At 42.5% G+C, this 72,089-nt stretch overlaps 1 protein-coding gene across 3 annotated transcripts; it reads left to right on the top strand.

The window, feature by feature from the left end:
- Positions 1–30,820: 30,820 nt before the first annotated feature.
- Positions 30,821–68,505, top strand: LOC147434254 (protein FLX-like 1). 3 transcript variants are annotated; one of them, XM_086490814.1, is made up of 6 exons: positions 30,821–30,842; positions 30,949–31,022; positions 66,938–67,443; positions 67,538–67,677; positions 67,768–67,856; positions 67,965–68,505. In XM_086490814.1, the coding sequence occupies exons 1-6, from the start codon at positions 30,836–30,838 to the stop codon at positions 68,058–68,060; spliced, it is 912 nt and encodes a 303-aa protein (XP_086346940.1). In that variant the 5' UTR covers positions 30,821–30,835; the 3' UTR covers positions 68,061–68,505. The 3 variants fall into 3 exon arrangements, with proteins under 3 accessions (XP_086346940.1, XP_086346939.1, XP_086346941.1); XM_086490813.1 differs by lacking the exon at positions 30,821–30,842 and having other exon boundaries at positions 30,961–31,022; positions 66,920–67,443; XM_086490815.1 differs by lacking the exon at positions 30,821–30,842 and having other exon boundaries at positions 30,971–31,022; positions 66,910–67,443.
- The last annotated feature ends 3,584 nt before the right edge of the window (positions 68,506–72,089 follow it).

Raw genomic sequence — 72,089 nt, 5'->3', positions numbered from 1 at the left:
CAAGCTAGCCGGAGACACAGGGTACCAATATTCAAGATAAAAAGACTCTACTCCATAGAGATATCAGAGATTCGAGAGGGAGATTGAGACCGCACAGACCGGAGCTAATCCAGACATAGTTTTTTAAGGTCTTTTTTCTCCCCCACAACTTTTGTACACCCTCATATGTCCCCCTATTGACAGAGAATGGAACTAGTTGCATATCATACTTATATACCTCCAACATATAGATATCCAGTCCATTAGAAATAGACCTTCATCCTCCTTCCCTCACCAACACCCCACACCATGCTTATACTTCATCATACATCTAGTTCCTAGTCTAGCCATTGCTATTAGTCTAGGTATTTTTGTTTAGTTCAATTTTCTAGTACAATTTTCATTTTGGGATACTTGATGATACCACATCATTGTACATGGTTTTGTCTCATACGCCCATTTTGGCCTTTTGTAGATGTTAATATAATCTCTCTCTATCTCTCTCTCTCTTATATTTTATATATATATATATATATATATATATATATATATATATATATATATATATATATATATATATATATATATGCCTAATATGGGCTCATTCTCCCATGGGTTCTAAAGACTACATCTTTGTATCTACACTGTGAGCCATAGCTCACTTTAAATCGAAGCAAGGGAAGGGGTTATGTTTTATCACAACCTAGCTTCAACACGATTGCTTTGGGTCCAACCAGTAAAGGCTAAACTTCCTATGGTGGACTAGGTTCAATAGGAAAAAATTATTCACCCTCAACTAGCGCTCTTGGGCCATAAAGGGTTTGCAACCATGTCCTTGAGGTCTTCTCCAACCTTCTGAGAGGAGGTGGAGTTGAGACAGTAGGGAACCTCCACTACCTATATATATAGGTGAGTGCCTTCTTAAGCTACTCACTTGGTTTTGAATATATATTTGCATGGTTTCAAACAGCTAAAATCTGAGTGGTGTGAGACTAATATAATCTTAATATCGTAAATTAATAACAAAATTATAAGGGGGTTACAAAGTGTGCCTCATGATCTTCTAGTAGGTCGCATCTATTATCATTGCCGCTGATGTATGAAGATTTAGCCTCTCGAATGGAATTTTCCATACAATGAAGACTTCACATGGTTAGACCATATACATCTTACCCTCTTTCTAGTGGATTAGCTATCTGACTTTATCTCATCCTCCTTACCACTCCACTATCACTTTCTCATGCTCTAGCTTATCCAAACCTAGCTCCTTTGTAGACCTCTTACCCATGCTTTACGTGCATAGAAGGATGTAGAACTTTCAGAATTGAAAAAAAAAAGTCACAATGCAAAGAAATCATTTGATCGTTAGCTAGATACAAACATAGATAACAATAAATTGTATCCATGGTTTGGTCATGGACATTCTGCGTGTGTGTGTGGGTATGTAATGACATTCGTGAAGGAGTACGAGCAGAAGTGCGACGCGAGAGAGAGTGCGAGAAGAAGATCACGACGATATGGTGAACTCGCTCTGTTGTAATGTGTAGAGCATAGTGATTTCTTATTAAGTTTTTACAAAAGAATATGTGTACATACCTGGCGGCCCGCCCACTTACCTAGGCGACCACATTGGGCTTTATACCCCAACAACCTCCCACTTAAAGTCCAATGTGGTACTTTAAGTGTGAGAGAAGCTACTATACAAGCTAATATACAAGAGATGTAGAGAAGTGATGTACTACCCTACACCTAACTGCTTGCGAAAATGCGCAAAGCTCTCTGAGGGAAGTCCTTTTGTAAGTAGGTCAGCAGGATTTTCTGTGGTGTGAACTTTGACAAGCTGAATTTGCTTATCCTTGAGCATTTCCCTGATGAAATGATACTTCACATCCACATGTTTTGTCTTTGAGTGATAAACTGGATTGCGAGCCAATTGTATAGCACTCTAACTATCACAATATAACACAGGCATCTCTCCTTTGATTCCCAAATCTGTTACTAGTCGATTAAGCCAAATTGATTCTTTGCATGCCTCTGATGCTACAACATATTCAGCCTCAGTAGACTGAGTAACACAATCTTGTAATCTAGAACGCCATGATACTGCTCCACCAACCAATGTGAAGACATACCCTGACGTAGACCTTCGGTTGTCTAAGTCACCTGCATAATCTGAGTCTGTAAAACCCTTTACACTTAGCTCTTGACTCTCATAGCATATATGCATACTCTTTGTAGCTTTTAGGTATCTCAATATTCCTTTCACTGCCTCCCAATGTTTCTTGCCTGGGTTTGACATGTATCGACTTACTACTCCAACTGCAAATGCAATGTCTGGGAGAGTAGCAATCAATGCATACATCAAACTACCCACTGCAGATGCATATGGAATCTTATCCATTTCAGCCTGTTCTTCCTCAGACACAGGACAATCTTGTTTGCTAAGTTTCACATATGGTGGCAATGGAACACTCAATGCCTTTCCCTTCTCCATATTGAAACGTTGCAAAACCTTGTCAATATACTGTGTTTGAGATAACCAAATCAACTTCTTTGATCTGTCTCTCTCAATGCGCATACCAAGTATATGACTTGCCTCACCCATGTCTTTCATATCAAACAATTTTGCCATCTTTGACTTCAAAGCTGAAATTTCTTCCAAGTGCTTGCCAGCAATCAACATGTCATCCACATACAAAATAAGGATCAGCCAACTGCCATCCTTAGCCTTCTTTGTATATAGACAGTGATCGAACTCACTACGTTTGTAGCCTTGAGAAAGCATAAACTTGTGGAACTTATGGTACCATGCCCTCGGTGATTGTTCTAAGCCATAAAGATTCTTTAACAACTGGCATACCAAATCTTCCTTGCCTTTCTCAACAAACCCTTCTGGCTGCTGCATGTAAATTTCCACATCTAAATCACCATGCAAGAATGCTGTCTTGACATCCATTTGGTGCAACACCAAATCTAATATGGCAACCAATGCAAGAAAGCATCTCAATGTAGTCTTCTTGACCACCGGAGAGAAGACTTCATCAAAGTCAATGCCTCGTTCTTGCTTAAAGCCCTTGGCAACAAGCCTTGCTTTGTACTTTGGCTGACTATCATGAGCGGTGATTTTATACCTGTAAACCCATTTACAAGGTAGAGCCTTTTTGCCCTGTGGTAATTCAACTAGCTTCCATGTCTTGTTTTTATGCAGAGCTGTCATCTCTGACTGCATGGCCAATTGCCAATTCCCGAAGTCCTTCATTTGCACTGCTTCCTTGTAACATGAAGGCATATTGCAATCAGTCAACATGACATAGTTCATAGATGCAACAAACCTATCAGCAGATCGCGTGACACGTCCAGATCTACGCACAATAGGTGGCTTAGTCTCAGCCACAACCTGTGGTTCCACTCTATCCTGTCCTTGATCCTCTTGAGCCCTGACATTTTGTCTTGCACGTGCAGGCCCATCTTCTTGGAAGACAACTCTTCTAATCTCCTCAACCCTCTCTGGTTTAGAATGATATTTGGATTCATTAAAGTGAACATCATTGCTTCGGACAACCTTTCTGGATTCGGGATCCCAAAGTCTGTACCCCATCTCACCAGAATTACCATAGCCTAGAAAGATGCACTTTCTACTCTTTGGCTCAAGTTTGTTCCTAAATTCCTTTGGAACGTGAGTATATGCCGCACAGCCAAAGACTCTGAGATGCTTGTATGAGGGCACCTTGCCTGACCATACCATCTCTGCCACTGAATCCTTTTGCAAAACCTTGCTAGGAGATCTATTTATAAGATGAATAGCTGTTGATACAGCTTCAGCCCAAAACCCATTTGGCAGCTGTGCATTAGACAACATACTTCTGACCTTCTCTTGTATGGTCTTATTCATCCTCTCAGCAACACCATTTTGAGAAGGATTGTAAGGAGCAGTAAGTTCACGTTTTATACCTTTTGACTCACAAAAGTCCTGAAAGGCCTTTGAAACATACTCTCCACCATTGTCAGTGCGTAAGCATTTAAGCTTCTTGCCACTTTGATTCTCCACAAACGTTTTGAAAACACTAAACGCTTCATCCTTGTGCTTGAGAAAGTAAACCCATACTTTCCTCGAGTAATTATCTATAAATGTCATAAAGTAAAAAGCTCCCCCTACAGATAGGTTAGGCATAGGTCCACACAAATCACTATGAACAAGTGCCAACTGTGTATCTCTTCTACTGCTTCTATGCTTATGTGGCTGTTGTGTTTGCTTACCATACAGACAATGTTCACAGAATTCAAAATCATTAAATGAAAAGCCAAGCAAATAACCAGAACGAGACAAGATTTCCATTCCCTTCTTGGACATATGTCCTAACCGGCTATGCCACAAAGAAACGTTCGGCTGCTCGGTTACATTGATTACATTTTTAGAGACATTTGATACATAAATCATGTAAAGTCCTCCAGAGTTTACTCCATGTGCTAATGTCATAGAACCCTCAGATATCTTCCACATGTTCTGTCCAAAAGTGGTGACGTAGCCAGCATCATCAAGTAAACCTGTGCTGATCAAACTCTTTGTAATTGCGGGAACATGTCTCACATTCTTCAATGTGAAAGAAGAGCCATTCTGAAACTTCAATTGAACATCTCCAACACCTAAGATCTCACATGTCTGCCCATTGCCTAGCCGAACATGATCTTTAGTGGTCACATAAGAGGTAAACCACTCCTTGTTTGGAGACACATGAAGTGATGCCCCTGAGTCTATAATCCAGTCACTCAATGCATGTCCATCAGATGCTGTAAGAAGAGCCGAGTCCATTGTATTCTTCAAGAAGTAGATGTCTCCTCACACTAGACTGTCATCCTCTGCAACAACGTTTGTCACATTTATTTCTTGAATCTTCATTGAGGACTTGTTCTTCTCACCATGGTCTTCAGATTTCTCTTTGCCTTTTTCTGCTTTCCATTCTCTGCAGTCTCTTTTCATGTGACCCTTCTTGCCACAATGGTAGCATTCTATGTCACTTCTTGCCTTTAGCACTGCGGGACTTGCTACGAGACTGATTCCTCTTTCCACCTTTGTACTTTTCTTTGGTCCTTCCCCTGACAACTAAGGTTGTTCCTTTGCCTTTGTCCATTGTCTTTCTGTTGGTTTCTTCAGTAAGCAGACTGCCTTCTACACCTGCTATGGTCAAACCATCTGGAGGTGCAGAATTACTCAAAGTTATGCGAAAAGTGTCCCAGCTTTCCGGCAATGTGATCAACAGGAACATAGCTCTAATAGGTTCATCAAACTGGACACCTTGATCTGACAAGTGACTGTAGATGGTGTTGAATTCATTCAGATGATGGGACATAGGTGTCCCTTCTTTCATCTTCAAGTCAACAAGCTTCTTAAGCCAGTATACCTGTGAAGTTGCACTCTGCTTCTCATAAAAATCACTTAGCTTTGTCCATGCTTCATAAGCCGACATCTTGTCTGCTACATTGAAGTAAACGCTTTCTGCCAAAGTCAACATAATGGTAGAAAGTGCCGATTCATCCATTTCGCTCCATTCATCTTCGTCCATATCTTCTAGTTTTATCCCCTTGAGCTTTATAGGTTTTATCTGCTTCTGTTGTACCGACACGTGCCAAATCTGCTTCTTCCACAATGGGAAATTGGTTCCATCCAGCTTCTTGATATTGTAAAGAGCAGTGTCCTGTGATCCAACCATAGCTACGCTTCACAGTAGTTTACTTTCCTGGGAAAAATTCGGCAAAGTTTCCCCTGTAAACTGACCTCTGAACCCATATCAACCTGTCAAATGAACCAAGAAAGCTTCAGATTCTACAGAAATTTCGACAGAGTCTCCTTTGTCAAATGGCTATGGTGTACTAAAAAACAGACCAAAAAACAGCTCAAAAAACCACTGTCTCTCTAACACTGTAAGCTGTGGGTAAACCTGTACTGTCTCTCACTGTCCTGTCACTGTCCTGTAAGCATAGACTGCGACAATGTCTCAACGGCAGTAAAGCAAAGGTGCAATCCCAACTGTCTAACTCACAGTCAATACATCCTAGCTGCCTATCTAAGGGTGCTTGAGGGATCGCTCCAAGACCTGTATCACCGAAAGGATCTCAACATTAGAGAATCCCCCAGCTCAATAAAACCTCACTCGACCCTCCAAGGCTACAGTAAATCTGACAGTACATAGACTTCCCACAAAGTCATACATCCACAAATTTCCCACTGTATGCTGTAACCGCTGCGGCGGTTGTTTGCTGCGTGACTCACAGCCAGCAAACCCTCAACAGACATACATCATCTCTGACAATACATCCCATGTGGAAGTACCTTCAATGTCAGGATGAAATCTGGAATATCAAGCAGCAAACACAAGCTACCTGATGAACTAGTGGATGTCGCCTACAGTCTATGTGTAGATGCGCCCGTGTCGTATGTGACACGCCTCCAAGAACTGTGAGCCGTCCTTCGATGTGTAGACAGCCACAAATCAGCACTCTGGGAGTGTCGATATCCTCAGCACCTGCAGTCGTAGGCCGAAACCCCAAATTTGCAGAGTCGGATCCGCACCCGCCTAGACCACGTAGTCGAAAATGGCCTGCGCAGAACTTTGTCGAAGCCGAACGGTGGCCGAGATGACCTCAGAATGAAATTCTGAGAACACCAAGCCCTTCGGACTGTCCCACAGGATTTGGGGCCATGTCTTCACCTGTCGAATCTCACTCCAATCTGAGCAGGTGACTCTAGCTTCCTACAATGCTGCCCCGAGCCTCGATCTGAGCTCTGATACCAGTTGAAGGAGTACGAGCGGAAGTGCGACGCGAGAGAGAGTGCGAGAAGAAGAGCACGACGATATGGTGAACTCGCTCTGTTGTAATGTGTAGAGCATAGTGAGTTCTTATTAGGTTTTTACAAAAGAATATGTGTACATAGGCCCGCCCACTTACCTGGGCAACCACATTGGGCTTTATACCCCAACAATTTAGACTCCCGACGAGTAGTAGAGACAATAGCGAATACATGGCACATCGAGGATAGAGGCATCATTAGATCCCTATCTTAGTTCTACTGAAAGCGGCCATGTGTCCCTCTTACATGTACTGTATCCTCAACCCTGCCATAGCATTAGGATGCAAGTAACGTCTTTCATAGAGAGGAAATGTACACCTATAGCATTAGGATGAATTTTGGGAGCCCCTATACACAATTTCCTTGGCTAATATTAAATTTTAATTTTTGAATGTAAGACTTTAGTGATTGATCGTAGAAGTTAGTGGGCATTCATTAAAGAGATAAGCAATGGAAATCTCTTCTACAGAGCATCATTTTGGGGTCCCCTATCAACTACTCAGCACGATGATTTGTGGGTTAACAGCCCAACGCTGAGCACTCCATACGCCAAAGGATGATTCAACTAGCCAAAAGTGAGCTTGAATTTCTGCAACCTTGTCTCCCTCGCGCTCAACCTGCTAGAGCATTCTCTCGTCACCAAAAACTCATGCCCCCACGCAGCCTCTATGTACCTCCTCCTCTGTTGCACAAGCGGCATTTTGTATTTGGTAATGCTCTCAAAACCCTTTCAGGCTGCTGGACACTCCAACATTAGAGGATGACGGCCTCCTCTTTTGGCCCTTCCTCACCTCTCATGCCTTCAAGCACAACCCCATCTCCTTTGAGTCGTCGGGTTTCACCCTTGGCCTCTTTTCATGGGCAGCGTCCATGGCTAGGTCTTCTTGAGCTCTGAGCTGCAGTAACTATAGAGAGCATTCAAGATAAGGCTCATAGTTTGTGGAATGATGGGATCATATACGGGTGCTGATTTTTGTGTCATTTGTGGTGTTGAAGGTAAAGAACATAGAGGTAGTAGTATGGCCAGTGTTGTCAAAGCTCTATGCAGAGGATATTTACCCAGATCCATGGAGGGTGTTCTTGGATTGTTGTTTAAACCACTGCGTAGTGACGGCCAACCCACGTATCATGGTGGAATACTTCTGGGAGAATCATCTAGGAGCTAACAGTCAGGTGGTGGGAATCGAGGCTCAATTAGTAATCAAGGGTGGATGGACACCAAGTTGCTGCTTTCGCCGCAGTACGTGCTAGTGGTCGACTACTCCTTCCTCCATCTCTTCAAGGCATCAAATATGTTTCTTGGTTAATTTCTTGTACTTCATTGTTGTTCTGCCAATCATTGTGCCACATATCTAAAACAATGCATTATTCTAAACGTGCTTGTGCTTGGAGGAGGGCTACACGGTGACACCCAAGAGCAATGTGGAGGCATTGTTGTTCATTTACATGAACACACCCTCTTGCTAGTGACGACCATGTATAAGCCAATGGGCATAAAATTGATTGAGGGGAAACACGCTGACTGTGTCGGAGACTGATTGACTGCCAAGGGGTGATGTTCATTTGCTGGACATGCATGGACCCACCTTTAGTCATCGTGACAAGCATTTCATGCTCACTCAAGGTGATGGCTCCCTCAAGCAATGAATTATGAATGTCTTCCTCTCCCTCTATCTCTTCTCGTCTCGCCCACACCAACCCTAAGCCTCCTGTGTATTATAGTTTGATTGGGTTCCTAAGGGATGCCCCAACTTACCTATATGCACCCACTTGTGATTACTCTCCTTATGATACAGATACCTATACACTTTCAATTTTTCTTTCTCTTGCCCCTCTACTGATCTACCACAATGGTTCCAAATTTGAAGTCAAGTCTTATCTCTCCTACCTACCTTTTTTCCTGCCCTTCTCTAGTGCTTTTGTAATGAAAATCTTAAGATGTAATTTTGCAAAAATTGTATCTTATTGGTGATTACGTTGTTGTAGTCTTGAGAAGCTTTTCCTCCTAGCAAATCTCACGTAGTAGCTTGCAAGTTGGAACCCATGGCTAAGGTGCCACCTCATCAACCAATTGGTCTCAATGTGTGGGTCGGCTTTTAAAGTTTTTCTTTGTCAATTGTTTCCATTTGTGTTGTTTATACCAAGTGTCAGTGGCATGCTCTCTAAGTCCAAACATTATGCTCTCTCTCTCTCTCTCTCTCTCTCTCTCTCTCTCTCTCTCACACACACACACACACACACACACACACACACACAGTGCGCATTGATAGCTCTAGATCCTTCATTGTTGCAGTAGTGATATCTCACATGAGTATTGTGAGCCTAACATTTTGGTGCTTTTGGAGTTATTGCCACCAGCCTGCTCATGGATACATGTATAATAATAGCCACTGATTTTGAATTTCTCAAAGACATGTATGGAGATTGTGAATCTTTTTAAGCCAAGTAGGTAGTTATGTGAAAATGTTGACTATTTTATTAGGAGGAATGCCCATTAATGATTGAGAAAACTTTGGAGAGTTGTTTTAATAGGAACATTAATTGTACATTATAGGTTTTTTGAGATGATAATCCAAATACTATGTAGTAAGAGATTGTTTAATGCTTGAAGAGAGATGCATGCCACAGAGATTGTGTCAATAATAAAGGGAAAGCAAACACAAGAAGGGGCATAGGAAACTTTGGGTGAATTCATCTTTGTGTGTGTCATTCAAGAGAACCTAGGCACTCGAGCTTTTGTAAGAATCTATGCACTTGCTCCTACAAGTCAATTGTGTCATTCATTTCATCTCTACATTCATTTGTAAGGGCTTCAAAGAGTTATTCAAGCATACAATCTAATATGAAAGGCAATTCATATTAATCTGAATTGTGTCTTTAAGGTTCTATGTTGTTGTCTGCATCACAATGTGCATCTAATTCCAGTGACAAGGACATAACTATTTATTTGATGTGTGTGTGAGAGAGTGAGATAGAGAGAACAAGAGAATTTTAACGTCGTAGGAAACTATCCCGAGAGAGAGAGAGAGAGAGAGAGAGAGAGAGAGAGAGAGAGAGAGAGAGAGAGAGAGAGAGAGAGAGAGAGAGAGAGAGGCTTTTCAACATTAGGTCACACCCATGTTGTAGGATGTTAATTGCCATTAGAGATGAACATGTACTCTAAATAAGAAAATGTTGCCATCTTCATTCAGATTGATATTAGGGGGCATACACTTAAACTTTATGTTTTTTTTTGTATGTGTGCACATGTCTTGATAATCATGGGAAAGCTCTTTAACTTTGTGTTGTTCTTGTGGTTATGTGGGGTGTGTGCACATCATCATGCATGTGCACGTGCACACACAAAGGGAGGGAGGGACAGAGAGGTTGCTATGCACGTAGTGAACACTTCTCAAACAATTGTTGTAATCCATATCTAAGATGCCTTCTTGTAACATTAAGCTCTTCTTTCTTGGCATTCTCCGAGTCCCACCCTCATTTTTGCAATGGTAATGTGGTTCCAAGTATAGAACTGTGGTCATTTGATATTTTGTGAGCTTTATAGAATGTCTTGATCTTTGGCTAGTTATGTGAAATTTTGAGGCAATTTAGAAATGGTACGAGAAGAGAAAGAGAATCCCTTTTCTTCTAAAAATTTTGAAGGTTCCTTGAAACCACTACATGCCTTTAGAGACAAAGAATGCTAATTGGCCAAGCTGAGCACACCCTTGTTTGCTAGTATTGTATGGTGTGGGTTGGTTGGGGACCACATATAACTAACGACTATGATCCTTAATCTTGCATGCACTACATTATTGTAAAGCATTAATTTGGATCATTATTGCTAGGCAGGCCTCGTGATTTTATCAATTGTTGAATTTACTTCTAAATACTCAAGAGGAATACGATCTCAGAATACGTGCTATATTTTCCTATTGTGAAGGATTTTGAATTTTTAGCATCAAGGGTTTTGCTTTTCTCTAGACATTCAGTCAAGAGAAGACAAGGGAGAGACATATTGCACTAATTTTGTAGATGATTAGTGGTTCATATTTTGTTGTTGTGTTTTGCTGGCATCACCGTCAGCCTTGGTTAACCTCCATTAGTGACTATCCTCATGCTACCTTTGTACAGTTAAGACCAAAATTACAACAATGCTTGAAAAAAACGTAGGTTCACCACAATCCAACCTATAAAATTCTAAATTTATCTCTAAATTTGAAGCTAATAAAACCTACAAATTTTGGAAAAAATTAGTGTAAAGACCTTCAATCATAGAAAATTTACCTTTAACAATTTCCATATGTATGTTTTCCAATTTGTAAGGTCCCTCCCTAAACCCTAGATCCATTCAGAAAGGTTTCGGCCTAAAAAATAATTTAGAAAAAGTAAGATCGACAAAGAAGTTATACGGACAACGAGACTTTACTCCAGAATGAAAAGACAAGGATATTTCAGATAAGAAATTACGTAATCCCTATATTTCTCCTTTAAGATTAAGATTATTTTTATACTTCTTCATCAAAAGCTGCGTGGGAACTGATCTAGATCAAGAACTAGGAGAAAAAGGGACTAACTTAATTGAAAGATAAAGTTAAGGGATAAGACCTAAGAAGAAAATTGGGGTCCAATAGGAATTAAGAAGAGAATTGGGGTCCAATAGCATTTGAGAAGAGAATTTGGGGTCCGATAGGAATTGAGAAGAGAATTGGGGTCCAATAGGAACTGAGAAGAGAATTCCACCCACCATTTCCTATATAAGCACCCCCTCTCCTTTGTAATTTTAGACACACATATATTGCTAAGCTACTTGCATACTTGCCATGCTCAAGACTATGCTTAAGTAAATCAAGGTTTCCATTAAACCTTGCTCTTGCTCTCTCCCTCTCTTGAAGGCCAAACCCTCAACTCTCTCCCTCTCTTGAAGGCCAAACCCTTGAGGGTTTTGTAAAGAAACTCCTCTCTCCTTCCTCTTCATCCTAAATCCCTTTCCTTCCTTTTTGAGCCTCACATCTCTTCAAGAAGGACTTCAACCCCACTTTCCTCTTGCTTAGAGGAGGTAATCTCTATTTCTAGTAAGATTATTAATCCATGTGTTTTAATACTAGGAAGGCTTATCTGCATAATTTTAGGTTTAAGCTTTAATGGTAACCTTGGAATTAGGGTTAAGTACTAATAGTAGTTATGCATCACTAAATTGCGCTTCAAAGGTAGATTTGCACTTAGATGTAAGCTTTAGTGATTACCTTGCATTTTTAGGTTTTAAGCTTTAATGGAAACCTTGCAATTAGGGTTAAGTGATAAGAGTATCTACGCATCATAAAGTTAAGCTTCAAAGGTAGATTTGCACTCGTAAGCTAAGCTTTAATGGTAACTTTGCACTTAGATGTAAGCTTTAGTGATTACCTTGCATTTTTAGGTTTTAAGCTTTAATGGAAACCCTGCAATTAGGGTAAATGATAAGAGTATCTACGCATCATAAAGTTAAGCTTCAAAGGTAGATTTGCACTCGTAAGCTAAGCTTTAATGGTAACTTTGCACTTAGATGTAAGCTTTAGTGATTACCTTGCATTTTTAGGTTTTAAGCTTTAATGGAAACCTCGCAATTAGGGTCAAATGATAAGATCATTTATGCATCATACAGTTAAGCTTCAAAGGTAGATTTGCACGCTTAAGCTAAGCATTAATGGTAACTTTGCTTTTAGGTGTAAGCTTTAGTGACTACCTTGTATTTTAAGTTTAAGCTTTAATGGAAAGCTCGAAAAGTCATAAATTATAGGATGACCTTCTAGCTTCCTAAAATGGAAAGCTAGGTACCATAAGAAAAGAGTAGTTGTCTAAGCTCGATAGAAGTAGTTCAATTTTTGGTATTGAAGAGTATTTCTAAAGTTTTCAATTTCAAGTTTGTTTGCAAATACGGAATGGGGGAGATAGGGGATAACTTCGCGGAATTGATCTCCATGTTGTTTGAACCGAAAACTCTATAAGCTTCCATGGAGATACCCCATGGATGGCAAAGAATTGCAAAAACCTGGGAATCGACAAAACGGGTATTGAACTTAAAAAGTTGGCATTTTCGAAGAGACATTAACCATCAAATGTCTATGGCAAAAACTCGCTTGTATTTTCTAAATAAACTTGGCTGGTACATAATTAATGAAAGTAGGAATTAAAGTTGATAAATGAATGAACCTAGAAATTACCAACTAGGAGTTAAAAAGGGATCTAGAGAGGTGATAAGGATAGCCCATTGCAAAACATAGATTTAACTAGTAGTTTTGAAGATTGTCTGGAAATGACCGGGAACCAAGATGGATCTTCTTGGGGTCAACTTGATTGAAAGGCCGGTCCATTGAGAGGATTCCCTTGGGGAACTTGTCGGAGATTGGCCCTTTTCGACTAGGGCAGAATAACCGACAAGTTGTTATACCTAGGTCATTCATGCTCGAGGGATAAGGGATGAATGGGTTTGTTTTATTTTTGCCCGACCGGGTGAAGTACCTGTTACCATATACATGTGGTAGTGATGTGTGTGAACACACTAGGACCGTCGGGGCATTTTTTCCCTCTTTAGGAGGTTTTTTCCCCCGTGCATTGTATATACGCCCATCACTCTAGGGCTATCTATCTTTCCATTGCACACTAAGGAATACACTCTCTATTGTGTGCCTTGAGCTTCCTTCGTCTTCTCCAAGCTGTGTGTGTTTCTCTGCAACCCTAATTCCAACAATTGGTATCAGAGCAAGTCACGTCCTCCCGGGCTTAGTCGCCAGCTGCTCCAGCACACGCCTGCTCACTTTCTCCGATTTCAGTGAGCTTTGGCGAGCGTTCGCAGGTCGACAAATATTTTGGGTCTGCTCAGAATTTGATTTGGGCTCATTTCGGCCTCCGTTTCCACTACGAGCAGTACTGCACAGGCTATTTCGTCATTTTGTGCAGATTTTCTGTCAGTGCCGTTTTCTGCATAACAGGTGCCTTATAGTCTTCTACGGTTTGTGCTATATAGCACAAGTTGTTCCCGCTCCATTTCTCCTATTTTCGGGCAGTTTTCACATCAGGTGCAGCATTTACCATGGCTGACAACAACAACACAGATGTGTTCAAGATGTTTGCTGCTGAGGACAGGTTGGATGGGGACAACTACCCTATGTGGGCTTATATGATGCAAAATGTTCTTGTGTCAAAAGGTGTCTGGAACATTGTGCAGGGCATTGATGTACGTCCTGGTTCTGAAGATGTAGGCGATGTTGAGGATGTTGCAGGTCTTGCTGCAAGGATTGCAGCTGTTAGAGTTGTTTTGCCTACAGCAGAACAAGCTCGTTGGGATGTTAAGGATGCGCAGGCTCATGCATTGATTGCGTTGTCTGTGAAGCGCACCATTATTCCTCACATCCGTTCAGCAAAATCTGCAAAACAGGCTTGGGATATTCTAGCAAGTCTTTATGCAAGCCGCAATGAGGCTAAAATTGCTTTGCTGCGTAAAGAGCTAGAGTCGAAGATTATGCATGAGGAAGATGATATGGACACTTTCCTTGCTAGTGTCAAGGATATCAATGAGCAACTCATTTCTGCAGGTGAAGTCATTTCTGACAGTTCCCTTGTGCAGACTGTTCTTGATGCCTTACCAGATTCCTACCAGACTTTTGCTAGTACTTGGAGACTGATGACCCAAGGAAATCCTGAAGTTGTCAAGTTTGATGCATTATGCACATTGCTGTTGCAAGAGTCACTTTCTAGAAAAAACAGGACTAGGCAGCGTGCAGTTGAACAGGCTTTTATTGCTTCTCAAAGAAAGGGTGGTAACAGTAATGCAGCCACTTCTTATGGTTCTGCTGCGAGTGGCAAAAATTCTGTTCCTAATGCTTCTGCTGGCAGCACTTCGTCTGGCAATTCTGGTGATAAGGGCAAAAAGAAGATGCGTTGCCATTATTGTAAAGCCAATGATCACTTGATCAAGTCGTGTCCTAAGTTGAAGGCCAAAGAGGCTAAGAAGAAAGAAGGTGGTTCCACTGCAAATGCTGGTTCCACTACAAATGCAGCCATTGTTGAGTCTTCTGTGAAAGGAGATTGTGATGCTGATGTTGATGCAGAATGGGCTTTTAGCGCAGAGTGCACTTACAATCCTGCTGTCCATGATGCATGCTTGTCAGTTGCTGCAGATTCACATGTGTGGTATTTCGACAGTGGTGCTACAAAGCACATTACCTCACATCGTGAATTGTTTACCTCTCTCGAGTCTGTCCCTCATGGGAATTCAGTCACTTGTGCCAACAACGCCTCTTATCCAGTTCAGGGAGTTGGAAAGATTGTGCTCACTGCTGCTAATGGCAGTTCCTTCACACTTGTTGATGCACTTTATGTACCTGGGATCAAGAAGAATCTATTGTCTGTATCCGCACTTGCTAGACTTGGACTTGTAGTCAAATTTGTGGATGACAGATGTACAGTTCATGATCTCAGTTTTGGTGATGAAATTGTTGCATCTGGGCTTTTGTGCCGTGGGCTGTATAAGCTCACTTTGTATGACAAGTGTGGACAAAATTTTGCAAATGTTGTTGCAGATTCAAGGGCTATTTCAGATGCAAAACTTTGGCATGCACGTTTTGGTCATCTGAATTTTGCCAGTTTGCTGCGTTTGCAGAAATCTGATATGGTAGCTTCTTTGCCGCCTCTTGAAGCACCTATCAAACATGTTTGTGAAGGCTGTATTCTGGGTAAAATGCAGCGTTCTAAGTTTCCAAAGGATGGTTCAGTTAGGGCCACATGCAGGTTGCAGCTTGTGCATAGTGACGTTTGTGGGCCCATGCAAACTCTGTCCTTGGGCAATTACCTGTACTTCGTGACTTTCATTGATGATTACTCCAGGCATGCGTGGGTATTTCCGCTTAAAGCGAAGTCCGAAGTTTTTATGTGCTTCAAACAATTTTTGGCTATGGCTGAAAATGTCTCAAAATGTACTATGGGCACCCTCCGTTCCGATCGAGGGGGGGAGTATATGTCTCATGAATTTAATGCATTTCTGGCTAGTCGTGGGATAAAACACCAATGTACAGTGCCTTATACACCTCAGCAAAATGGTGTTGCTGAGAGGAAAAACAGGTCACTAACGGAAATGGCACGATGTATGGTCAAAAGTCAAGCTTTGCCGCATTCTTTTTGGCTTGAGGCCATCATGTGTGCCACTTATGTACTTAACAGGTGTCCTACGAAAGCTTTGCAGTCTATTACTCCATATGAAGCATGGCATGATAGAAAACCTTCTATTGAGCACATGCGTGTTTTTGGCTGTTTGGCATATGCTTTGGTGCCACAAGTGCAGCGCAGAAAATTGGATGATAAGGCTGTCAAATGTATTTTTGTTGGTTATAGTGCTGAAAGCAAAGGTTACAGGTTGTATCATCCGCAAACAAAACGTATTTTGGTTTCACGGGATGTAGTGTTTGTGGAAGATTCTGTTCAACCCTTGCTGTCATGTACTAGAGACAGTAATGTAAGCTCACAGGACATTTATGACACTTTGTTGCCTCTTTTCAGTGGTGGAAATACGAATGTAAGTTCCAATGAGGCAAATGTACAGCCTATGGGGGTTTCTGAAAATGTTTTAGAACAGCCTATTACTGATGCAGATGTACATGATGTACTTGATGAGGAAAGGGCTGAAAATGAGCAGGCTAGAGGTATGCCAAAATGGCTGGTGCACACTTTGCGTGACAGTAAATTGGATGCACCTTTATCTAGTCGTACTCGTTCAGGCTCTCGCCATGCATCTTATGCATCAGATTGTTATGCTTTGGCTGTGTCTAGTTTACATGATGTTGAGGAGCCTCTGTCTTTTGATGAAGCACAGAATTCAGAAAATTGGATTGCTGCCATGAAATCAGAATATGATGCACTTATAGAGAATGACACATGGACTTTATGTGATTTGCCTCCTGGCAAAAAGGCCATTGGTACGAAGTGGGTTTACAAGTTGAAACGCAAGCCGGATGGTGAGATCGATCGCCATAAGGCTCGACTTGTTGCAAAGGGTTATGCACAACAAAAAGGCATAGATTATGAAGAGACTTTTGCTCCCACTTGTCGTATGACTACTGTGCGTTTTCTATGTGCATTGGCAGCTCATTTTGGTTGGGATGTACATCAATCAGACATTGTTACTGCTTTCTTGAATGGTGACATATTTGAGGAAGTTTATGTAACGCAGCCTCGCGGTTTTGTCATAAAAGGACAAGAGGACAAAGTGTGCAAATGTAAGAAGGCTTTGTATGGGTTGAAGCAATCTCCTCGTGCTTGGTATGAGAAAGCTGACACTCATTTGGTTAAACGAGGCTTTCGTAACAGTCCAACAGAAAGCACATTGTATGTAAAGCGTGAGGATGATGTATTTCTCATTGTGGTTCTTTATGTTGATGATTTGCTGATCACTGGACCAAATGAGAGACATATTGCTGAATTTAAGGCTGATTTGAATGCTACTTTCAAGATGAAAGATTTGGGGCTGTTGCATCATTACTTGGGTATACAGTTTAAGCAGTGTGATGGTGGTATTGCCTTGTGTCAGAAAAGTTACATAGAGACATTGCTATGTAAGTTTGGACTTGAGGATTGCAAACCTATTGCCACTCCCATGGAAACAGGTTTGAAGTTGAGTCTACATGATGCTGGCGATCCTGCTGATGTCACTCTTTACCAAACTGCTGTTGGCTGCCTCATTTATGTATGCAACACGAGGCCAGATATTCAGTTTGCTGTCTCGCAGGTCAGCAGATTTATGCATAGCCCAGGGTCTAAGCATTGGCAGGCTGTCAAGAGGATTTTCCGCTACCTTAGTGGCACTTTACATCTTGGCTTGTTTTATCCCAAGGGGGGATCATTGCCGCCAGACTTACATGCTTTTTCGGACTCAGATTGGGCTGGTTGTTTTGACACGCGAGTGTCCACAAGTGGTTTTTGTTTCATGCTTGGCAGTTCATGTATATCATGGTTGAGCAAGAAGCAACCTACTGTGGCCACTTCGAGTTGTGAGGCTGAGTACAGGGCAGTCTTCACAGCTACGGTTGAGTGTGTATGGCTCAGACGCCTTATGGCTGACTTGGGTGTTGGACAGGACACTGCCAACACTATCTACACTGACAGTCAGAGCGCATTGGCAGTTGCGAGGAACCCAGTTTTTCATGCTCGCACAAAGCACATTGAGGTGCATTACCACTATGTCAGGGAGAGGCTCTCAGCAGGAGAGATCAGCTTGGCTTATGTGCCAACACAGGACAACCTTGCAGATCTTTTCACAAAGGCATTGTCTCGTGAGAAGCTTGAAGCTTTCCGCAAAGCTTTGGGCTTACTCCCCTTTGTGGACTGATCCTGTCCTCAGGGCATGGCACTTCCCTTTACTCATGTGCCAGCTCTCGTTCACCGCATCACTCCAGGGGGGATTTGTTACCATATACATGTGGTAGTGATGTGTGTGAACACACTAGGACCGCCGGGGCATTTTTTCCCTCTTTAGGAGGTTTTTTCCCCCGTGCATTGTATATACGCCCATCACTCTAGGGCTATCTATCTTTCCATTGCACACTAAGGAATACACTCTCTATTGTGTGCCTTGAGCTTCCTTCGTCTTCTCCAAGCTGTGTGTGTTTCTCTGCAACCCTAATTCCAACAGTACCTACGGTATCTTATTGGAAATCGGCCATAATCCGGGTATGTCATGATGCCAATAGTTGGATGAGAAGGTTATACTCAAGGAGGATGATGTGAATTTAATTAAGGAAATTTGTTCGACTTGGTTGCTTAAAAGGAAATTGGAAAGGCTAGGAATATAGGGGCTATCCTGTGCATCTGTCACCAGATGGTGCTATATTTCTCGAAATAAAATGCTTAGGAAGGAATGATTAAATTACTTGATGAGCCTTTCCCAAACACTGAATTCTAAGAAATATTGTGAAGGTACTGCCATTTTGATGGCTTGTAATCGATTATCTTGGCCTGAATGGGGAGGTAGGATGAATTGGTTGAAACTAAATGTGTTGCATGATTAGTTAGGAAACTAGTTACAAGCTAATTATAGCAGATAAAGGAAAGGAAATGAATTTAAAAGTTTCTAAATAAAGATATGGTGGGAACAACCAAATGAATTTCCCTGAACAAGGGTATGCAACAGTTTGCATGCTGCTTGTTGTCTGACAATGTTTGAAAGACGTCTTCCCTGATTTTGGAGTAGTTAAGTACTACCTCGGGAAGGGAATTTCATGAAATGGTTCGGTGGGTGGACGGATCTGGAGGGTCAGATGGCCGGATTTTGATTTAAAATTTTTATGTTAAACGCTAGGACTACGTGGGATAAAAATGGGTAATCGGGGATGAGCGAGACTAGGTAGGATTGCAAGATCCCTCTTCTTAGGGGAAAGTGATAATTGTCATGCCTGCTTGTCAGAAAAAAGGAGTTATCGCCATGAACCAAGGGAGAACAAGAAAGCAACATAAGATCCTCAAGTTAAAGATCAAGAGAATCAAGACTAAGGACCACGATTTTGGGTGCGGAAGGCTGTCACAGATAGATTGATTATGAGAAGCGGATAGAATCATTGAATGAAGAGATGTACCCCCTTGGGTTGGCATTCGAGATAGCTTGAAGTCTTGTTTGAGTGTCGGTCCCAAGTGGGAGGGATACTTGTAGATAGATCTACGTCATTCCCTGGAACGGTCTGGAGGACTGAGGGAGGTGAGTAGGGTCGAGTCTGGGTATAGCCCTCACAAGTGGTATCAGAGCCTAATTTTGAATCTTTGACCTTGGAATTTAGAATTTTGGATTTAAGATTAATGCATGAGAGGAAAACAACTCAGTCTAGCACCCAAATTTCAATTATATTACCAAATAAAGTCTTGATGTCCCAATAAATTATTCAAAAATTTTCAAGATGGCTTGGGATCTGTCAGAACAGATTCAACGGATTATCTATGAGAGGATGTAAATTGTGATGCTAGAGCGAAGGCTCGCTATGCTGGAACATTTTAGGAAGCTCATAAAGGAGAGATTTATTAAGGTTGGAATTTATCAAGATTGGAAGATTACATGGAATGGCAAGGATGGCATTTTTGTTTACATCAATACAATGAAAAATTGAGTACTTATCCACTGAATTGAAGAAGTCTTGTTGAGCGTAAGAGATGTAGATTTTCCAAGTTTTCTATTGTTAGGACTTCATGAGAATTCAAGATTACTGTAAATCGTACTAAGATAATCTTGAGACAGAAGGATTTTTTTTTAATCAAGTGAAGAATTGGATTGCCAAAATTGCAAGTCCTAAGAAAGAATCTTAAGAGTGCAAGTGATGACCAAGTGTTTTTTTTTTAAGTCCGACCAAAAGAAATCCCTTAAAGATGGGAAAGTGCAAGAGATAAGCTCACAAATTCTGCGGATCATTCAAAGACTTGAGAAGAATAAGAAAGCAAATTTATGAGTTAGCCAAGAACTTTAAAGTGGGAATCTTTACTCAAGACTATTGTAGACGAAAGACCATTTGCAGAAATTAAAAGTACACAATAAAGAGAAGTCATTAAAAACTCATTGACAATTGAAGAAGAGAGACTGACATTTGAAGAAAAGGAAATACTGACAATACTCATTTTTTCCAAAAGGGTTATTTCTTCAATTAAAGCCAAAAATAATTACAAGGGAGGCATGAAGTAATTACGCAGAGGCAAGAAAGTTTACAACTCATGAAGATCCTCTAATATATTGTCACAGAACCAAGTATCGCAAGCGCCGCACATGTTAGGACGCTCACCCTTTGGAATGCTTCTACGAAAAATAGCTTGAGCAATTTCTCGGGTATGAACTGAGAAAAGAAAGGGACCTCTAAGAGGAAGACTCCAGATGGTATCAAGACAAATTTTAGAATGGGGGATAAATTGCACAAGCAAGAACAACCTTGCGGAGAACCCAGGATCTCGTGTCCTTTTGACGCAGTAGTATCGAGGGCCAAGTCCCAGAGGCGCTGTAACCATAACAAGTCTGGTATTGTTGCGAAAATGGTCTCTACCCCAGAGAGTCACTCTTGTGAGATGTCGCCATGTCTTCCATATCGTTTGGCCAACACAAGAATTTGACTGAGGAAAGAAGAGATCTTTGTATCGCTCTAAGAACTGTCTTTTAAGTGCCTCATCTGCACTCTGCAAGTGAGAGATGCATACAGGAAGAACCAAGTCTTCTTGCCAAGACGCCATCAGATAAGAAAATGACTAAGTTACAAGAGAGTGAAGTCGGAAAAATAAGAGGATAACAAGTGCTAATAAAGAAGGGATTACCAGTAGCTTATAAAGAGGAAATAGCGTATGGAAGAATCCACAAACGTAATGATTTATTCAAGAAGATAGCTTATTAAGAAAGATTTCCCATGACTCCAATATTATATTAGCAGATTTTTGGGATGAAGAAGTGTAAGAGAGAATTCAAGTGGAAAGCGTTAACAAGAAGTTAAGTCGCAAAACGTATCCAAGAAACTTCATCAATTATGTATTTTATTCGAATTGAGGAAATCTCTTTCTTTTTTTGTTGGGAGAAATGCTGCCTTCAATAGACTCAAGACCCCTTGACTAGCAATCGTGTCCTCATCAACCCTGACTAATTCAATCCTTAGCTCTTCTTACCCGAGAAAGTTCAACAAGAAATTAAGGTAGACCCCTATTTTAGACCTCTTCTTCAAGAGATTCAAGCTCAAAACCCGAGGGAACACACTATACCTTAACAGATGGTCTTCTTTACTATCTGGAAAGCAGCAGCCCCTAGATATTCCTCAAATGAAGTGGGAATGTCTGAGTATGGACTTTGTCATGGTCTTCCAAAGACAACTGGAAATTATGATTCTATTTTTGTTGTAGTAGATAAGCTCACTAAGGTGGCTCATCTAATTCCAGTCAAGCAGACAGCCACTGCTATCGACAGAGCTCAAGTCTTTGTCAAAGAGGTAGTAAGATTACATGGAATCCCTGCAAGAATCATCAGTGATCGGGATCCCAAATTTACTTCTAAAGTTTTGGCAAGCCATGTTTCGATCTCTGGGTACCCAAGTGAACCTCAGCTCAGTATATCATATGGAGACTGATGGTCAAACTGAGCGAGTGAATCAAGTCATTGAAGATATGCTTTGAGCATACTGCAACCAACAGCCCCAACAATGGATCAAGTTTCTTTCCCTATTTGAGTTTGCTTATAACTTTTCTCACCATCGTAGCCTCGGAATGTCACCCTTTAAAGCCCTGTATGGTCAGGAATGTTTAGTCCCTCTTCGATTAGCCGACCCAGCTCTTCATGATCCTGCTACTAAGTCTACCCTAGAAGAGATAGATCATCAACTTCTAGTCATTAGAGACAACCTGAAGAGAGCTAGTGATAGGCAGAAGAGCTACGCTGATCTTCACCGCATCCGCTAGAAGCTTTAGCGAAGGCAAACAAGTTCTCCTCAGAGTCAAACCCAAACGCAGCTCCTTAAAGCTAGGGAAATTCTGTAATCTTGCATTCAGATATTGTAGACCTTTTGGAATCAAATCAATATCTCCCTTTTGTCCAAACCCTTGATTATATTTTTGGTTGGTTCTTCGGAACAACTTATAATTATTCTTCAAGATATCGATGGCACTTTTGATGAAATTTTTATGCGGATGTAATCAATCATCATACTTATGGAGTTCAAGCATCTCTAGTCAGACAATTCTTTTGAGATTCAAATCGTCTATGGTGTTTTACAAGTCTAGTTGTTATGATACGTGAAATATCTGATTACCAAGTGAAAGATGAGACAGTAAGCTATAGACATAAGAGAAATAAGGATGGAGAAAATAAATTGGGTACACAAAGAGAGGAGATATTGCAAGATTAATTACAAGATCAGTATGAAATCCTTTAACTGTCAAGAACATGGTAGTAGTTGGATGATATCAATAGAGAAATGAGTCAACACTCAAAACGAAAAAAGGTTAAAGTCTAGGTAAGAATGGTAAGATTTTTACAAAGCGTATTGAGGCTAGATAGAGAGCGAAGTGAAGGAATGATCTTCAGACCTCACAAGACAAACACAATCCGGTTACATCAAAGGAAAATACCTAGTTGAGTAAGATCACACTCAGTAATTAAAGTAACCCCGAGTCATGAAGACTTCTTTATGATTAAGACTTTTTGATTTAACGCTATATATATATATATATATATATATGGAAGAGAAGTGTATTATTCAAGGTCCATACCAGCTTCACTATCCTTTAATCCAAATACCCTAAAGTTACTAACCATGTTCAATCATAAGTAGACCAAAGATGGAGTCTGTCTACTCTCCAAAGCATGTCTCGAGACGAGGACAACCCTTTCTTTTTGTTGGGGAGTTTGTAAGGTCCCTCCCTAAACCCTAGAGCCATTCAGAAATTTTTCGGCCTAGAAAATAATTTAGAAAAAGTAAGACCAACAAAGAAGTTATACGGACAACGAGACTTTACTCCAGAATGAAAAGACAAGGATATTTCAAATAAGAAATTACGTCATCCGTATATTTTTCCTTTAAGATTAAGATTATTTTTATACTTCTTCATCAAAAGCTGCGTGGGAACTAATCTTGATCGAGAACTAGGAGAAAAAAGGGACTAACTAAATTGAAAGATAAAGTTAAAGGATAAGACCTAAGAAGAAAAATTGGGGTCCAATAGGAATTAAGAAGAGAATTGGGGTCCAATAGCATTTGAGAAGAGAATTTGGGGTCCAATAGCATTTAAGAAGAGAATTTGGGGTCCAATAGGAATTGAGAAGAGAATTGGGTCCCAATAGGAATTGAGAAGAGAAATTGGGATCCAATAGGAATTGAGAAGAGAATTCCACCCACCATTTCCTATATAAGCACCCTCTCTCCTTTGTAATTTTAGACACACATATATTGCTAAGCTACTTGTATACTTGCCATGCTCAAGACTATGCTTAAGTAAATCAAGGTTTCCATTAAACCTTGCTCTAACTCTCTTCCTCTCTTGAAGACCAAACCCTCAACTCTCTCCCTCTCTCGAAGGCCAAACCCTTGAGGGTTTTGTGAAGAAGCTCCTCTCTACTTCCTCTTCATCCTAAATCCCTTTCCTTCCTTTTTGAGCATCACATCTCTTCAAGAAGGACTTCAACCCCACTTCCCACTTGCTTAGAGAAGGTAATCTTCATTTCTAGTAAGATTATTAATCCATGCGTTTTAATACTAGGAATGTTTATGTGCATCATTTTAAGTTTAAGCTTTAATGGTAACCTTGCAATTAGGGTTAAGTATTAATAGTAGTTATGCATCACTAAATTACGCTTCAAAGGTAGATTTTCACTCATAAGCTAAGCTTTAATGGTAACTTTGCACTTAGATGTAAGCTTTAGTGATTACCTTGCATTTTTAGGTTTTAAGCTTTAATGGAAACCTTGCAATTAGGGTTAAGTGATAAGAGTATCTACGCATCATAAAGTTAAGCTTCAAAAGTAGATTTTCACTCGTAAGCTAGGCTTTAATGGAAACCTTGCAATTAGGGTTAAGTGATAAGAGTATCTATGCATCATAAAGTTAAGCTTCAAAGGTAGATTTGCACTCGTAAGCTAAGCTTTAATGGTAACTTTGCACTTAGATGTAAGCTTTAGTGATTACCTTGCATTTTTAGGTTTTAAGCTTTAATGGAAACCTCGCAATTAGGGTCAAGTGATAAGAGCATCTATGCATCATACAGTTAAGCTTCAAAGGTAGATTTGCACTCTTAAGCTAAGCATTAATGGTAACTTTGCTTTTAGGTGTAAGCTTTAGTGACTACCTTGTATTTTAAGTTTAAGCTTTAATGGAAAGCTCGAAAAGTCATAAATTATAGGATGACCTTCTAGCTTCCTAAAATGGAAAGCTAGGTACCATAAGAAAAGAGTAGTTATCTAAGCTCGATAGAAGTAGTTCAATTTTTGGTATTGAAGAGTATTTCTAAAGTTTTCAATTTCAAGTTTGTTTGCAAATACGGAATGGAGGAGATAGGGGATAACTTTGCGGAATTGATCTCCGTGTTGTTTGAACCGAAAACTCTATAAGCTTCCATGGAGATGCCCCATGGATGGCAAAGGATTGCAAAAACCTGGGAATCAACAAAACGGGTATTGAACTTAAAAAGTTGGCATTTTCGAAGAGACATTAACCATCAAATGTCTATGGCAAAAACTCGCTTGTATTTTCTAAATAAACTTGGCTGGTAGATAATTAATGAAAGTAGGAATTAAAGTTGATAAATGAATGAACATAGAAATTACCAACTAGGAGTTGAAAAGGAATCTCGAGAGGTGATAAGGATAGCCCATTGCAAAACATAGATTTAACTAGTAGTTTTGAAGATTGTCTGGAAATGACCGGGAACCAAGATGGATCTTCTTGGGGTCAATTTGATTGAAAAGCCGGCCCATTGAGAGGATTCTCTTGGGGAACTTGTCGAAGATTGGCCCTTTTCGGCTAGGGCAGAATAACCGACAAGTTGTTATACCTAGGTCATTCATGTACGAGGGATAAGGGATAAATGGGTTTGTTTTATTTTTACCCGGCCAGGTGAAGTACCCGCGGTATCTTATTGGAAATCGGCCATAATCCGGGTATGTCCTGATGCCAATAGTTGGATGAGAAGGTTATACTCAAGGAGGATGATGTGAATTTAAGTAAGGAAATTTGTTCGACTTGGTTGCTTAAAGAGAAATTGGAAAGGCTAGGAATATAGGGGCTATCCTGTGCATCTGTCACCAGATGGTGCTATATTTCTCGAAATAAAATGCTTATGAAGGAATGATTAAATTACTTGATTGGCCTTTCCCAAACACTGAATTATAAGAAATATTGTGAAGGTGCTGCCATTTTGATGGCTTGTAATCGATTATCTTGGCCTGAATGGGGAGGTAGGATGAATTGGTTGAAACTAAATGTGTTGCATGATTAGTTAGGAAACTAGTTACAAGCTAATTATAGCAGATAAAGGAAAGGAAATGAATTTAAAAGTTTCTAAATAAAGATCTGGTAGGAACAACCAGATGAATTTCCCTGAACAAGGGTATGGAACAGTTTGCATGCTGCTTATTGTCTGACAATGTTTGAAAGACGTCTTTCCTGATTTTGGACTAGTTAAGTACTACCTCGGGAAGGGAATTTCATGAAATGGTTCGGTGGGTGGGTGGATCTGGAGGGTCAGATGGCCGGATTTTGATTTAAAATTTTTATGTTAAACGCTAGGACTACGTAGGATAAAAATGGGTAATCGGGGACGAGCGAGACCAGGTAGGATTACAAGATCCCTCTTCCTAGGAGAAAGTGATAACTGCCATGCTTACTTATCAGGAAAAAGGGGTTATCGCCATGATCCAAGGGAGAACAGGAAAGCAAGAGAAGATCCTCAAGTTAAAGATCAAGAGAATCAAGACTAAGGACCACGATTTTGGGTGCGGAAGGCTGTCACAGAAAGATTGATTATGAGAAGCGGATAGAATCATTGAATGAAGGGATGTAGCCCCTTGGGTTAGCATTCGAGATAGGTTGGAGTCCTGTCTAAGTGTCGGTCCCAAGTGGGAGGGATACCTGCACAACAGATAGATCTACGTCATTCCCTGGAACGGTCTGGAGGACTAAGGGAGGTGAGTAGGGTCGAGTCTGGGTATAGCCCTCACACAATTTTTAGAAAAACATTTATCCCGAGCATTGTTGCTCTATCCTTGGCGTTGTGCAGTGAGTATGTGCGAATGTTTCTTAAAAAAGAAAGTAAGAGGAGAATCAATGTCGATTCGGTGTTGTCAATGAAAGAAAACGAAAATAAAACGAAGGGGAGGGGGGGGGGGGGGAGGCGTGGTGGAGGGAGAGAGGCATTGTTTGGGAAAAATGTGTCCCGGCTTAATATCGTGTCGTTTTCAATATAAAAAATGTCATTTGAAAGCAATGAGAAAAGGAGAAATTATGCTCCAAAATAGAGAAAAATCCTGAAAAAATAACCTAATTTTCTAAAAGTTCCTATTGGCAAATTCCAGGAAAAATGTTTTTTCTCGAATATTGGAGAGAGGGGAGGTAGCGCAAGCAAGAGGCGAAGGAGGGTGTGCAAGGATGAGGTGGAGGAGGGACAAAGGCACACGTGACATGCACGACTAAAAGAGCCGAAAGTGTTTTGGCCTGCCCAAAGGGTTAAAGGCCATAGTGATGTGTTCCCTTTTTGTTAGTGAAAAAGGGAGATTTTTTTTTTTAAATACGTAATTTTTTTAATTGGTAAATAACTTAGTGGGCACTCATTGTGGCATACACTCACTTAAAATGTTTGGAAAAATGTTTTTTCTCGAATATTGGAGAGAGGGGAGGTAGCGCAAGCAAGAGGCGAAGGAGGGTGTGCAAGGATGAGGCGGAGGAGGGACAAAGGCACACGTGACATGCACGACTAAAAGAGCCGAAAGTGTTTTGGCCTGCCCAAAGGGTTAAAGGCCATAGTGATGTGTTCCCTTTTTGTTAGTGAAAAAGGGAGATTTTTTTTTTTAAATACGTAATTTTTTTAATTGGTAAATAACTTAGTGGGCACTCATTGTGGCATACACTCACTTAAAAGAATGATGATATTCTAGGCGCGCTAGAGTCGAGAGCCATGTAGTGACTTTTGAGAGAGAGAAGAGAGAGAGGGGGTCGGCGAGGGCGAAAGGTGCTGCTTATAGAGAGGGAGAGAGGAGACACTATATAGACACACACACACACAGAGGGGGCGATGGGCAACTGCCAGGGTGCAAAGATGGTACACGTAGTGGTGGAAGTGCTAAGGGGCCACATGGAGAGGGTGGTCACGACGGACCTGTAGGGTTCCTTCTCTGCTCAAAATCTCATGTCAGCCTACCCTGGCTACTTCGTGGCCCTCGTATCCTCCTGCATCATCCACCCCCCAGCATTGCCTTCGAATACCCCCTCCATACGTATAACCTGTAACCCTGCTCCTCTGCATTCCTTCAAGCTGCTTACTTTCGATGCACCCCTTCGCAATGGCCACCGCTATCGCCCTATCATAATCAGCTTCCAAGAAGTGCGTACTTGTTTGTCCTAGCAAGGACCTCGGCAAGGACTGGACGCCTATGCTAAGGGATTTGTGACGGCCATGAATGCACACAAGCTACTTAGGGATCCACTCTTGAACAATCATGTTGTAAAGATAGCATGCGAGTCAAATAGCTTCACGTTAAAAATGTTGAAAATTGGTGAAGCAGCTGCGGCTATTGCAACCTTTTCATGTCCACCTACTCTTCCCTGCTGTAAGAGGACCATTAGAGAGAGAGAGAGAGAGAGAGAGAGAGAGAGAGAGTTGCGTATTAGTCTAATAGACGTTCTTGTAGACCTGTACATCTAGTTTTGCCTCGTAGTCTCTGAGAACGGTTTCCCTCGTGCATTGTGATTAGTGTGATATGCTGTTTGGGAATGCGCCTTTTGGCCTCGTTTTTTTGCGAGGATTGCTGCTTGCATTGCACCCCTAAAAGCTGCAATTTGCATAGCAGCTGGTATAGAGGGAGGGAGAGAAGCGTGGAGCCTGAAAGGTGGCCCTGCAAAGTGCCCTCTTGCAACTTACGACGGCAGTTCATTTGATAAATCGGCAACCTTAAATTAACACAAGATGATTTAGAAATTTTATCATGTAGGAAAACAGAGTGCTTTTGAGTGTTTTTCATACAATGCATAACATCATGAGCTTCTGCTCGAGAGGCATCGCATACCTAGCTAGGTATGTGGTGCCTCCCTCACAGAAGTTCATGATGTTGAGGTAAGTCAAATGTGAGAATTATTGTGAGAATTTGTCCAAAACTTATTGTGCTTGTTGTGTGGGGCAAAATTAGGGTGCACAAGCGCATACTGAGAAGCACCACCTCGAAGGTCCCATCGATGCGAATTTGTAGTCTCTCTCCCCTCTGTTGAAGCGGCTATGGTTACCGTCCTTGCATTTGCTACCTCTACCTACACTCTCTTCATTACTCAATGCTGGCATGCTCTTCGATAACATGCACAACAACAGCGGCTTGTGAAGCCATCTGAGAGATAAGCTTTCATCTACAAGTAATGCAAGGGAGGGACCGTCGGAGGGTGATCAGAGGCCAAAAAAACTGGAGAGCAGTCTCTATTTTGAGAAAGAAATGAATAGGTTACACTATAATTGATATACAAGTGAGACATATCTATAAAGTACCATTCCCATTGCAAGCAAGTATCAAAGTGCTAGCTTTGTCGATGCAGATGTTGCAGCATTTACAAGTACAACAACATAATTTGAGTGCAATGATCAATTCTCAACAGTTCAGCTACTCTGGTGCAATCGACGGACATTTGATTGATGTGGAGGTTGTTGATATGGTACAAAGTCCACCATAAATGAAGCCCCTAAGAGTGGAGTCACATCTCAAGGCTCAATTCCATTCGTGATTCTGCGCTTCCCTTCAACAGCTCACCATCAACCAACTCTAACTACAGAGCTTTTGCAGATCGAGATCTGCACACTTTCTGATTCCACTAATTCCCTTGGCCCCCTCTCACTCTCTCGCGTTTGCTCTTCACTACATCACCTTATATATATTGAACAAATCTACAAAAACCTTTTCGTATCTGTTACAACAATGCATGCTCTACCTACCAAACTTTTGGTTCTCTTGCTTGGGGTCTAATTATGCATGTACGTAAGGCAAGAACACCTCAAGGATGTTGGTGGAGTTGTGGATCAATATAAGTGATGTAATAGTTGAAGGCTATCCCTAAAATGCAGTATGCTCACATCTAGCTAAACAAATAAAATTTGCTATGCACTCTCATCAAGGCATCGAGCAAAGTGGTGCGCCAACTTTGATAAAGAAGTGTTTTTGTGGTGCTCAATAATTAGGGAGTTTCCATGGCACATGTGGACTCGTGGGGAGATGGATGGTGTGGTTTGATGCAAGTGCCATAAGTACATGCAATCCAATGGTGGTGGTGACCTACAAATATGTAGGCAACGATGCCATGTCACAACAGGTATGAGACGAGGAGATGATGGCGCACAAGGTAACCTGCATAGCAGATAGTAAATGTAGATCGTTCAAAGGTTATGGATCGTGGTCTTCAAGGCAAGCATGCTAGCCCAATCCGTTGGTCATAGGGCCGATGCTTCAATCTCGAGCTGCTAGCTAGATGGCAAGGTCAGAAGAAGGAAACCAAAGTTGGACATCAGCTGCCTTGCATAGTCGAAATGCGCCAGATAAGGGGCTTAATGATGGTCCGCATGGCGATATAGGTGAGACCACAAAGTATAGTGGCAATTCTGCAAGCATGATGATCAGAAGCTGCCGTCCAAGACATACTGCTACAAGCTTAGAAGACATATACATGGTGAGGCCATAGATTTGAAGCTGCTATTATCGTATGCTGCAAAAGGGGGATGATGCTTGGTGGATCTCTCTCTCTCTCTCTCTCTCTCTCTCTCTCTCTCTCTCTCTTTCACAAACAAACACATACACACACACACACACACACACTCACTCACTCACTCATTGACACAGGTTGAATTGCAAGAGGCTTGTACATGGAACACACCCAAGCAAAGCTCTATGAGTCGATATTGTCTCCATACCGGAGGTGGTAACGGTAAATCTTGAGTCAAAATGGGTTGATGACGTCAATTGTAAGCATTTCAGATGTAGCTTAGCTATCGTAGGAAGGTGCAAGGAGAGGAGAAAGCATTTGAAGCTTTTTGGATATTATTCTTATGAGTGTCTAGGGATTGAAATCGTTTAATTGTCAGAGGGAGTATAGATTTAATGATGATACCCTAGGCGACTTCTCCCTACCCATTTTAGTTAACTAGCAGGCCTCGTGATTTTATCACTTGTTTTTATAAATTTGATGTGCGAGACTGTTTGTAGGTCAGTGTGACTGCTCTTGTGCCCGCAGGTTCGAAACTGGCATGCTATTTTGGTGAAAGGGAGGGAACTCTAGATTGGAGAAGTTGCCAAGGAGGAATCTTGAGAGATTTCTTATAATGAGTTGTGAGTACATTATATAAAAAAAATAAAATTTATATACATAGAGAGAGAGAGAGAGAGAGAGAGAGTAGGTATTGAACCCACGTTTTATTGTTAACAACAAACCTAGGGTGCAAGTTAGTCCTCTCTTGGCGCCGGAGTAGTCTTTCCTTCCCCGTCCGCAACTCCGCCCTCCAAATACAGGTTAGTCCTCTGCCTTACCGTCTTCATACCTGTGTGTGTGTGAGATAGAGAGAGAGCTCTTTACACGTGAATGTTCCATGTTATCAACAGTTTACTTTCTTTGTTATCTTTTTTTTTCATGTTGAATGTTCATTCACTATTTTAATTTCGCCTGCTCTATATCTAGAGGCCTTGTGCTGTCCCCTTAGATTCTTGCTTTACGAGTTGATTCAAAGCCTTACAGAAATAATGTGTATAGCATGTGGCATGAGCTTGCAACTGTTATTGTCTTGGCACGGATGGGTTTCTTTTGAGTAGTTTCTGGGAGAAAAGTGTGTGCAAGGGCTTTAATCAAGATTTGATCAGCTAAATTAAGCTAATCTTTGGCTTTTTAGTGTTTATGTTCTTTTACTTTAATCACTAGCTAACCTAAAGAAATCTATAGGTGAAGTCGTGGGAAGGTGAGTTAGAGCTTCCTATTGGCCCATCTTGATGCTTTAGCTCTTAATGGTGCAATTTTCTTACTATTAAGTAAATATGGTTCCTTAAAGTGGGTATTTTGTAAAACCTTTTTGCATCTAAGTATATATATTGGGCTTGTCAACAATAGGCGTATCTTGGTTGTTTTAAGAGAACGAAAGTTTATACGAACAACTTTTTAGTATAATTGATGCGTCACATTCTTTATGCGTAGCATAAAACTACCGATATAAGTGAACGCTGTTTACAGGCGAAGACACTGAGTTTATAAAACTTGTTTTGATTTTACAAAATGAGACCTCGAAACAACTCAAACATGGAAATGTTTGATGTCACATTGAGCTAGATTGGTTTTGAAAGTTAGTCGACGCTCTCAACCATGTTCAAAGTTGATTATAATCTCTTTATACTGAGGAGCGAAGTTCTACATGTTTTCTAGCTAGATCCATCAGTCTTGTCAGGACCTTCGCGTAAACTTCTTTATATGACTGATTGTTTGAGGGACAATCAATTGTAAAAATGTACCACAAGGTTGCTCTTGTGCTTGTCGGATTTGGGATGCACGTAGTGTGAGAGCATAAGCATGCATAATCCACAGTTGCTCGTGGGATACTTTTGATGTGGATTTGAAAATTTAACTTTTTAAATGAATATCTTATCAACCCATGCATCTAATTTTTAGTTAGTCTTGATATACCTCACTTTAGAAACATATGTGAGTGACCCTTAGAGTCTCCTTGATCATTGATGTCATATGTAGTAATATTGTAAGCTTGGAAGTGTAGTGGGTGATGTCTTGCATCCTCTCTCCCTACATCTAGACGTTTTGGTGGCTAGCTCCATGGTCCTAGTTAGCCTTGGCGGGCAACTAGTAAAATCACTTAGATAGTAGCCTTACACGTTGAATGGAACATAATTTGTGCTACCTTTAGATTAGTACACATCTTCCTTGTCACTAGCAATTCAATGTACTCATCTAGACTACTTAAGTGTGGTTTGCATTTGATTCGTCGGCCAACCAAGGATAACTCCAACTCCCAAGAATGTGGCTAGGATCTCTTTACTTACATCCAAGACTCTTTGTTTTTGGAGCTTGTAGAATCCTCTATTTTTGGAAGCTTTAGATCTCATTCAGGAGATTTTGAGATAGCCTCTTTTAAGCTTTGAGATAGATCACCTGTTATGTCCAAGCTTTCAACCAATTTTAGCTTAGTGTTAGAGCTTTTATCCTTGCCCACATCAACCCAATAGTATATCATGACAAAGGAGTAGCTTGGAAGCATGAGGTAGGAGGAGATTTTAGATTTTGAGAGAGTTGCGAGGTCGTTCTATATCTATAGGTTGATTTTTATAGAAGGCACTCACATGACCCTTTGGAGGTTTGGTTAGGAGCTTTTTGTTAATAGACTCATGAGAAGATCCATTATTGGAGGGGCCCTTTGGAGGTTTGGTTGGGAGCTTATTGTTATTAGTCTCATGAGAAGATCCATCTTACACACATGACATGACACAGACCAAACTTGCACAAGGGCAAACATAGTGAGCGAACATCGGGCTCTTTCTAAGCTTAGGAACGTGCAACCAATGGGCTCGCCTCTACAAGCAAGGCTAGTGTGCCATACCACCAAGCCTACAAGTATGTTCCCAACCATATTGTCAAAAGAAAGACTTATCATCGAGCATAGAACATAAATAAAATGAAAATAAAAGCTTCCATGAAGTAGAATCTAACTACTAGATACTAGACTCAATGTCTCAAGATTTGGTTGAAAGTTTATTGTTATTAGTCTCATGAGAAGATCCATCTTACACACATGACATGACACAGACCAAACTTGCACAAGGGCAAACATGGTGAGTGAACATCGGGCTCTTTCTAAGCTTGGGAACGTGCAACCAATGGGCTCGCCTCTACAAGCAAGGCTAGCGTTCCATACCACCAAGCCCACAAGTATGTTCCCAACCATAATGTCAAAAGAAAGACTTATCATTGAGCATAGTACATAAATAAAATGAAAATAAAACCATCCAGGAAGTAGAATCTAACTACTAGATACTAGACTCAGTGTCTCAAGGTTCTCACTAAGCATACATAAAATGACAAATGAAACTATCCATGAAGGTTGAAGTAGAATCAAAATTCTACTTACTAAATTGAGGACTCATTGTCTCCTAGACTCAATGTCATCATTAGATGAGGATGACAATTCTATTGTAGAGCCGATGTCTCCATCGATCAAGACATTCTTCTCGTCGTACTTTGGCTTTGTCTTCATTGACACTTGTGCTCTTGGTCAATCATCCTGATCTGTATCGTACTACATAGGAGTGTGAATCAAACGGACAATCTCATTTGCACACGTCCACGTGGAGTGTGTACATGAAGCTTTTCTCTACGAATGCTCTCCCTCTATTCACGATTTGGATTTGCAACTCTCGTGCAGTGAATGTTGTGTGTACATGCACGTGACTTTGTCATACGTTGATTCACACTCTCCAAGTCCTTGTGAAGGAGTCGAAGAATGTGGTCTTGCTCATTCTCAACTAGCTGCTTTGCCTCATCTGTGGTCGAATCGGTCTTCATCTTGATGTTCGTAGGATCAGCTTGTTTGATGTAAAAAGCTAGCAAGAAGTAAGTAGCTAGTAAAGCTAATAAGTCTTTCTAGAAACATAGTACTTTTTGGGGTGTCCCAAAGCGTTGTAGTCTTGCACAAGTCTTATATTGGCTCCGTACTAGACTAGCTTCTTTGGTTTATAAGTTCTCAAGCCATTGTGTATCTTTGTGTGGATCAAAGAGTACACACTCCAATTACGCTCGAAAGTACTCGTTGAGCGATCTTGTCAAGATTGAGAGTATTGTGTTAGCATTCTTTAGAGCGCCAGTCTTTGGGGCCAATCTCTCTGGGCACGAAACTATGTCGGGTCTTGTCGAATCAATTAAACTATAATTTAAGTGTGAAGTAATCTAAAGTGATTTCTCTCTTGTGTGTTGTGGAAGATTCTCGACTGGGGTGTCCAAGTCTGTCACAAAAGGTGAATAAAAAGTTATGCTTTTGATCCCCTTGTGAGGGGACACGTAGAGTAAGATGAGATAGCTTCAGAAGATCTTGTCTGCCATAATTTTTTCACCACGTGAGAAGGAGCTTGGTAGGATGTTGTCTCATGGCAACAATGTTATAGGCTTGGATACTCCAAGTGAGAAATTAACAGCAACACGAACAAAATTTGCAAATGAGAGAGAGAGAGAGAGAGAGAGAGAGAGAGAGAGAGAGAGAGAGAGAGAGAGAGAGAGAGAGAGAGAGAGAGAGAGAGAGAGATGCATGTTGTGGATCCTAGACGCAATGGATTGATTTTCATTGTGATGAACAACTCCCCACCTTAAGCAACCACCGTATTTTTACCTACAATGGCAACTTAAGGTTTACAATATCCCTCTCCTCTTCTATCATATTCCTGCCTTCGTAGGTGTTGCATATCATCCATCAACATGAAGCCCGTCAGGACCGTTGTCTCTGCATGGAGAAGGTTGCTTGCGCGACCTCACCTCCCTCACCAGCCATCATCCTCTTGGTGCCGTAGACCCTCTCGCAGTTTGTCACAAAGTGATCACGTGGCATGACCTAAAGGACGGACTTTGGAAAGATGCGGAAGAAGTTTTACCAACTTTAAAGTCTTGTCAAGTTTAAATGTTTAGTTCCTACCAACTTAGGGGACCCTATTTGATGACATGATAGCTATATGGACGTCCCCGTTTTACGTTGCTGATGTGGTAGGTTGTATGGACTTCCGCAAAATGCGTTGGCAGCTTTAGCGCTTGCTTTTGGGGATTTAGTGTTTTTGGGGCTCTAAAGCATGTGGACGCAGAGTCTGAGAGTGGAGGATCCTTAGGACTTGTACTTTGTAGTGAGCAATGTAAAGAATGAGGATGCAAGAGAGCTACACAAGACAAGCACAAAGCACACAGAGATGGAAAGCTTCTTCTTCTTCTTCACAGAAAAGAGAGTACAAAATGACTAAGTGCTAAAGCTGAAAAGTAGCACATATGTACATGCGGTCACTAAGTGTGAACTCGCTAGAAGCGTACTAGGCTGGCACTATAAGTGTAGTCCAGCTGTAGAATCACTGGCAGAGATCCTCCGTGTCGGTCACCTAACGCGCCAGTGAGTAAATGCCGTAAGCGGCCAAGACCCGTAGTGGATGCCAGCTCAAGGTGTAGAGCTCGACATCTCAACACTCCCCCTCGAGCTCTGCATGTCGCAGAGTCCAAGCATAGTCCGGAAACGTCGAAGCTTCTCAGCTCCGAGGGCCTTGGTAAAGATATCCGCTATCTGCTCCTCTGTGCTGACTTAGACCAAGTCGATGTCGCCCGCCAACACTCGCTCTCGAACGTAGTGGTAATGGACCTCTATGTGTTTGGTCCTGGCATGGAACACTGGGTTCCTAGCCAGCTGCATGCTGCTGAGGTTGTCACAATGGATGAAAATCTGCTGGTCCACCTGCACTCCCAAGTCCTCAAGTAATGTGCATAGCCAAGCTACCTCGCACGCCGCAACTGCTGCACCTCTGTACTCGGCCTCTGTGCTCGATAAAGCAACCGTAGGCTGCTTTTTGCTGCTCCAAGTAAGAGCAGCGCTCCCAAAAGAGAACATGAAGCCACTTGTAGATCTCTTATCAACAATGCTACCTGCCCAATCTGCATCTGTATACCCATACAATGCTAATGGTGCATCTGCTGCATAGAACAATGCGTAGTCAAGAGTACCTTGCACATACCTAAGTGTGCGTCGTACTCCATCTAAATGTGGCTTCCTCGGAAGTTGCATGAACTGACTCTCCAAGCCTACTGTGTAGCTCAAGTCTGGCCTCGTGATAGTCAAGTAGATTAGACTACCCACAATCTTCCTGTACATGTTGACATCCTCAACAACATCACCCTTCTCTGCACTCAGCTTTGCATTCACATCCAAGGGAATAGAAATTGGCTTACAATCAGCCATACATACTTTGACAACATGTCCAAAGCATACTGTCTCTGTGATAGCCATACACCCTCTGGAGTCCTGATCACTTCAATGCCAAGAAAGTAGCGCAACTCGCCTAAATCTTTCATTTCAAACTCCTGTTTGAGAAGACCCTTCACATGGTCAATCTCCATAGCATTGTCACCAACAATAATAAGGTCATCTACATATATGGTAATGACCACAATCCCCACATCACTCTCACGTACATAGAGTGAATGATCAGCATGAGCTCTCCTAAAACCAATACTGACAAGATACTTGGCAATCCTGTCATACCATGCTCTAGAGCCCTGCTTCAAACCATACAAAGCTTTGAGAAGTCTGCATACATAATCTGGGTAACCTGGATCGACATAACCAGGTGGCTGATCCATATACACTTCCTCTTGCAACTCACCATTCAAGAAGGCATTCTTTACATCCATTTGATGCATAATCCATCCTCTAGATGCAACCACTGCTATGACAGCTCTCATTGTCGTCATCTTTGCCACTGGAGCAAAGGTCTCCTCATAGTCTATGCCATACGTCTGTGCATAACCCTTTGCGACCAGCCTTGCCTTGTGATGCTCAATGTTACCATCAGCCTTATGCTTGGTTTTATACACCCATTTACAGCCAATAGCTTTCTTGCCACTTGGCAATGACACCAACTCCCATGTGTCATTTGCTTCCAATGCAGCCATCTCTTCATTCATTGCATCATCCCAATGCACATTTCCAACTGCATCCTCAAAACATGTGGGCTCCACATCCTGTATCACCTTAGCCATGTAGGCTTGGTGATGCGCTAGATACCCATCATAAGTCAATTTTTGAACTGGATTTCTGACTCTATTAGATCTGCGCGGTCCTGGGTCACTCCTTTGCCCTCTAGCATCTTCTTGTACTTTCCTTACACCAGGTGTCCTGACAACCGGAATTCCAAATTCTTCATCAAGACTTTGTTCAGAACCATCTGAATCCATGTCTACATGTGAAAAACCTGATGATGCATCAACCATAAAGGGAGGTTCATCAACCTTTTCCTTTCCTTTTCGTGATACATTCCCTGTACCTGTTGGTGGAGTAACCTGCGTACGTAGTCTACCATTCCATGGTTTCTCAACAGAGCCACGAGAAGAGGACTCTTGTGGTCCACTCAAAACCTGTGACTGTGGCCTCACATTTTGTACAACCACATCATCTTTTACATCAGCCCCAATAGTGCCATGTGCATTACTGTACCAGCTGCTCATCTCATCAAAGACTACATCTCTGCTCACTCGTAATTCTCGTGTAGTAGGATTGTAGCACCTGTACCCCTTTTGTTCAAGGGAATATCCCACAAGAATACATTTCTCTACTTTAGGATCCAATTTCCTACGCAACTCATCTGGTACATGCACGTAAGCTATGCAGCCAAACACTTTCAAGTGTGCCAAATCAGGCTTTGTACTTGTAAACTTTTCCTCAGGTGTTACATCATGCACCGCAGCTGTAGGTGTCCTGTTCATAATGTACACAACTGTATTTACAGCTTCAGCCCAGAAACGATGAGGCATGTTTTTCTCATTCATCAATGCACGTGCAACCTCTGCAATGTGCCTGTTTTTCCTTTCTGCGACCCCATTCTGCTGTGGAGTATATCTGCATGTAAACTGCCTGTGTATACCATGCATTCGCAGAAAATCTGAAAAATCATTGGAGAAGTACTCTCCCCCTCCATTTGACCTCAATGTCTTGATTTGCATATCTGTCTCCTTCTCAATCATGACTTTGAAGTCTTGAAAGTGACCAAACACTTCACTTTTGTTACGCATGAAGTAGACCCATACTTTCCTTGTATGGTCATCAATGAAAGAGACATAATACCTGCAACCATGTATACTTGTAGTATCGGTTGGACCCCAAACATCTGTGTGCACCACCTCAAGTGGCTTTTTACATACATTGCGCTCATGTGGAAATGAACCCTTTGACTGTTTTCCAAACTGGCATGCTGCACACACTTTATGCATACCATCCACCTTGAATTTGGGCAAACCTTTTACAATCTGTTTTGATTGCATGCTGCGCAATCTCTGCTCATTGACATGGCCAATGCGTTTGTGCCAAATGTCAACATCAGCCACAACACCTGTGCCCTGTGCAAATAATGCAGCTTTTACCTCAGGCATGTTTACATTCAGCGTAAACATTCTGTCCACACATTTTCCCTCTGTGATCAGCTTACAACCATTCTGGAAATCTTCTACATAACAGCCATTTGGATTGAAGCGAACCTGCAAACCCTGCTCAACCATTTGTCCAACAGAAACAAGATTCTTTGTAATGTTTGGGACATGAAGTACATCTGCTAAGTACTTTGATTTCCCACTCTTCGTATTTAGAGGTATGTCCCCTACATGAGCAATGGGGTGAGCTGTGTCATCTCCTGTCTGCACATAGCCTGACACATCTGGTTTGCGCATATCTCTAAACCGCTCTCCACGAGACGTCATGTGATTAGAGGCACCTGAATCCACATACCAAACATCATCTTGGGTGGAATTCTCTGCAGTCATTGTATTCATTACATGTTGCATAACAAACATGCGCTCGTTTTTGCTGTCATCTGCATCTCTGCTAGTAGATGCATAGTTGCCCTGTTCTCTCTTTCTACTTGCTTTTCCCTTTGGACAGTCACGTGACATGTGACCTCTTTCACCACAAGTCCAACATTCTCTACTATCTGGAGTATGTTGCTGCCTGCTTGATCCTGCACCACGACCTCTTTGACTCCCCCTTCCTTGAGACTGGTTTCCCCTGCCACCTGTATTGTTTTGATTTGATTGACCTTCCAGAAATTGGCCCCTGCAACCCCTTGGGCCTCGACCACGACCTCTACCTCTACCTCTGTTGGAGTTAGAATAGAAGGCCTGTTCAGAATTATTTCTGCCATGAGAAGAAGATGTGTCAAGGTTCTTCTCCTCAAGAATAAGCATAGAAATCAAATCTTGGAACACGGGGATGTCGTCTCTTGTATTCATGGAAGACCTAAAATGTACATACTCATCTCCTAAACCATCCAAGCATGCACGGACAATGTCATCGTCTTCCACTGAGACTTTAATAGATCCAAGAGCCTCAATGATACTCTTGATCTTCAAAGCATAGTCATTGATGGAGAGGTTGTTCCTCTTAACCTGATTTAGCTCCGACTTTAGTTGAAGCTTCCTGGCCTTGGTGTTCACCTCGAACACTCTGCCTAAGTTTTTCCATGCAATGGCGGGGGTTTCAGCATCCTGTAGATAGCCCATCATGCCATCTGTGATGCTCATAGAAAGCCAATATATCACTTTGCTCTGGCCTTGTTGCCAGTCCCTCAAAGCTTTCCTTTGTTCTGCTGTAGCATTTGCCTCGGGAATCTCTGGTTCCTTTTCATTGTCTCCTTCTACATAGTCCCAATAACCTTTTCCTTTTAGGAAATTTGTTATTCTGAACTTCCATGCAGGGTAGTTATTTTTCTCAAGCTTCTCAGTAACAATCTGACTGAAACCGTCAGACATCTTGAAGCACTAAGACAAAATAGCTGCAATCTGCAAAAACCTGCAAATCTGCTGAACCTGCTATCGTGGTTCTTGTAACGCTTTCTACACTCGACGAGTATCCACAATCAAGCGTACATACAACCACTGTACTTGTACAGTAAATCTCTGTATACTGCACTTTGGAGACCTGTTCAGAAACTTGTGCGAAAAACCCCTAAAAATTTTTTCGCTGCGCGAGGCGCCTTCGGCATCTGGTCGTGGATTGCGAACGAAGGGATTGTGATGCTCTTGCTCTCTTAGCCTCTCTTGCCTGCACCAGGCTCTGATACCATGTAAAGAATGAGGATGCAAGAGAGCTACACAAGACAAGCACAAAGTACACAAAGATGGAAAGCTTCTTCTTCTTCTTCACAGAAAAGAGAGTACAAAATGACTAAGTGCTAAAGCTGAAAAGTAGCACATATGTACATGCGGTCACTAAGTGTGAACTCGCTAGAAGCGTACTAGGCTGGCACTATAAGTGTAGTCCAGCTGTAGAATCACTGGCAGAGATCCTCCGTGTCGGTCACCTAACGCGCCAGTGAGTAAATGCCGTAAGCGGCCAAGACCTGTAGTGGATGCCAGCTCAAGGTGTAGAGCTCGACATCTCAACAAGCAATATTAAAGAAATACCGAAAGGGGTGTCAGTCTTTGGGCGGCAGTGCTTCTGGGCGTAAAACTCCGTCGTGCCGAGTTGAATCTCTCTCTCTCTCTCTCACCTAAAGTTCAATCAAGCTAGGTACATCGGATAATTTGGTCTAGGGTACTTTTGGCCCTTGATGCAAAGTGGATGGAGGAGGAGAATATCGCAAATTCTTTTGAGAGAGTTTTGTACCTTGAAGCTTTTGGCTATTAGCATTGTCTATGCCAAAAGCTACCGATGAATCAGCAGGATGAATTTGGTGCGGTGCGGACTGCACAAGAGGGAAGCGACCCCACTCCTTTGTCACAAATTTCCTAGATTGAAGAACATCACTTATTTCTCTATGGGATTTTAGGGTATTGACGGTCTGACAATATTTTGCGGAATGACTTTATGAATTGTGTGCATTGAGTTGGTTCCTTAACGGAATTGAAAACATGTGCTCTTTCATGTTGGAGATGTGTAGAGAAACATGATATGTCTGCAACATTTTGTTTGATGAATGATATGAACTTAGTACATCTAGACATTTGTCAGAGATAAGCGAGACCTGGATGTGGTGGCTAAGTGAATTGAATGACATTTCAGTGCATCAAGTTGTCTATTTGGATGAGATGACTGGATACTGTTGTGAGTGCATCAAGACATAAGGATGAGATGGTTGCACAACGATCTAGGTGCATCAAGAGTTTTGGACGGAATGAGATGGCTAGATTGAATGATTGAAACACAAGTGTTCTGTGTGAACTAAGTGTCCGATTTTGTGAAGTACATGCTATGTGGATGTACTGTCTTGTGAGGTTAGTCATTGGCATGGTTTGCTTGATTGGAATGTGAAATGAAAAGATATGATAGTAACAAGATTTAGTTAACCATGACATCCGTTAGAGATTGGTGCGGTCTGGATGTGATTGCTAAATATGTTACATTGATCATGATTCTCATCCAAGATCTCGACGGGGATAGTAGTGTGAATGTGATGTGAATGTTTAGTGATTGTCGTCTACGTGCAAGTATTGGATATGTGTCGTCTAGTGAGTCGGTACCTAGAGTGAGTGTCTACTGAACTAGTTTTTGTCCTGTTTGTTTTTGTAGGCGTAATCGAGACGATTACAGTTCTATCTAGAGGGGGGTATGGGGTATGTCACAAAGTGATGGTGGCATGACCTAAAAGGACTCTGGACAGAGAGGGGCCATATTCCTAGTGAAAGATGTCGAGTGGCCCAATTTTAAATGTGCACTCAAGCACACAAGAGCTTTCATCCAGAAGAGCGAGCAATCCACTTGCCAAAGGTGGTTCTTGAAGATCATAATTGAAGAGGGAACTCTAGTGGGAGAGTGCAGGAGGCTCTGGAAACTATGTTCAAGTGAAAACCGTCCAAAGAGTCCTGGGAGTGCAAGAAGAGAGGAGTAGCTTTTCGATCACCAAACAAGCCACAACTAGCAAGCCACCATAGCAAGCGAAGCCATACTGACACAACCCCCAAAAACCCCATCCATAAGAGGATGAAAACAAACAACCAAACAAAAATGAAAACAAAAACAACAAAAAGGAAAAACCAAGAACAGTCTCTCGAAGGACATGCATCCACGCGCACATGCATACGCACTCACTCATTCACACATGCACACGCACTCACTTACACACATCCAACTGAAAGCTACAATCAAGAACAACCAAGAAACAAGAAAAGAAGAGAAAAGAAAGAAACTAAAAAAGAGGCAAAAAGAAAACAAACTCGAAACAAGCAGTGCATCAATGAAGCAACTGGTCAACAGAGGGAGAAACACCCGAACAAATGTGTTACAAGCTTGGACACTTCGAGCCATCCCTATATGGTCTCGACTAACTGTTTTTAAGGCGTGCGTATATCCAGTGATTTGTTATGGCGTGAAAATTATGGGGGCCCACGATTAGCGTGTCCTTCACTCTGCATCGCCTCGTCGCCACCGGGATGCGAATGTTACTCGAAAAGGGAGCAAGGTCAACCTTTGTAGGGACGACAACTCTCCATCACGAGTTTAACATACCACCCGTACCTGCCTTTTGTGGGGGACAACGAGCAAGGGCTTTTGACAAGTACCGCTCGGTTTCATCTACCTGGATAGGCTCCTTGGTAAACAAGAAGCCTAAGAACCAACCATTCAAGAAGTGGACTTGGACGACAAGAATCCAGAACTGGATGAATAAGTATATCCCAGCGGCTAACTTTGGCTCAGTTCGCTACCACGTATGGGACAAGTGGGACGAGAGGCATTCGTGCCTGGCGTTGAAGCCCTATAAGGAGGCCGACTTTGAACAAACACATGGATACCTGCTGTAGCTCAATAGGAGCACTATAGTGAATGGGCAGGAGGAGAGAATACTAGCTCTCGCGACAGTAGGTGGGCTCAAACTGGCGGATAGTTACATGCGCGGACACAGCATTTGCACGTTGTGCTCCCAGTTAGAGGGTCGTTCGCTTTCGCATTTGCTGATGAACTGTTCGGCGGTTGATGAAGCCAGGGGGGGGGGGTGGCTAAACCGATTCAACTCCACCTTCAATGTAATCGACCCTTCGTTGGACCCTGAAGAAAGGACCGTTATTCTCCTTGGTGGGGAGGCTCGCGGGAAGCGGATGCCCTTCTGGGTACGCCGTGATCCGCACTTGAGGGACGGAATCGTAGGGCACGTGCCTGTGGCGAAGTTTCTCGGTGAAGTTGTATCTCGGTATTTGGGTGCTCTGCATAGGCGATGGGGAGATAATGCTCCCCTTCCTATGCTGTTATTTTGAATCTGATCCCTTCCGGGGAAAATGACGTAATTCTCCCCAAGCGAAGCCAGATGAGCTACAAGAGCGCCCAAGTGCCATTCCCCCCCCGGGGGGGGTGTTTCAACTTCACCTAAAAGGGGTTGGGAGGTGCAAACGGGAGACACCACCAACCTCGGCGGACGCCACTTGTGAGCCGACGCCCTTCCAAGTGGGTATAGCATTTCCTAAGGGAAAACCGTCGGGTTTCAAAGGCAGTTTAGTGAGGTGAGCAATAAGTTACCTTCAGGAGGCAACTCCAAAGGGAAGACCGAAGCAAGTCCCGTAGGACCTGGGCCTCTGAACAGAGGTACTTGGTCGTTGTCACGCCCAAATCAAGTTGGCGAAATGGGTCTCTCAAGGGATTAGTCATGGCCCTGAGAGTGTAGATAACTCTGGACTCTCGTAGTCCAGAGGAAACTAGTGACAAAAGCGTCTGCCTTCGGTTTTTGGGTGCATAGTCCTGGTCGTTCTTCTTGTATACTTTTTTGGAGTACGAGGGGAGCGGCCAAGCGTGCCCTACCCGACTCCGAAAACAAAACAAAACAAAAATAACAACACGAACTGAAACTGCAAAATCATTGAACTTTATGAGAGAGAGAGAGAGAGAGAGAGAGAGAGAGAGAGAGAGAGAGAGAGAGAGAGAGTTGACACGGCACGACAGAGTTTCATACCCAGAAGCACTGGCCTCAAAGATTGGCATCCCTTTCGGTATTTCTTTATTATTGTTGTTGCTAAATTGACTTTATTTGACAGAAAAATAATTCTGAATGAATTATTGGATTTATAAGTGAGGGTTTTCTCGCTTGGAACACCAAGAAAAAAATAATTCTAATTGAATTATTGGAATTTTAAGTGAGGGTTTTTCTCACTGGAGACATCCGAGTACAGAGTATCCCTAGTGCGTCATTCAAAGTAATGCCAGGAGCACTGTGAAAGGGAATATCTGTAAGGCCACCAAGAACGGGTACTTCTGATGCGTCACATCGGATGGGTGACAGGGAGCATCAGTAAGAAGTATCCGACCATCTGGGAACGGACATCTCTGATGCATCATAGGATGGGTGACATAGAGCATCGTGAAGGGGATTGTACCGTAAGTTCGATAGGAAAGGACTAGGTGATGGGTATTACTGAGGCGTCACAAGGAAGGTGACGGGTGCATCGGAAAGGGGATATCCATAGTCGAGAGGAAATCCGAACTAGAAAGAGGAATACGCGTAAAGTCGCAAGCACAAGAATAAAGATGGGTTCTGAGAAGCTTTTCTTAAAAAGCGGAAAATTTTAACGAGTTTTCCGGGAAGAGCAAACGCTTTCCCGCGAGGAATCTATGTTTGCATTGCATTTGTGCATGTGGTTGCATCCAGGGACGCCTGGGAAGAGTTGTGAAAAGCATTGTTTTAAACTTATAAGGTTTTATTGAGTTTTTGGGCAGGTTCAGACCAATTTTAAAATATGCCGGTCGTCCACTTAATAAGTGGGCAGCCACTTAGAAAATAAAGCAACAAAACCTCCCTATTTCGAGTAGAACAAAAAAAAAAGAAAAAAAAAAGAAAAAAAATAAAAACCCGGCCATGATCTCTACGCGAGCAGCTATTCGTGTCGTGGTCAAGGAGCTATAAAAGCGCCCTGCCGCCAGATAACGCAAGAGATCGCGAGACTACGAAGCACGGAAGTCGCTTTTCTCGCGCAAGAGCGACAGGTATCTATTGTGGATTCGCCATACAAATTGTTGTCGCGTGTTTGCGTGTGTTTGCAGGTACTTCATCACGAAGGAGAAGCGAGAAGGCTTCGGCTTACGCTTGGGAATTCCGGGAACGGAAGTCGGAAATTGTCTGTGGAGTCTCGACTCTGAGTACAGACGGAAAAAGGATTGAGAGCTCGGCTCTCGGATTTCCCTTACGGGAAGGAACGACCATCGAGTCAGAGATTTAGAACGGAGGGGTTTTCTTCGGTTCTTGTGCTTGTAAAAAGATTCTCCCTAATAAAGGATTCTCTTTTGGGGGGGGACCAACCCATCTTCTGGTTCCAATACTATGTCGATCTTCTCACTCTCTCTCTCTCTCTATCTATTTCTCTCTATATCCTTTGGCTTCAATATTAAGTGATAAATTTTATTTATCCAAGTATATTTTATATTGCTATGCGCTCCCGTTTGTGACAATTGCTCACTGAAAAGTACAACTCTCGAGGGTCCTCTACTCTCAACCTCTACGTCGAGATGTCTGCAGAGTGAGGCCCTAGGTGCTCTTATAAACATTACAAGGGTTGCCCACAAGTAGAGCTTCAAAAGCACTTTTTTTAAAAGGCTAACCCCCAAGAGCTAGCGCTAAAGTTGCTAGTGTGTTTTGCAGAAGTGCGTACGGCTTGTCACTTCAACAACTCAAAACGCAGGCGTCCGTACTACTGTCACGTCCTCACATCTTGCTGAAGTCTCTTGGTATTGTCAGTTGCCTTTACATTCTCATCTTCGTCCCCAAATTGCTCTTTCCCTTCTGTTCTTCCATTACCTTTTGTTGTTAGATTTTACTAGTTGCACGCTTTGCCCGACACCAAGCTTCTTGTAGCTACTCACTGCCATCTTTACTGTTGATGGTTTTGTCTCTTGATTTACAATTGTTGAATGGGCTTTTGGTTGAAGTGCATACCTTTTAGAGGCTATTGCTATTCTCTCTCCATTAGGTTGCCAGGGTACTTCGTACTTTCTTTTGGAGAGGCTTTTTTACCTTGGCCTTTACTCTTTTCCGTTTGGCCATGTGCGTACTTGTATCTCGCACCGTTTGATACCTGCGAGCATGCTATGTAAACAGTGAAGTACTTGCTCTTAGATTAAGCACCATTTGGGAGTTTGGGGAGATTTCAAGTAATAGAAATAGAGAGAGAGAGAGAGAGAGAGAGAGAGAGAGAGAGAGAGAGAGAGAGAGAGAGAGAGAGAGAGAGAGAGAGAGAGAGAGAGAGAGAGAGTAACAAACATGGACACCCCAAGTCAAGATTCTATCGCGATTCTATCGCGACACAATAGAGATTCACTTCAAAACAATTCACAAAGATGACACTGCCCGATGTAGTTCCGTGCCCAGAGGTATTGGCCCCGAAGACTGGCGCTCCTTTCGGTTTTTTTTTTGTTAGTCTGTGTTCAAAGTACAAGAGAGTTGGCAGGCACTCACTCTCAGACTTTGCGTCTAGACGCTCTGAGTAATGAGGCCCAACCAACTTATTTATTAGTACAAGGGATGCCCAAAAGCAGAGTTCCAAAAATCTCTAACTCAAAAGCAATTATCCCCAAAAGCTTGGCTTCAAAATTAGCTAGCGTAACGCAGCCAGCACAATTTATGGAATTTCGTACATTTAGCCAGGTCAGCAATCAGCGAAAATTGCGACGTTCGTACAGTTGCCACGTGTCAGTCTGTCAAGGCGATTTCCGACGCGTTTTTCGGGACTGTCCGTACAATCAGCCTGTCATCACTTTTGTTCAGTCACAGATGGTCATGCCACGTCATCAGTTTGTGACATAGCCCCCTCTTGAAAGAATTGTAATCGCCCTCGATTACGCCTGCAAAATAGACATAGGCCATAAACTGTCTTAGTAGACATTGACTGTTAGTAGACAACACATCTAGCACTTGTACAAATCGATAGTCACATCACCGGACATCACATTACTTGACATCACATTCAATAATCCTTATTGCAATCATATCTATAGAGATTTATGAGATCGAAATGTTGCAGTCATTTCGTCTTGTAGTTCTTGCACTCAAACAAGTTGAGTACAAATCAATCAGTATCATTTTTGGGAATTCCAATTCATAAAGTCATACAGCAGAATACTGTGAGCCCAACAATATCCCTGAAACCCAAAAGGACATCAGTGACTCTATATCAAAATCGGGGTAATTTGTTGACAAAGGAGCGGAGTGACTCCTCTTGTGCAAGCCCGCTGCACTAGATTCACCCATGCTGAAATCGGGGTTCTTCGGAGTAGACTATGCTACCAAATGCTTCAAGGTAAAATCTGAGGAGTATCTGCTAGGTCCTCTTCCTCCAACTTCGCATCCAATGCATGATAGTTCTTGAATTTAACCAAGAACCGCCTAATCACTTTACCTTTAATCTTTCTATCTTTATGTGCCAATATTTGTTCTGGAACGAGTATCTCCTCGCTTTCTCGGTTGCTCATTTGGCTCCCCATTATCGGGCACATCACCTTTAAAAGGCTTCAAGAGACTCTAATGAAAAGCATTGTGAATCTTCCAAGTTTCGGGTAGCTTCAGTCTAAAGGAGACTTCATTTATCTTTTCTTTTATCTGGAAATGTTTATAGTATCTCATGCTCAGCTTTGGAAAAGCCGCTCCTTTCCCTTTTTCTTTCTTAGGCGTGCCTTCTCAAATCGTAAGAGCATCCAATCGTCTTCCTTTAATTTCAAATTGCGACGGTCTCGATCTGTTGCCTTCTTGTGTCTTTCTTGAGATTTCGCTAAAGTCTGATTTCGCTAGAGCCTCCCTGACCTTGGCACAAGCAGTGTCCAAGACCCTCGTGTACTAGTCGGTTGCAAAAATCTGATCTTTCGTGCTAAGGAAGGGTGGAACCTTTGTAGCACCTTCAATAATCTCAAATGGCGCCTTCCCTGTCGAAGAGTGGATTGTGTTATTGTAGGCAAATTACACCAAGGGCAAATTTCCTTCCCATTGAGTCTTTTGATCAGAACTGTAAGACTTCAATAAATCCAGTACGACTGAATTTGCAATCTTAGATTGCCCATCTGTCTGCGGGTGGAATGATGACGAGAACTGCAATCGTGTGCCGATGTTCTTCCAAATAGCCTTCCAAAACAAACTCGTGAATCGGGGATCTCTGTCAGAGACTATTGTCTCAGGCATGCCATGTAATCTGAATATCTGTGAAATGAACAGTCTCTCTAAATGATCCGGCTTGATTGTTTTCTTCAGTGGAACGAAGTGAGCTTGCTTGCTAAGTGTGTCGATGACAGTCCAAATGTCATCATATCCACTCTGCGTCTTCGGGAGATAAAAAAATGAAATCCATAGCAATACTTTCCCAGGGGCGGGTGGGAATGGGTGAAGGCTGTAACAATCCTTATGCTTTATGCCTATTAAACTTGACCTTTTGGCATACCAAGCAACTGCTTACAAAGTCATCCACATCCTTCTTGAGTCTCGGCCAAAAGATGTAACGCTCCACACCTTTCAAGATGGAGTCAATGCTACGGTGACTTGTAAAAGGTGGACAATGACATTGAGTCAGAACCTTTTCCCTCAACCTGCGCAACACAACATCGTTTTCTTCATCGAGTAGTAGAAAAGCAATTGGCATGAGTGTAGAGAAAATCTTGGCGTTCTTCATCAAGTTCAGACATATGCGTTCTGTGTTCATCATTTAACTCTTTCAAGTAGATTGAGTAAACAAACAGACTGGATTTCATTAATTTGGAAACGGCCAAAGTCGATACAATAGGGACAAACTCGTCCTTCAATTTCACATCAAGTACAATTTTTCAGCCCTTTTCATTTGTCACAGTCGCTTTCTTCCCTTGATAATCGACCACGGCGTTGTGGCGTTGTTCTTATGGTACCAAGGGACTCCAAGGAGAACGTCACAACCTTCCAAGGGCATTATGTAAAAGTCCTCGTGTCGACAATGCAACCGAAGTTTGCCAATGACAGGTGTAATGGCTATGTCCCGTCCGAGTGGCGCTTGACCTGTCTCTGTTGGTGGTCCCATCCGATCGGGTGTAATCTCGAGTCGTGTCGCCAATTTAGGTGAAATGAAGTTGGCCTCAGCTGAGTCAGCTCCTCCATCAAAGAAAATCAGGGCTTCTTGATCTCACACTTTGTCCCAAGCTCAACAAAGTTCAGTACTTTCATCAATCGTGCTTGGGTCAGTACCCATGCAATCTGGAACCAGTCTTGCTTTCATCTTGCCTTTTATGCCATGTTCCTCTGTTGCTCTTGAACTCTCTGGCTTGTCTATATGTTGTTCTCGTTGTGCCTTTTTGGGGCACTCGACGAAGACGTGCTCATGTTCCTCGCATCCAAAACACTTCCATTCTTTGATGTAATTGGCCCTCTCTCGAAGAGTGAGCCGAGGTCTTTCTTTTCTTGGGAACTCTTTTTCTTTCTACTTTCATTGTGAGAGATTTGTTGGGTTCTCTGAGTCAAGATCTCATCATTGGGATAGGTCAAATTTCCACCCATCAATTCTTGAATAGAATTAGACTTTTGTTCCAGGCAATAATCTCGGATCTCTGTAGGGAGTCCGCAACAAAACCGCTCAATCTGTTCCTTATATGAGACCTTCTTAAATGAAGAGGTTGGTAGAAAAGAGTTCCAAAATTTCTTGCAATAAGCCTTAAAGAATCTCCCTTGGTCTTCCGAAGATGATTCCAAGCAGTTCTTAATACTTATACTTCGTTCGTACTCCCGAGACTAAGAAGAAAATAAAGAGCCTTTTGAATTTCAACCATTTAACTGGAGCTTCTTTCCTCAGAAGAAGAGTGGACCACCATGTTCGAGCATTTCCCTTGAAGAAAGATGTAGCCCTCCTATTCTTGGAGTGCTTTGAATAATGCCCTCCAGAGAAAGCTATCTGAATGAAGGCCAAAGCCCTAGGATTCAAATGAACTTAATCTACTGTCCACCTTCTTTGAACTCTTTTACTTTCTTGCTTTTGTCTTCGAGAAAGCCATTGGTTGGCTCTGAAGTGCTTCTTCTTAGCATAAAACATGTGATCGTCGGAGTCCGAACTGTCTCAGGATGACTCCTATGTAGAACTGTCAAACACTGGGCGAAATCTCGGTTTCTTTGCCTTTTTCTTGCCCTTTCCGAAGCTTCGCTTTTTGCCTTTTTTGTCTCTCGCTTGAGTCAGAAGAGCTGTAAGAAGAAGAAGAAGAAGAAGAAGAAGAAGAAGAAGAAGAGGGATTGGGTAGTCCTTCAAATCGTACACGCTTCTTTTGCTTTCTTGGCGATATAAAAGAAGATTGACGACCCAAATAACCCGGGAGGTCAGTTCCTTTCTTTTGCTTTTTCTCTTGCTTTTTGGATTTGTTGCTTGCGTCCAAAAGCTGACTAATCTGTGTCTCACCTCTTGTAATTCTTGCTCTATAAACATCCTCGAAGGAGGTTTCTTGACTGCCAGTTTGATGGTTGGTTGCCGGTTTTTTTAGTGGTTCTGTGGCTTTCTGCCACTGGGTGTGCACTTCTACGATGGATTGTCGAGACAAAAATTTTGCAAATTTCGGATCCTTCGCAATTTTAATCATCTGCTTCGTTGCCTCGTCAACCTGTTGTCGACGTTCCATCTCTTCAAGTTCGAACTGAGTAGGTCGAGGTGGCTCCTACTCTTTCTTTGTTTGATAATGTAAATCTTCTTCGTGATCTCCTCTCGCGTTAGCAGCTGCAGAAGAAGTCTATTGATTCTTGTTGGAATCCATAAGTGTCATGAGAAAAGGATCAGATTGCCCGAAGAAAAATTGGCCACACTTTGATACCACTGTAACAAACTTGGACATCCCAAGTCAAGCTTCTACTGCGACACGATAGAGATTCACTTCAAAACAGTTCACAAAGATGACACGGCCCATCGTAGTTCCGTGCCCAAAGGTATTGGCCCCAAAGACTGGCACCCCTTTCTGTAATTTTTATTAATCAATCTGTGTTCAAAGTACAAGAGAGTCGGCAATGAGGCCCAACCAACTTATTTATTGGTACAAGGGATGCCCAAAAGCAGAGCCCCAAAAATCTCTAACTTAAAAGCGTACTAACTCAAAAGCAATTATCCCCAAAATTTTGGCTTCAAAATCTCTCGGAAATCAGCCAGCGTAAAGCAGCCATCGTAATTTATGGAATTCTGTACATTCTGCCATGTTAGTAGTCAACGAAAATTGCATCGTCGACATAGCTGCCACATATCAGCTTGTCAGCGTGATTTCCGACGCGTTTTTCGGGACTGTCCGTACAGTTTGCTTGTCATCACTTCTGTCCGGTCACAGATGGTCATGCCACGTCATCAGTTTGAGAGAGAGAGAGAGAGAGAGAGAGAGAGAGAGAGAGAGAGAGAGAGAGAGAGAGAGAGAGAGAGAGAGAGATTTTATATCGTTCTCAGAGGTCATACATGTGATGTGGTATTTGTATGGCTGATGAGTGACTCGAGTCTCGATGCTCCAAAATTGTGGTGATGAGAGTGACGAGTCACAATGGAGAGCCCATACTGTGGCTGGGAGAGGAAAGTGTGTAGGTCCAAGTTATGGCTGAAAATGTGAGAGAAGCAAGTTCGGATGTGACCAAAAGTTGAGCACTCTAGTAGTGTGTGGTACTCAGACTCTCGAACTTGCAGTGAGCATAATGTGCAAAGTCGATTTGACTCTTCTCCATTGTCCCAACGTCCTATCTCACATCGAAGGAAATGGGAGCTAAGCCGAATGGTTGCGATAGTGCGTATTGCCGACAAGGGGATAGACTCAAGCATGTAACTGTGAGTACGGTTCCCTCTTTCAGCGAAGAACATGGTTTTGTAGTTGGGGGCAATATGGGTGGTGTAATGTATGAAGCGTGACTCACCTGATTTCTCTCAAGCCGTAATACATTGGCGGTGTAGAAAAAGCTTTATTCACTTGGAAGTCAATTGAAGCATCATGTAGCAAGTGTAATGCATCCCATCTCCCAAACCACTTCTTTATGTCTTGCATCCATCCCGTGCTCAAGATCTTGCTTTTATGCATCTTTTGAACTTTTTTCCTTGCTTTACATGCAATTGTAGGAAGTCGAAGTGAGGGGTTTTGACGCATCTTTATCATGTACTCCACAACCCTTTCTATGCCCATAACCTCAATTGAAAGAGATCCCGACTCAAGAAATAGGAGCATATATGGTGTTTGTGTCTTAACTTGAGAAAGTTTGTAAAAAAACACTTTTGGACATTCTCAAACTCTTTCCAAGTAGACTTTGAGATGCTCCCGCCCCACACTTCAACTCCATAAGAAGAACCGGTGTCACCAATGCATCAAAAAGATACTTCTTGAGAACCGAACACTTGATGTTTCCTGCATTACACATGTTCTCAAATGCATAATATGCTCTCTTTCCCGCTTCCAAACGAGCATAGCATATTCATGCCACTTGTGATTGGATGGTACCTCAAGGCCAAGGTACTTAAAGCTCTCAACAACTTTAAGTGTCTCATTGTTGTATACAATGCATGGCTTCTCCTTATGGTTGGTTTTCACAAGCATAACCTTTGTTTTGGACTCATTCACAATCAACCCACTTTGCAAGCAAAAGTTCTCAAGAACAACCATAAGCTTTTGTGCATCTTCTAAAGTGTGTGTTAGAAGCACTACATCATCCGCATACGACAAAAGCATGATTACCGCATTGCAAATAGTGACCTCTTCAATGCCTTCTTCTTGCATAAAGTCAAGTACCATTTGTTCCAATTGATCGATGCATTGACCAAAGAGAGTTGGTGACAACGGACATCCTCGTTTAACCCCAATAGTGCTTATAAACATTCTTGAAATTTCTCTTCCCATGCGCAATTGACAAATCACCTTCTCATAGATTCGAGAAACCGCAAGCATAAACTTACTTGGCACTTGGAGTTCTTCCATCCTTCTTCACAAATTGTTACGTGGAATCATATCAAAGGCTTTCTTAAAGTCCACAAAACAACAATACAATCGCTTGTCTTTCAATCGACTTTCCTCCATGAGAACACGAAGTGTGACAAGATGATCAATGATGCTATGGCATCCACGAAAACCTGCTTGTCCTTTTGCACGCTTGTCATTCTCTTCAGCCAAATTACTCAATTTTATCTCCATTATCAACTTTGCGATAAGAGACCCAATCATTATAGTCCGGTAGTTGTTTACATTCTTTACATCCCCTTCTTTATGCAAAGGCTTAACTCAATTAGTACTCCAATCATAAGGCATACCATGTTGAGGTGCAAGGTTGAACATATCACACATCCACTCATAGGTAAAATCGTCCGTCCATTTGATCATCTTTGGCTTGATACCTTGAAGATCTTCCGCTTTGCGAGTGGCCAACAATTCAAGCCCACCGCATACATCCTTAATATTAAAAAAAGAGAGCATACGTGGGAGTGAACTATAAAATGACATTTTTTCAGCATTTGCTTGCTCATATAATTGCCTACAATATGTGTACATATCCACAAGGCTCAAATTACCAAAATTCTCAATTCGCTTGCTCCTCAAGTTTCTCCAAAATCTTCCACATGCATGTGCCTTTTCTTGGACTTGAAAAAGTTGCTGCTTTACCTCCCATCTTCTTCTCTTCTTTTGAATCAATGCTTTGTATGTATGCAAATGACTTTGATATTTGTCTTTGTCTATAGTTTCATCAAGCTTTATCAATGACTTTCGAGCATCTTGACATTCTTTATCAAACCACCTTTTGCGTGATCTATCTTTGTTGATACCATGGAGATGCTTTATGGCAAAGCATTCTGTGGCACAAGAACAAATAGCTTTCTTAAAAGCTTCCCATTTAGTTACCAATGGTGCATCATATTGAAGCTTTGTCATCCATAATTTTTGCTCAACCATTTCAATTGACATTAGTGCTCGTTTGAAATCCATACATAGTGATAATTTCTCTTTTCTTTGGCTGAAATTATCATGCTTTGGTGCTTCTCCACATGAAAGGTCAATACATAAGGTGCGATGCTCGGATTCCGGGGTCCATTGACCAAACATAAAACTCTTTATGTGATACGTGATGTTCTCAGAGAGTAGCATATAGTCAATCACATTGTCCCCATTATGTTTCCTATATGTAAATCCATTGGTTTCACTCCACAAAGATACACCATTGGCAATGAGCATACCTGTGCTATTACACATGTGTAAAAGTAACTTTCCATAGTGATCCGGCTCTTTTTCATTCATTGAAGTACGATCATACAAGTGAACTTCCTCCAACTCTGTTGAAATGTATGGCATGGCAAATTGTTGAGTATCATGTTGTCACATGCAATGGGTCTCGGACTATGTGGAAAAGACCCTCGCTTTGGAGCATGCGGACAATGTAAGGTGGAATAGAAATGAATGTTGATCTTGCTCAAGGTGAGTGCTCCTAACTGTGCTAAAGGGTTCCTTTTACTTATGGAAGGGAGAGCCTTCCGTTCCTTTAGAGAGAGAATGCAATGATCACAAACAAAGTGAATGCTACTGTGAATGAAGGTGGAGAGAGAGAGAGAGAGAGAGAGAGAGAGAGAGAGAGAGAGAGAGAGAGAGAGAGATACGACACCAGATGGTTCTCAAACCCTCCTCCAAGGACCCCTCTCTCTATGGCGAGAGAGGTCTATGCTATTGATTGTACAAATCTGGTAGAATGGTCTAGATGCAATGGACTTGCCGACGATATTGACGACAATGATGACGACGAGGAAGACGGGCTGAAATCTGAAACGCTAGGGCTGAACCGTTGAAATCTGCAAAACGTTGACTTTCTACTGATCTTTAAAATGTTTCGGTGAGGACGGCAATGGCGACGATGATGCGTTGAAAATGCAGCTGTTGAAATATGCCGACAGCGGGCTTAATCTGAAAACACTGGCTGACTCGACGGTACGACAAGGATTTGCTGCAGATAGGTGAGATCTGCGAGGCTAGGGGCTAAAGCTGCAATGGCTGAATGCTGAAAGCTGAAAACGCTGATGTACTTGGGCTGATTTAACACCGGAAACTGCAAAATGCTAGGCTAGGTCTGTAAAACTGAAAAACGCCAGGTCGAATTTATTGATAAAAAACGCTAGGTTGAATCTCCTGCTGAAAACGCTATGGAAAGGAATCCCAAAAATGTTGTCAGTTTTGTTGGTTGAAAACGTTAGGCCTTCTGCCGGTCTTGTTGAGAAGGTGCATTGTAAGTTGCTGGAACTTCTTCTGTCTCTTCTGCCAGAACGTGCTAGCGCTAGGTTTCTTTTATAGTAGCTTATCAAATTTGCCCTACTCACTTTTCCAACAAAAAATGCTCATGATGCTCATGATGGGTACTGAATGTCATGCTGTGTGCAACCAGAGGATATGCAACTACTCTAGGTGCCTGGACATGCACGGCCTGCGCACAGGCTCACAAAAGGTTCCAGAATACTTCCTAAGCTGACGTGAATCCTAGACTTGATAGCTTGTCCCATGCACATAGAGTTAGACGTGCACGTGACATCTCCTTTTCAAAGTGAGGTATTGGTACCGAGCTGTATGGCATCGAGGGAGAGCGCCAACAACTCTTGGAATCCTGCGAGGAACGCTTCGCTGACCCACTCTGATGCGTGGGTCGTGTGATACTTGAACTTCATGAAGGTCTGTAATGCTTGCTTCTTTGGGCTGCGTCGAAAGCGACACAAAGTGATCTGTTGCGGCTTCCATGCTCCAACTTCGGCCATGGTCGTGGATCTACCTTCTTCAAGAATCTTCGAGGAGGAAAATTCCTGAAACCACTTCCAGGATAAAATTATAATCATACCCATTCCATGTAGAGTAACAGGAAAAATACTATTCTTCGTAAAAGAGTCAAGACTGTGCATGCAATGCAGATGAACTAAGTGACGGACACCAAATACACGCAAAAGAGAGATCGAATCTTAAACCTTCGACTTAAACCTATTAATTGTGGCAAATCACAATGGAAATGCTGATGCTTGATGGACAATCTTTCTCGTGCTCTTTCTGAGACTGTGTCATGCCAAGGAAGAAACATGTAAAAGCTATTGACAAAACAGACAATCGGTAAACGATGGGAAATCGTTGAATGCAAACTTTTTTTCTTTTCGAAAGTGATCTGCATATGTCCGTGCTCATCTGTGAGTGAGTCACGTGCATCGTACAATACGGCATGCCTGTGAAAAGGGAACACATAAGGACGGTGAGGAAAATACAAGAAACTGTCACGAATGAAAAACTCGAACAATGCGTGCTGACTAATCATGCGATCACACAATACTTTCTGAGTGGGTTCTTTGGACCTCGACTCGAGAGCCAAGATCGGTTCGGCGTGTCTGATCGTATTTGCAATGAGGTTAGCTTCACTAGAAAAATCATCATCTAAATCATCATCCTTGTGAAGAATCACATCTCTATCATGCAAAACATGTGTGTTGTGCTTTGGAGAAGAAAGGACCGAGAGAGTCTCTTTCTCTTGTTTCTCTTCAAGCTTCGCCTACACATTAGAAATGAGAGGTAAAGAATGACTAACCTCTTTACGACGAATGATAATGAGAGAGTTACTTTTGGCATTTAGAGTTACCGTATTGTTGGCCCAATCAATGAGAGGGTTATGCTCACGAAACCATCTAAAGCCCAAAATCATATCACATGCTGAAAGAGGAGACTAGAATTTTTTTTACGGAAGGAGGCTTGCTTAACAGTGAATAACACATCAAGGCACTCTCGTGTAATGAGAGAGTCCATACTGGGAGCGAAGCCCGACATCTCAAGAGGAGATGTCTTGCTAACCTCCAAGCGGGCTCTGTCTACAAGAGTCACCAATCACATCATGCATACTACCAGTATCAAACAAGATCACAATGCGTTGACGATTCACATGACCATAACGCTTCATGAGAGACTCATCAACTAGCTGATTATGAGAATGGGAAAAGAATAAACTAATGGGGGCTCGCTCTCTAGTTTGGAAATTAAACGTTTTCAATTGATTGAAAGGTATAAGGATTGTTTCACGGATACTCTTCCGGATAAGCTACCTTTGGAACGTCCAGAAGATCATTGCATTTATCCTCGCTTACCTCCAAACCAAGCCCCTTATAGAGTAAGTCTTGCTCACCATGAGGAAACTCTGAAGCAAGTCAACAAGCTTTTGGAAAAAGGTGTTCGATCAAGTACTTTACCGAATTGCTCTAGTTTTATGGTGCAAAAGAAAGATGGCACGTTCTGAATGTGCATAGACTACCGATCTCTAAACAAGATCACTATGAGGAATCGCTTTTCGATTCCTCGGATTGATGATATTCTCGATAAGTTACACGGTGCAAGCATCTCTAGTCGCATTGATCTAAAGAGTGGGTATCATCAGGTCTTTTTGTATCCGGCTTGGACACCCTAAGCGAGAAATCAATAGCAACACACGAACAGAAACTTCATAATCTTTGAACTTTAATAAAAAGAGAGAGAGAGAGTCGCACGGCCCGACGAAGTTCCGTGCCTAGAGTATTGGCCCCAAAGATTCGAGATATGCGCCTAACCAACCCAAAGATTTCAAAGATGATGGCACAACAATCATATTTTTCACTTTTTTCGGGGTGAAAGATCGCATGAAAGCATTGCAGTTCCTACAGCAATTCGACAACATCTATGCTTTGGGAAACTATACAGAAGAATCCAAGATTTCTTGAGCAGCGGGATTTCTTAAAGATAATGCTATGCAATGGTGGAGTTCAATCGAGACACAACAACATGCTCCAAGGACCTGGCAAGCTTTCAAGACAGTTTTTGCACGTAGTTACATGACTTCGATGTTTGAAGTCCGGATTTTGGCAGAGTGGGGCAACTTGAAAATGCTTGCCACCGAAACCATGGACGAATATAACCAAAGGTTTCTCGACGTGTACCTTCCGGTGTCTTTTTTTAGATCTGTTCCCTTGGAGGCCCAGTGTGAGCGATACACCATCGGACTACCATTACCATTGCAGGAATATTGTCTATCCAAGCAAGTCTCTACCATGCAAGAACTTATGGACCATGCGCGGTCGGCTACAAACTGATGAAGGCAAAGCTAGAGTTTACCGGAGAAGAATCTCCGGCCACTAACCACAACTCTCGGCAACAACGAACAAATTCTCGAGTCTCGTGAAAGTCAACCACAAAGGCTTCGTTTTACACCTCAATAACGAGACACCTTACTACAAGAAGGCTGATGTTTTGGATGCTTTCAAACAGGACATAACTATTTTGGTTGTCCCCAACGCACTCCCCGCGTCGACGGTCGACAGAAACTTAGGACTATCTCCAGCCAAACGAGCTAAACCAGCCATTGGATTAGTACTTGACATCTATGGCATACGCCTTGAAAGTACAAATGAATTGTGTCGAGCATATGGCAAAGTCAACGGTTTGAAAGCCCTAATTTTCTTTGACCCAAGAGCTAAAGAGAACTTCATCCATCCACAATTCTTGAAGTAGATGGACTTTGATTATGATGCAGAGGGTGGAGAAATTGAAGCTGAGCTAGCCGCAGGGCAAACTCAGAAAGTGATACCACTCATTGGTGCTCTTCTAGTGACTATCCAAGATTATCATGGAAAAGCCGGTTTCCACATTATGAAGTTGGGCAACTGTGACGTTCTATTAGGCATGCCTTGGCATGATAAGAACGATGCGACTCTCCAAGTTCGAAACCGAACCATCACCGTGATGCAGAAGGGCAAGCCAGGCGTCTTCAAAGTTCAGTTGTCCGAACAAAACCCTGAATGAACTCTCTAGTTTTTCTATAGTTAGATACTTTTGAACTTTGTTTGAGAAAGTATTGTTTGAAGCTTTGTTTGAAATGGAGGGTATCTGTTTTGAACCTGCTTGGTGCCGATTTGAATTGTTTGACTCTAGTTTTAATACTGGTTTCATTGATTGGTGATTTTACTCCCGGGTGGAGTAGTGAGAAAAGATGTTTGAGAATGCTTGTTCATACTCATGGCCCGGACCCTTGTGGTTATTTGCATGGGGAGTATTGAATGATTGAAAAGTGTTGTTTTTACTCATGGCCCGGACCCTTGTGGTTATTTACGGGGGGAGTATTGTTGTTGTTACTCATGGCCCGGACTTGCATGGTTATTTACGGGGGGAGTATTAAGAAGTCTAGAGCGGTGGTTACTCTCAGCACCTCCAAACGACGCAGGCTGCAGTCTGGGGAGCGTTTGGTTGTAAAAGGCCTTTATATCTCATGGCCCGGACCTTTTTAGGTTATTTGCGAGAGGAGTGATGAGGGAGTCGTTGAACAGCTCATGGCCCGGACCCGGATGGGTTTTTGCGGGGGGAGTGTTCATCGGCGGCTTTATGTTTCTGTGTCTTGTAACATGCATATGTGAGCATTTGTGTTGCATGGTGATGTGCCAATTATTGAATATTCCTAATTGGATGAGATTGCCTGGGTATGTAATTTTTTAGTGCATCAACACACCCGTGGAAGATCAGTACGGTCTGGGTGTGATGGCTAATTTTACTACGCCGGAATATCAAGAGTTCCAATTTGGATGAAAGGAGAAGCTAACTCCTTGATCAAAAGAGTAGAAAGGAGAAGCTAACTCCTTGATCAAAACAACCGAAAGGAGAAGCTAACTCCTTGATCAAAAGAGAAGAAAGGAGAAGCTAACTCCTTAATAAAAAGAGCAAACCGATTGTCCCTCAGAATGTCCCCCGGAATGACCCTCGGAAATTTATTTTTTTGAGCTAACTTGAGTTGTTTTGCAGATATGCTGTAATCGTGGACGCTTACTCTCTTTCAAGAAGGGGAGATGTAACAAACTGCTAACGTGGCAAAACCCTAAAGACTAGAGCCAACTTACATATGCCGGCCGAGGGGCCTAAACCCTAAGAAGAACAAGTAGTAGAAGAAGAAGAGGTCCTATTAACTTATGGGGACTCCGTACGATGGGCCCCCAAGTGACATAAAGGATTAAAATAAAGCAGGATCCGGACACACACCAAAACTGACGCGTGGTGAATTTTCGAAAATTACGTTGACATGATGACGTGGCAGGTTGTATGGATTTTCGCGTTTTGCGCTGGCTGATGACGTGGTAGGTTATACGGATTTTCGTAAATTTCGCTGACAGCTTTTGGCATTGCTTTTTGGACCAAAAGCTTTTGAGTTTTAAAGGCTTTTTACTATAACTGCTTTTCAAGCCAAGGGCCTTTAAATATGAGGCTAGGGCTCATTCTGTGGCATGCTTCCTGGAGAAGGTGCAGAGTCTCGAGTACCGGCCGGTACTGTGTTGATGCAATATAAAGAAATACCGAAAGGGACACCAAGGTTTGGGGCCAATACTCTCTGGGGTGGAATTCAGCCACTCCGTGTCGTGTGTCGTCTCTCTCTCTCTCTCTCTCTCTCTCTCTCTCAATTCAGTTGTTATTTGAAGTGCTTAAAGTTGTTCAGTCTGTTCTTTTCTGTTGGCACGGAGTGCCCGTCTTGTGACATGATGCCATTGAGGAAGAAAATCATGGATGAAGCACATGCTTTACCTTATGCATGTCACCGGGTATTCTTCCTACGACCTTAACATTCGAAAGATATTTCTTTTGGCCAAGTCTTAGAGTAGACATCGATCAACATGTTTGGGAATGTTTGCTTTGCCAAAAAGTCAAGTATGATCGGCATAAGACTCCTTGATTACTCCAACCTTTGCCTGCTTGTGATCGACCTTGGGAGAGTATTGCCATGGATTTTATTATGGATCTCCAAAGACTCAGATTGGAAATGATGCGATCTGGAACCATCGTGGATAGATTTAGCAAGCAACCTCACTTTATTCTAGTAAGAAAAACGACCATAGCAGATCATTTGGCTAGGGTTTTTCTAGAACAAATTTTCAAGCATCATGGGAAGCCCAAGTGTATTGTGAGTGATCGAGATTCTTGTATGACAAGAATTTTTTGGCGTTCTTTGTTTGATAACCTTGGCACGAAGTTGGTTTTTCTTTTGCATACCATCTTCAAACTGTGGGCAGTGTGCACAATATTGGATATGTTGAAATCCAATGTTTCGGACAGACAGTCTGATTGGGAGGAGTATTTGCTCCTTGTCCAACGCGCGTATAACAATACCATACATTCGTCTACGGGGAAGGCACCCTTTGAGATTCTAAATCCAACATCACCAACTTGTGACAAACAACCCCAAGTTGTTCATGTAATTGCACATGTTGCTAAATGGACTATTTTCTTATTTTCTCGAGTAATTTCTTTTTATTGAAATTATGATATTTAAAGATGTGCACTTGAACCATAACGTTAGGAACTGTAGATTTATTGGAATTATTAAAATCCAGCAGGAACGGAAAATTGTGATGCGTCATATGATGGGTGACATTAAGCATTGCGAAGGGGTTTTACCATTAGTTCGGTAGGAGAGACCGGGAAACGAATATTCTTGATGCGTCGCGTGATGGGGTGACGGGAGCATCGGAAAGGAATATCTCTTTGGTCTGGCAAGAATCCCGAACTGGAAAGAGGAATACATGTAAAGACTGGATGAGAGTGCGACTGACCTTGGGGTGGCTATTCCAGGCCTACTCCTGAAGATCCAGGGCCTGCTTTTTGCAGATGATTTAGTTTTATTTGCGGAGTCTAAGGAGGAGTTGCAGGCTAGTTTAGATAGATTGCATAGTTGGGCGGAGAAGCGGGGGATGAAGTTCGGCATAAAGAAATGCCAGGCGACCGTGTTCAACGGGGACCTTGAGGAACTTATTGCCTTCAAACCCCACATCGGACCTGAGGAGATTCAGGTAGCTTCGGAGTATAGGTACTTGGGCATCTTAATAGACAGCGAAGTCTCGATCGATACTATCCTTAAGGATAGGATTGAAAGTGCACGTAAGTCTTTGTATGCCCATAAACATCTTCTATGCTCTTAAGAAAATTCCGATGTGGTCAAGGTTGGCCTTTCTCAAGGCGTGCGTCTTCCCAGTGGTGACTTATGGAGCGGAGATTATGGGCTCACATGACATGAGGAAGTTGAACCCATTAGAGACGCTTATAGCAACTGGAATGAGGTGGGTAGTCGGTAAGGCCGCGAAGTCGAGTTCTGTGGCAGCAGCAACTCTTCACCGGGAGTTAGGGCTCCCCCTCGTACCAGCTTACTGTGCAGGACAGAGGGTACGAGCTTTTACCAAGTACGCAGGTCTAAAGACTTGGATTGCAGATTTGGTTAACAATATACCAGAATGGAACCAATTCAAGAAGTGGACTTGGTGTAAAAGGACAAAGTTTTGGGGGCAGAGGTATATCAACGGCGCTTCTGTTGAAACCGCAAGACAGGAGAGCTGGAAGCTTTGGGAACACTCACATCAATGTGTCTCCCTTGATCCTTATATCGAGAGGAAGTATGAGGACACGCGTGGATACCTCTATAGGCAGAGCATTGGGAAGAACCCCGGTGGGATGGAGGAGAAAGTCTTGTTACTAGCAAGAGTGGATGGCTTAAGGCTTAAGGATAAGATTGAACGGGCACAGTCGAGGACTTGCCCGTTATGTGGAATGGAAGAAGGTTCAAGGTCACTTACGCACCTGTTGGTACAGTGCCTTGAATTGGACAATCTCAGAAGCTCAATACGACCCTGTTTGGAACATGCTAGACGGCTGTTAAACAATCCGAGCGGTGAAGATACCGAAGTGTTACTCCTGGGAGGGGAGATTAGCGGAAAGCGATTGCCAGGTTGGGTTGTCCCCCGTGGGGCCCATAATGGTCGTCGTGGACCGCAGCTGAGGAGTGCCTATGCGGATAACGTTGCAGCATTCCTCTGCGGGGCCGTACCGCGATACTACAATGCTTTGGCCCGTGAGGGTGTTTGAAGCTCGTAGGGCTTGTAGTTATTGCGTACGGTGCGGTCTCGCCTAACATGGTCCTGGGGCTTTCCGAGCGGGCCTTGGTGACCATGGTTGGCCGGATCGGGATGCCTCCTTTGAGTCGACGCCCACCTTGGGTATGGCAGTCCTACTGGACATCCGTTGGACGGGAGCCTTTTTCTACCAGGCGAAAATCCTGGAGTACCTGGGCAAGATTCAGTACTTTCTGTGAGTTACAAGGGTTTGTCCCTCTCTCTCAGCCTCGGTCCTTAAATGCATCACTGAATTCGTTTGGTGATTTCTCGACATAACCCTCGGGTGGCGTGACTAACAAGGGAACATGGACTGACTAACATGGCATGAAAAGACTTTTTACTCCCCCGAGGGGGAAACTTGCTTCCATTCCCCGTTGACATGCCACGATATGGCATGGAGGCGCTTTTCCCTTTGTCGGCAAGTCCGCAAGGTAATCTGTCTTTGACTCGTTTGTGTGCATGCGAAGCAAAGGCAGTTCCTTGCTGGCTTGCCGGCTCTAGCCCAAAAAAGTAAAAAGTAAAAAAAATACATGTAAAGATGCAAGCACAAGAATAAAAAGATGGGGTCTGAGAAGATTTTCTTAAAAAGCGGAATATTCTAACAAGTTTTCCGGGAAGAGCAGATGCTTTCCCACGAGGAATCTATGTTTGCATTGCATTTGTGCATGTGGTTGCATCCAGGGACGCCTGGGAAGTGTTGTGAAAAGCATTGTTTTTAACTTATAAGTTTTTTGGGCAGGTTCATACCAATTTTAAAATATGCCGGCCGTCCACTAAATAAGTGGGCAAGCCACTTAGAAAATTAAGCAACAAAACTAGCTAGTGAATGCTCTCTCCCTATTTCGGGTAGAACAAAAAAAAAAATCCCCTGTCGCGATCTCTGCCCGGGCAGCCTCTGCTCAGCTTTTCCTGCAGTGGCTAGGGAGCTGTAAAAGTATCCCATGCCCTCACTCAGAGGGAGGAGTTGCCAGCGCCATCAAGAGAAGATTGCCGCCAGAAGATGCAAGAGATCTTGAGACTACGAAGCATGGAAGTCGCTTTTCTCGCGCAAGAGCGACGGGTATCTATTGTGGATTCGCCATACGAATCGCTGTCCCGTGTGTGTGTGTGTATGCAGGTACGTCATTGCGAAGAAGAAGCGGGAAGGCTTCGGCCTATGCTTGGGAATTTCGGGAACGGAATTCGAAAATTGTTTGTGTAGTCTCGACTCTGAGTACAGAGAGAAAAGGATTGAGAGCTCGTCTCTTGGATTTCCCTCATGGGAAGGAATGACCATCGAGTTTGAGAATTAGAAGAGAGGGGTTTTCTCTGGTTCTTGTGCTTGTAAAAAGATACTCCCTAATAAAGGATTCTCTTTAAGGGGGGGACCAATCCATCTTTTGGTCCCAAATACTATGTCGAACTTCTCCCTCAACTATATTGTTAGGTGCAGCGGAATGATTTTTTGCGCTTTGCTTAAGATGAGTGCTCGGAATTGTGCTCAAGGTTCCTTTTAGTTCTTATCGAAGGAAGAGCCTTCCGTTCTTAATGGAAAGTGCTATGATCACAACAAAGTGAATGGACAATGTGCGTGCAAGTGTATGAGACTGAGAGATAGAGAGAGAGAGAGGAGAATATGGCATTAGAGACGTTGTAAAACCCTCCTCCAAAGGCCCTACTCTCCTCGGCGAGAGCGGTCTACCTTTGGTACAATTCGGGGGGCAGCCATGGGCATCACCGGCAACGTCTTCTTTGCGCCTGAAATCTGCAGCAACATCTCCTTCTTGCGAAAACTGGTCTTCCCTCTGGGAGAGGGCGTGTGATGCTTATATAGCTCCATGGCCACGACAAAGATAGCAGAGGACTGGCTGCCCCCGTAGAGACCGCAACCGTTTTTTTTTTTCGTGCGGTTTTGCTAAAAAGAGAGAGAGAAAACGCTGGCTGATCTGTTGCATTATTTATCAGATGGCTGTCCGCTTATTAGGTGGGCGGGTGGCGTATTTTAAAATAGTCCGAATTTGCCCAAAAACTCAATAAAACCTAAGTTAAAAACAATGCTCTCACAACACTTCCCAGATGTCCTTGGATGCAATCACATGCACTGTTGCAATGGAGACATAGACTTCCTCGCGGGAAAGCATCTTCTTTCCCGAAAAGCAACCCGCTTTCTCAGAAAGCATTCATTTTTCCTCAAAGTTTTCTCTGAACCCATCTTCATTCAAGTGGTTGCTTTTCCTTGTGCACAATTCTAACACAGTTAAGAATTTCCAATTGTTCTGGGAAAGGCCAATTGTTCTGATCTGAAGATTACTTGTGCACATCGGCACTGCTTTCCATTTTTTTTTTCTCCTGCAAGGTATTACAACCAGCAGTGTTTTCCCGACGCTCATTAGCGTCTGGTCCTTGCAAAAACGTAAAAAATGATTCACCTTGCAAGCATAAATGACTACTTGCAAAATCTCATGCAGATAGGATTCTAGCCATAGCATTTTTTGAACGTACGTTCACCCGATTCACAATAGAGCAAACCCTCTTTAATCCTTAGGGATGTTCTCTCATATGTAAATCTTACCGTTTTGAAACGGTTGGCGAATTATACTCTTATGAACATAATAGTTCGAATTTCTCCCAGCAGCGTGTAAATGCTACTTGACCTGCTCATGGAGAAACATATACTATTGTAATGGTAAAAGCACATAGCGTACTCAATGATCAACGACCATGAGAAAACCTCTTCTTCATAGAGAAACTCAAATTCCTTCTACTGAACACGTCTCAAATAGAGATTTTCGTGTAGGAATATCCTTGCGTGCAAAAAGGCGCTCAAGAGAGTATAACAAACTCCCGTCCAGTTCCTAAAACGAAAGTTGGTTCATCTCATTCCGTTCAGCAGAAAAAATGACCCACCTTGGCATATGTTTGCATCTTCGTATGTTATCCATGTACCCATAGGCGTACATAATTCTTAAGCTGTGTTAGAGTTTTGGAGATCCTTAGAGCAAAGACGCTCAACCAAATAACTCCTCGACTTTTCCTTGCGGATCCTTTCTGCTGCTGTGTGTGCTGCTCTCTATTAAAAGCCAGAGAGCTCTGCACATAATACTGGCCTATAATATTAGGGGCATATTGCCCAAAGCGTTGCGCTCCCTTGCGGACCCAAAATGCCCGGACAAAAAAAACGACTTGTATGGAAATGTTCCATACGTACTTATGGATTGAACCTTGAATCCACTGTTATCTGTTGAATATTTGGATGCCATGTGCATACTGGTAATTGAAGCAGGAGGGAGACGAGAGGGAAAAACTCACCCGACGCTCTTTCAAAATGATAGAAAAGAAGCAGCTCACGTTTTTGCCTTTGAGCATTAAGAGCCTTTTCTGTTCTCTCTTTCCTGGTTTTACAGACTGGGAGTGAGTGCGAAACTGCTCAAGCAGGAACATTCAGTCCCCTCTCTTATCACCCGTTGGTCTTTGGCAGCCAAAAGCTCAATGGGCCCAGCTACTGATACGCATTATTGTTGTTTGCGCTTTGTCAACCCAGAAAAAGGTGGAACTGTGTTCTCTCTATAGTGTCTTTGAGTCAGTATCATCGATATTCTTGTATTACAAAAGGGTGTGTTGGTTCATTTTTCAAGGTTATTTCAGCTTGTGAGGTTCTCGCCACCTTGTAGCTTTGCTGGTTTTTTTTATTATTGGATAATAGATATACCTTGATGAGTGGAATGGCCAGCATATAAAGCATTTTGTTATTAGGGATGTTTGTGCTGCTGAGATTTGCCTTTGCTGTTAGATGGGCCGATTGGTAGGGAGTTCCATAATGTCTTTTTTGTGATGAATTGTCTTGGCTGCTAGTTCTTATCAGCTCAGTTGCCTTGCCCAGATGGCTGGATTACCTCGCCTGCCATTAGGTGCAGCTGGGGCTCTGTTTGTTGGCCCTGGTGGAAGGCCTCATCCTGACATGACAGTAGCGCTACTAGAGCAGAAAATTTTGCAACAGCATGAGGAGATACAGAAGCTTTTATCTGAAAACCAAAGGCTAGCTACTATGCATGTTGCTCTCAGGCAGGAGCTTGCCATCACCCAACAGGATGTTCAGCGAGTGCAGCAAGCATTCGCAGGGTTGCAGATGGAGAAAGAACAGCAAACAAGAGCGCTTACTGAGAAGGTAGTCAAGTTGGAAGCTGATGCTCGTGCAACAGAGCCTTTGAAAACTGAGCTTGAAAATGCCAAAGCAGGTGCTCACAAGCTTCTTGCCCTAAGGACGGATCTCTCTAATCAAGTGACTCAGCTCACCCAGGATCTTCAAAAGGCTCGGAATGATGCACAAGCAGGCTCCACAATGAAGGTGGAAATGGAAGCTCTGCGTGATGAAATCCAACGAGCCAGGTGTTTTTGGGAGCTCTTGTTGCTTTATGCAATATACAGTGTCTGTGACATGTTTAAGTGGATTGTAAGACATGCCTTTAAATGACTTGGGCAGGGCTGCCTTTGAATATGAAAAAAAGGCCAATGCAGAGTTGTTGGAGCAAAGGGGAGTGATGGAGAAGAATCTTGTTTCTATGGCAAAAGAGATGGAGAAGCTTCGGGCAGAGCTTACAAATGCAGACATGAAAGCGCATGGTAAAAGTTTTCGTGGACTTCTGACTACCTTTATTGGACAATTTAATTTTGCGTATCTCATTAGGCTTCTATCGATTTTTTGGCTGATAGTTGGGTCGTATGGTGGTGGGTCCTATGGCATACCCGAATCTGGTTATCCTCCCGCAGCATCTTATGGAGATGCCTATGGCCTCTCTCAGGTCTACGATCCTTATAACTAGGTTTTGTTAGTGCCTTTCTTTTTAGATACGTTTTGCGTATTGAAAGGCAGCCTTGGTCAATTATAGTGTGGTGTGTTTGCCATCCAGATGCGGGGAGCTTCGGACAGTGCCATTCTGGGATCTGGAGCTGCTTGGGGAGCCTATGACACGCAGCGAGGTGGTGGAGCTCTTTTCCGGCGTTGAGCTTCATTTGGAGTCTTTGACTTTCTTCCAGGAATTGTCATCTACTTGTTTCTATTTTGGCCTTCATGTTCAAGGCTGATTTTACATCGTCTATTATGCATGAACCTACTTCAAGTAGAGTTTTTCACAAGTGAGGATGACAAGCCTCAAAGCTGAGCAGTAAAGAGATATGTTTTGAACTTTGATCGCTTTGGTGCAGTTGAACCTGTGATTTGTTGCCACCTACCTCATGCTAGTCCTAAGTCAATGGGTGGTGATGCCTGATACTTGACTAACATATTAGTGTGGCTGTCCTCCCTTGTGTGGCATGTTTTGCTCAAATATTTATATAGCAAATCAAGTTACAGCGTTCCTGTTCAGGTGAGATGTGAAGGTCCGAGGGACTACGTATCTATTACTGTTCACAGCTATATAACAAAAGCTATCGCTAGTTTTCTCTGAGTAAGATTCTTTTATGAGTTACCTCCTGCAGATGTTTTTGTTGATCTGAAAACTTTAGAGCTTGCTACGATGGAGACTAGCGATGTAGCAGGAAGTAGCGGTGTATCATACATAAATTACTAGGTGCCATGAATGGCCCACTTTGTCTTTGGTAATTGTCTTTCTGGATACGTATCGATAGGTGATGATATTTGCGTTACCATATTGTGCAAGTATCTTGTTATGGAATCTTTTTTAAAGGAGATCTTCGTTTGATGAATTCTTACGAATATATCTTGTGTGACATTTGATGCTGTCTTTACGTGCTTCCTTTTTTGGGAAATAAGTTGTTATTTGCTGGGAATAGATTGAAATGGGTTGAGCTGAGCCCCTCTCCTCGTGCCGACACTCACATACCAACAATTAGCTTGTATGTTTTTCTTCGTAAGGTCTGTCTTTATTTGCCAAATGGTGTTTTCTTGTCTCTGGACTCTTTTGGTAGGAGTCGTTGCTGTCAATAGGACTGTGGATCCGGCTTGTTTTTTCTTTTTTTGATGGATTACTGACAAACATTTTTGCTCCTTATGTATTGAGACTTTATGAAAGTGTATTGGTTCATCTATGTTTACAATGTTCGTAGTGGCTTTTTAAAACTTGTCTGTAACTCTGGATGTTGCAGATGGGTTTTCTATGATCTTAGTAGGGACTTACATATCTGGAGAGGTGCTCTTGTGTGTTGTTACGAGTGTGGGAGTGGAAATTGTGGATGCAGATCAAACCTGCTATCACACATCCACACTAATGCATGGATATGTGTGCTTGATATAGTTGAGAGAGAGAGAGAGAGAGAGAGAAAGATGAGATGAGATGAGAACGGGATCTAAAAGTCTTATTGACCTATGAGACCAGAGAGTTACATCATTGTGAATCTGATACAAGGTTTGGATTAAAAAAAAGAAAGAAACTTGTAAAAGGTGGGTATCAAGAGCTTGAGAGGTACATATACAAAAAGTGGGTGTATATCTATGGAGAGTAGAGACAAAATGGTGCATATGCCTGGATCTCTCCAGCTCTGTTACTCAATCACTCAATATACCTCTTCTACTGATGTGCCTTGTATCCTCCCTCTCTGGCTGGTCGTGTCTCCGACTCTCTGCTCAATCTCTGGATGGAAGAATATTGTGGTCTGTCTTTGGGTGTGTCTCACAGTGTGAGCCTCTCTCTTGGTAAACTTGCTCCATATCGCTGAATGTGCAGTAGATAGAGGCCAAGACATCTCTGATCCCGGCATCTCAGAAGTCTAGATGGACGCCCAAAACCCTCTCTAAAGAGGCAATGAAAGCGGCCACGTATCTCATACTAATGAATACAGTGGCATATATTATTGAGCTTTGTCTTTGGCTCTCTAACACAGTTGGCACAACCTGTCCTCGGTTGAAATGCCTCGATATTGGCCAGTCTCAATCTCCAACTGATGTGATGATGTTCGAATCTGTTCAATAGCACATCGTAATCCGTGGGACAAGTGAGTGTCCATGTAGGCAGGTCTAGATAAGAACCCATTCTCGGTGAGCTGGAGAAAATACTCCCTTTGCGTAGTCATCTTTGTGCCCAACTCTTGTATTGGCTATATCCATGTCCTGCGTATTCAATTGAAACAGATCTTGTTGTAGAAGTCTAGTGACCTCCCTCCACGTGAGAGAGAGAGAGAGAGGGAGAGAGAGAGAGAGAGGGTGCATCTAGAGAAAACTGAAAGGAGGGGAGCTCTTGTCCATTGAGAAACCATGTAGCTCAAACCATGCTGCCATATGTGCATACCAACATGATGTATGTGTGTGTGTGTGTGTGGAGAGAGAGAGAGAGAGAGAGAGAGAGAGAGAGAGAGAGGAGCGTGTACCTCAAAGCATTTTGCCATCTGTGCATACCAACATGATGTAGATTACATGTTAGTGTAAAATTAAGTTAGTGAGTGATGGCAGAGAGAAAAGAAAGAGAGGGGGGAGTGAGAAACATAGAGAAGAAGGGGAATCAAGAGGAGTGAGAGGGAGGTTACCTAACCCTAAACCCTAAATGATGTTTTAGAGCTGCGATTTTACCTGTGTTGGATATGTATATTGGCAAAGGTAATCATTTCGTGAGTGTTGACTCGAGAAAGGGGAACTTGGTGATTGCTTTGAGAGGCCTAACATTCTTGTTGAAGTTGTCTCTTGGCATTGAGGCTATTCTCTACTCCTGCTGATCAAGAAGTAACTAACATCTGGTTTATGGACGCGAGGTTATTGTGCAACCCATGGTTTGTGAGGACTTAATTCGAGTTGGATTCTCACAGCTCTACAATTTGTTGTGCCAATATTTCTTGCACATTCTAATGCACATACACTTGCGCGCACGAGTACATTACTTTGTGACTTCTAGAAAGAACCTTCTAGTAACCTTGGCAAGGGTCCTCAATCGGTAACACTCCTATTTGGCCACGCATGGCATGATTGTATTGCAAAAGGATGTTTTTCCCAAGAGAACCCATCTCAGCATTTGGTCTTGCAATTTGGCAAAAGCAGGGAGAAAAGGTGTTTAATATTGCTCGGATCGAGCTTTCTGCATCTACAGGTGGTGGTAGGGATACATGCCTTGTACTACACAGAGGGCATTCACAGGAGGATTGGGCAAACCCACTTTAGTCAGTTATGTTGTGGAAAAGTCTGTAGGAGAGTTGCCTGGATTCACCTAGTCATGTGGAGAAGCTGGCTCACTCATCACCAAAGCACTCATATGTACCTTGGTCAAGAAATGGAAGTTTATCCTTGCCAGTACGTCGTAGGTATGGGTACCCTCGGAATGATTATTGTGGATCACTTTGTCTATGCGTTCCACATTTCTTATAACTTCATTTGATGATGCTTATGGGACAATTTTGAAAATCCTGATGGTTTTGATCAATGAATATTGAAATCCATCTGTTGTAGAGCCTGCATCCTAGGCTTCTTGTTGTGCCTGTTGATTGAAAACACTCACTAGCCTAAGGTTCATTGTGTAGTTTCTATAAATATGATGGTGTGGACCACACGTCGGGAGACGAGTCTCTCCTGCTTACTAAAGCTGTGTAAGCTTTCTGTTGTTATATGAAAAAGAGGATTGTTGAGGGATATGATAAGCTGCCTTCATGAAGCTACACAACACATGCTACATTGGATTTATCATGTCATTCTTGTCAAATGGGTGTGGTACATATTTCTTGTCAAGGGGCAAACTCTTGTTTTGTCTTAACGTAGACGCTGTGCTAGATATTTGCTGGTTTTTTTTTGGATACAGAGTTGGAGGGGTATGTTAAACCACCTTCATTGCTTTGTAGAACATGATTTATCTAGCCAATGGATAATATGACCAAGTGAGCCTAGTGGTGATAACCTTTGTTCACCACACCCAAGCTCGGTCTTGTTTCAAGAGTTCAAAGCATTGGTGCCCAGGTTGTTGCTTGATATAGATTGGGAGGTGGGTAATTCACACACAGGCTCTATGAGATTAATCACATCTAGTGTAGTTGGAAGCTCATCACTGTCTGCAGTGTAATTTGAAACTGTCGTCTTTGATACATTGGTGGTGCATGTCACA

The sequence above is a fragment of the Adiantum capillus-veneris genome, chromosome 19 (assembly GCF_014529385.1).
Source record: "Adiantum capillus-veneris isolate H3 chromosome 19, ASM1452938v2, whole genome shotgun sequence".
In the NCBI taxonomy this organism is placed as follows: domain Eukaryota; kingdom Viridiplantae; phylum Streptophyta; class Polypodiopsida; order Polypodiales; family Pteridaceae; genus Adiantum; species Adiantum capillus-veneris.
This window is presented reverse-complemented; position numbering and strand designations above follow the sequence as displayed.

Coding starts and splice junctions, on each gene's coding strand:
- LOC147434254 (XM_086490814.1), top strand. Junction 67,444..67,537: donor GATGAAATCCAACGAGCCAG/GTGTTTTTGGGA, acceptor TGACTTGGGCAG/GGCTGCCTTTGAATATGAAA. Junction 67,678..67,767: donor TGCAGACATGAAAGCGCATG/GTAAAAGTTTTC, acceptor TTTGGCTGATAG/TTGGGTCGTATGGTGGTGGG.